Source organism: Amblyomma maculatum, chromosome 6 (genome assembly GCF_055883805.1).
Source record: "Amblyomma maculatum isolate TAMU_Amacu chromosome 6, ASM5588380v1, whole genome shotgun sequence".
In the NCBI taxonomy this organism is placed as follows: domain Eukaryota; kingdom Metazoa; phylum Arthropoda; class Arachnida; order Ixodida; family Ixodidae; genus Amblyomma; species Amblyomma maculatum.
The window spans coordinates 142,902,217-142,974,305 of record NC_139349.1 but is presented as its reverse complement, the minus strand read 5'-3'; the positions used below and the strand labels follow the sequence as shown (position 1 = coordinate 142,974,305).

The following is a 72,089-nucleotide window of genomic DNA, read 5'->3' as shown; positions in this document are numbered from 1 at the left end:
CTCTGAAGATGTTGACCAACCAAATCCAGGGCACGCCCCTCAGGTATCGGCATCCAATCGAACACATCACTGCACTGATGGTCTGAAGCACTGACTGGTCCGGCATTCATTCGTTGGGCGTGATCACTTGTTGGCGGGAAAAGCTTGGGAACGGCGAGGAGAGGAGGTACATTTCTATTCTTCAGCAAAGAAACCACAGGCTGGTTCTGAAAAGGGGTTTTACTTCTCAGAAACCCGAGTGCACGTGGCGCCGCATAGGGCTCCCAACATTGTCCCTTTTCGACAATTGCAAATCTTTCCTGCATTCCCGGGAAATCACTTAATGGCCGTATGAGTCATGCTCCTTTCTTGTCCTGCACGTCAGCGGACATGTCACTCTGTCGTCTCCTTTGGATAGGAGGCATTCATCACTGGAGGATAGCACTTCTCGACTGGAAGGGTGAACAAAAGAAAGAAAGCACTTCCTGCTATTTCCCGCAGGGGGACGTTTCTTTGTGTTTTTCCAGACGTTCTCTTGACAAGGTCAATTTGGCATTTGCAGGTTGTCCACAAAGCAAAACATGCTTACAAAACAGGATTCCTGGAAACAGGCTCACTTAGAGCCATTGGACCATCACCACATATTCACAAAACTTATCCATGCCCACAGGCGAACAATAGAGCGCGCAATTGCGGATGCTTGGTCGTAACAATACATACATACATACATACATACATACATACATACATACATCCATCCATCCATCCATCCATCCATCCATCCATCCATCCATCCCGAGCACTGTCGACGGCTTAGTGTTGTATACCACTTTTGCTCACGACTGTACATTAACCTCATAAACCAAATCAAACCGACACTGAGGCTTCATCTTCGTGCGATGAGGAAGAGTGCTTGTTTTTTTACATTGCTGTTTTCAAACTGTGCTGTAAAGACCGAGTGCAAGCAGCCTTGAAGCGAAACGCGTATAATCATCATCATTAACAACAACAACCGAAATAAATACGCCCACTGCCAAAAAAACCTCTCTATGCAGCGAATCTAATAACGTTGACTTTCTAATCTGTTTTGCCCATTTTACCCCGTAGATGTTCGTTATGGTATGACTATGAATCTATTCACTGTTGCTTTTTCAAAATGCGACATGACTCGCCTGTCCTTGCATCTACCGCGAGGGTTGTGACAAACGGTCGGTCGCTGATGGAGCCAGCATAGGTGTCAAGGGCGAAGAATAATAATAATAAAAAAAAAGGCACAATGGAGGAACTTACTCCCGCCAGCAGACCGGATATAATGAGCGACGGCGGCTAGAGTGCGCGAGTTGAGAAATCGCGTCATCAAAACTGCATTTGCGGGACAGCATCCACAGCCGCCCCGTGGAGGAGCCCATCACTCCCCCGTGTAACGTCGTTGGCGCACAGGCGCGGCAAAGCAGCCATGGGCCGATATCGCACGCATACAACGCATGTAGGCGCGCTTTCTCTGCACCGGCTTTCTGTTCTCCGTCCTTCGGCGGCACTTTGCTTCGTTTCCCGCCAGCCTTCGCGCGCTCTTTTTGTGGGTCGCGTTTTGTTTCTCCTCCTTCCTCGTAATGCGGGCCGCGTGCGATCAGTCTGCGGTCGGGAGCAGCCAAGGTGAGAGATGCTTATCTCCGATACCGCGGGGTATCGGGAATCCACTCGAAAACTCCGCACCGCGTTCGGGAGAATGAAGCAGAACAACTGAACGAAGAATAAAACCTGGTTCCTATTGTCGCCGGAAAGGCGGCGACCTTTCATATCAGCGATGCTGCAGTGGCACACATAGTACATGTATTCCAGTGGCGAGATTAGGAAAGGGGGGGGGGGGGGGGGTTAGGATGGCGAGATACGGTCGGATATGTAAATGATTGTTACACATGACAACAACAAGCAAAGGTTTCAGTGGTGGCTCTTGATGGAAGCTGAGACTACTGGCGTTGGCTGAAGTCTGCTGTCGTGAGAGGAAAGTTACATTATGCGTTTTTTCTTCTTGTAGGTGCAAATGTCCGCGCAGTTCAGAAAAAAAAAAAGAAATAAAGCAGCTCTAACACAGGAGCCCTAACAAAATTTTTGATATTCATGTATTCTCTGCTTGGAACTATAGCCTTTTATCCCACTGATGAAGTTACGATGCAATGATAGCCGCTTTTATGAGTGCATTTCGACAGCTCTTAACGTTTTTATTGACGCCGAGCTGTCAAATATGAAAAGTATGCGCATGCTTCTCCTTGGTTCTGCGCAATACCTTTCCTGTTTTCCTTTTTGCTTCACCGGGGGAAGAAGGGTATTTATTATTTTTTTATAGATACTGCAATACCGTATGGGATTGTAGTATTTTCTAAATAAAGAGTGGATTGCGGGAGCCTTGGTGGCAGTGTATAGTTCTGTCTTTAATAAATCAAGCGTGTGAACTTCAGATTAAGTAATTAAATAAACTTGCACACTGATATATATATCTGTGGCTCCCGTCGAGCGGTATACGGTGCCTGTTCTGTTACCAATCCTGGTTAGAGGTTTAGGGCCAAGAACCGATTGCGAAGCCGCATTTATATCAATTCCAAGCTGACTGACGATAACAAAGGACGATGGGGTGGCGCTTTGTTCCCGTTTTTTTCTCGCCAACAAACTGGACGACGATGAGGAATTCAGGAGCGCCAGCTGTGCGTTCGAAAATAAAACATTTTTCTTTGCTCCCACCTTCGAAGGTTACAACCTATGTTCCTTATTAATCCAACTATGCTTCACGCCATTGAGCTGAATTACTTTTCGGCAAAGCGCGAATTTTGTGGCGAGAAGGCAAACTTATACTACCTGATATGGGCTTGTCAGTAAGAAAAGCAGCATGAACGCAATAAAGCTGCCAACTTGGGAGTGCTGGGAGGCGGCCCTGTCCAGCTCGGACCTCGAGGAACAACGAGGCCTCGTCGAAAGAGCACGGACAGCGGCTTTACCAACGGTGTCCCGAACTACGTACCCGATCAGCATTCTTCTTGCCTAAATTGTTGTGGCTCTAAATGAACGTTTTCATCGTCATAATCATCTGCTCCCCTATTCTTGGCCACATCCCTCTCTGGGCCATCTGTTATTCGTCCCATAACAACAAAAACAACAACCATTAAAGCAGTTCCGAAGGTGTAGCCCTGCGGTGGTGCGTGCGTGTACCTAAGTGTTTCGCCTTTTCGCGGAAAGCGTTTTTGCATGTATTTTTGTTTGCATGCACGTTTACGCGCGTAAGTCACGCCTCCGCAAAGTCAGTGACAGTGACGACGACCTTGGCGATTGGATTTCACCCAGATGTTAATGCCCTTTTAATGCCGAGCAGCGTAATGGGAAGGCTGACGAACCGCCGTATACCTGACCTCCTTGCCCGCTTCGCCCAGGCAAAGGGGCCGCGGGAAGGTCAAGTGTGCTGCTTCTGGGAGCTTGAGGTCAGGCACGGCTAAGCAAGATCTAGGCCTTGGTCGTCCCCGCAGCCCCCGTAAGAGAAATCGCGAGCGAGATGGCGGAGCTCAATTAATGTTTAAACTTGGAAATGGGTCAGATAAGGGTTATACCTCGAGACACAACCGGTCGCCGCTCGTTCGAGAAACGCACCAACCGAACAAGAAAATTGAAAAGGGGAAGAGCGGAAAGAAACAAAACGAAAAACTCGGACTGTAAAGGGAGGAGTCAACCAACGCAGCGACCGTCTCGTAGAGAGGCGAGTTGGTTTATGTATGTATACAGCTGATCAGTGTGGACACGCAGCAATTTGGCAATCAAACCGCGGGATACTTGAGGCGGCGTGTCTGTATACGCGAAAGCACAGGGAGCCTTGGTTGCCGGTGCCTCGCTTCGGACGTGAGCGCAGTCGTAAATGTGTATCGCTTCTCATAGGGATACGCACGCATTCGGCGGCCGGCACATGCAGGCGGGCGCCCAAGGTTTCCGAGCGCGCACCAGTTTCTTCGACCGGCCGCTCTTGATCGCGAAAGCTTCGGACCGCGTGCGCGGCGAAGGTGAAGTGACAAGGACGCGCGGCGGCGCTTTTCTCTTCCGCCGGGACGGCCTGCTGCTAATTGCTCGTCAGGAAAGCGCAACAGAAGAAGCCATGCAACGGCTGGCCCTTTCACCCACTATCAGGCCTGTGCAAGAGCCGGGAATTTCGCCAAATATCAAGAGTCGCGGTGACCCTGCCTGTTAAGCGGCCTATGTCATGACTATCGGGCGCGCCGTGCGATGGTGACGCCGTCTACCTTTAATGCTGTCAGTAAATTATAGCTGAAAGTTAAGGGACGTTGAAGCTTTGCTATAAATGTCGACGCAATAGCGCCTTTAACCCCGCCTTTTCATTGCGTGCGGGAATTAAAAAAAAATAATTGTTATTATTATTTCAATTTTGAAATTACTATTACTTAAAGTACACATCTAAAATACACGTTAGTAAGCATACGCACCGCACCGCACCGCGTTCACTAGGCGCTATCACGCTTGATGCTCTAACGACCATCGTTTCCTCATATCTACGAAGGGTTGTTGGTATACCATATATACGTGCTAGCGCCTCTAGTGAAAACAGGTCGAATGAACCCTTCTCAAGCAGAGGAGATGGTGGATTGTCCTTGTCGCACTTATTTTCGCGTCACGTTGTTAACCATTTCTTATTTCTACGAGATGTAAGGAATTCTTTTCTACGTACCGTTTGTCAATTACGCTTAGCAAGCCAATGTTCGTTTTGTCATCTGCTTGTCACGTCGCTGGAATAGAACGCGTGGTTATTTTCGTGAAATTGTTCAAGAAACACGGATTTTTTGTACCCGAGTTTTAATGAAATGTTCAACCAATATTCATTAAAATTGAAACAGAGGCGTTATACCTTAGAAACCTGCTCCAGGCTATAATCCAAAAGCTCCAAAACTCTGGTTTAATTGCTCTTAAGCTGCTCCAAAATGGCTTTATTACTGCTCCCAAAACTGCTCCAGAATGCTTAAGCCTACCTCTACACCTGTATATGTAAAATATATGGACGCAAAATGTAAAGCCGCGAGTATCACTTTCCCTCATGACGCGGTTTGTATATATATATAAACTTATAGGAGGTGACACACGGTAGAAAAAACAACACTTTAATCCGACGTTTCGGCCGGGGTCCGGCCTTTGTCAAGGAATGTAGCCGGACAAAGGCCGGACCCCGGCCGAAACGTCGGATTAAAGCGTTGTTTTTTCCACCGTGTGTCACCTCCTATAAGTTTATGCCCTACCGGACCCATTCGAGCTTCAACCCCCTCCCTATATAAATATATATATAGGTGTCCAAGCTAACTTTAGCCAAGCGTTAAAAAATGAAACATTTGAGATAGGCCAGAGAAACCACCTGTGTACAGCTGCCAGCCATCTGGCGCACCATAGGCAAATTTCTGTTTTGCAATTAACTAATTAGTAATTAAGACAATTTTTCTTATTTACCAACAATTACCTTTAGACAACAGATGTGATTTGCAGAGTTTGCGAACATCTACTAAAACCCCTATTCCATCTATTTCCGATAAAGAAAGCCTCACGTGTATCGTTTTTCCAAGCCCTAAAGAAAGCCCGCGAAATGCAAAAAAATATCACATGACTGGCGCATTAGTGCGCCACGATTGTGGTGCTCTCAATCGTGGCCCGAGTGCACCACAATCGTGGCGCACGAATGCACTAGTCACGCGATATTTTTTGTATTTCGCGGGCTTTCTATAGGGCTTGGAAAAACGATACACGTGAAGCTTTCTTTATCGGAAATAGGTGGAATGGGGGTTTTAGAAGATGCTCTCCAAATCTGCAAATCACATTTGTTGTCTAAAGGCAATAGTTAGTAAATTTAAAAAATTATCTTAATTACTAATTAGTTAATAGCAAGACGAAAAATTGCTTGTGGTGCACCAGATGGCTGGCAGCTGTATACAGGTAGTTTCCCTGGCCTATCTCAAACGTTACATTTTTTAACCCTTATCTAAAGTTAGCTTGGACACCCTGTATATATATAATGTTACTAAGTAGCGACGGGCAAAGAGGGGTACGTCACGCAACGGTCAGCAAACGATCAGATACTGCTGATTTAAGTAGTTGCTCGAGGACGATCGGATTGAACCGGGGGGAAGTGATACGTCGCGCTCAGCAGCAGGGGATGAAGATGCAGAAGTTGAAGAGCCTCAGTATCTGATCGTTCGCTGACCGTTTGCCCATCGCTACTTCGTAACATATTATATATATATATATATATATATATATATATATATATATATATATATATATATATATATATATATATATATATATATATATATATATATATATATATTTTCTTCTACTTTGCGCTTAATTATCTTTCCCTTGAACAGATTACATTACTAATTTATGATATTATCGGAGTAAAATAAAAAAAAAGGCAAATTACAATCCCCAATGCTTTCCTCGGCCTCGCCGACTGTTGGCTTCTTTCCTTCACACATATATATACATACATACAAGCAGGGGTTAATGCATCAGATGGATCCGGTAAACGCTAAGGAGTTGAAACACGGTAGAAAAACGACTTTCTTATTATTGCGAAATCATTATTTCGTTATGTTCACAGATTTCTGTCCGCAGGATGTGTCCGCAGCAGTTGTGAGTAATTGAGAAGAGGTAGAGGTTTATGAGTGGTGTCAATCGATAGTGGGTGACGTAATGACGTAACATTGCGGAAAAGATTGGTCGCGTGCTCAAGTTCATCAAGAAGACGAAACACAATTCTCTTTTTTTGATAAATTGGGACAGTGAGGAAGACCAGTGTAGATTATACAAGGCGTCGTGTGTTATGCTAGGGGATATGATGGTATTTTGAGAAGTGGCTGCGGCGAGAGTACAATAAACAAGCAAAAAAAAAAAAGAAAAAAAGAAAAAACCCAAGCTGGTAAAGAGACAACAGCTAGAAGTGAATGTTTGTGTATACATTAAACGTAGCATCCAGTGACAGGGTGTGGGATAAGATAGTGTGAGGTAATGCTGTTATGTCGAGAGACAGATTAGCTTCCCAACATTTTTATTTAGACTGCAAGAAACAGTGTTAAACTTGTGTGTGGGGATGATTCGTGTACTTCACGTTCATGGTAGGTCTTGAAGCCGGATTTCAGTAATGTTACTCAAATTTTTTCAAAGGGTGCTTAGTAAAATTTACATGTTTAGAGATAGAAAGGTTAGGCAGCGTATTGCAATGAGCTTTGTGATTATTCAAACGGTATGCGGTATGATTATTCTGTTAGGCCTATATACTGAATTAGACTGAACACTGAAGCATGTAGATTACGTTATTAGTATCACGTGAGTAGCTACGAATTTTTAGGTTAACGCTCGATGCAGTGCTGGAAGCTATTACTGATGTCGTCATGTGCGCGCAAACTTTGCTATGTGATCTGTTGCATGGATGGCAGCCAATTGGTTCGATGTGTCTTGTTTTTGATTAGAATGTCGCCGAGGTTTCTGCCATGGCGGTAGACAACACGGGGGGCTTGGTGAAAAATGTGCTTTAGTCAGTCGCTTTGCATTAGAATTCCATAATGTTTGTTCAAAATTCCCGCGACGTTTGGGACCGATGCTGAGTGGATTAGTACCAGTTTGATTTGGGATTGACCAGATGGTTGCTTTTCTGCTTTCATGAGTGCCTCGCTGTCAAGAAGGCCTGCGGGTTCTACCGCGTCATCTATTATTCGCTCTGGATATTTTCTTTCGATTAGGATATTACAGAGGTTTGCACAGTTACGCTTGAAGTCGTGCTGGTCAGAACATATCTGCTTAATGCGGACGCCTTGTCCATGAGTGTTGTTCAATATGACAATTGTGCCTTAGTGTGTGTTTTATTTTAACATTCCGTTAATTGACTAGTTTTAGGTCACTCGTTCGAATTGCTCATGTTTTTTGTTGCTTTGTTTTGTTCCTGAACGGCTCCTACAATTTCTGTTCCATCTTTTTGCTTGTTACTTTTGTATAATACAATCTCCCAAACCTGCGACAGCCTGAGCCGAGGCTAGCAGTACGTTGTAAAATATATATATATATATGGAACTGAGTTTTCCACTGTTTAAGATGGCTGCTTTCGGAATGTAGGTATTGAGGTCTGTCACTAGGTTTCCGGTATAAATTAGCGTTAAGTTTGCCATTCTTTATTAAGGCGAAAACCTTTATTGCCTCATCTTTGTCGTCAGCAAAAGTGTCACACTATTTGCGGCGGCTCTGATTGGTCGAGACGGGATGACGTCATGGAGGTCTCGACCAATCACAGAGCACCACCACAGTATGCGCGAATGCGTGCATATATGGCCATATGCCAATCAATGATCAATTACTAATTGATGACAAGTAAATAGTTACTAAGGGCTAATCAATGGCAAATTAATTAATTAATTTACTAAATAATGTTTACCCACCGCTAATCAACAGCTGCTAAATAATTACTAGTTTCTAATTAATGTCTAGTGATAATGACTAATTAGTGACAATTGCATAATTATTTGATGAATTACTTAATAATGCCGCGCACCCGGTAAAATCAACTCAGTTCAGTTCAGTTCAGTACTGTCCGACTCTTCGTGACCCTATGGACCATATCACGCCACGCTTTCCGGTCTCTCACTATCTTCCTAACATCACATAACTTCATCTGCAGCGCCTCGAGGATGCCATCTAACCACCGCGTTCGCTGCCTACCCCTTCTCCGGCGACCCTCAACCTTTCCCAACATCAAATCTTTCTCCAGCGACTCCTCTCTTCTCATCAGATGACCAAAGTAGCTGAGCTTTAACTTTAGAATTTGACTCTCCAATGAGCAGCCAGGGTTTATGGTCGACAATATCGACTGATTTGATCTTCTGGCAGTTCAAGGAACTCTCAAGAGTCTCCGCCAGCACCACAATTCAAACGTGCCAATTCTTCGGCGGTCAGCCTTCTTCACAGTCCAACTCTCGCATCCATACATCACAATTGGAAAGACCATAGCACGAGTTATACGGATCTTGGTTGGCAGATTAATGTCTCTGCTCTTTACTAGGCGGTCAAGGCTAGCCATGGCTCTCTTTCTCAGAAGTATCGTCTCCTAATTTCATGGCTGCAGCATTAAACGTAGAACAACTCCGAAGATACAAGGAGCGCGATCTCGTCGCTGCCAAGCAGAATTTACTGAATAAATGCACTCGCAGAATTTGAAAGAGTAGTCGCTCGCTTTACTCGTAACAACATTCATCGCTACATGTGCAACAGTCGCGTAGCAGAATGGAGCACTCAGGCTTTCGCCTTTTATCCCTTCAGTCGCCAAAGCGTCCTCGAATTTTTGAGACTGTCACATCCAGAAAACTAATTGTTGTTGGCGAGTAAGAATGAGAGAAGGTAATGACTTCATGCGCGTGATTAAAACTGGAGATGAATGATACAAGTTCTGTTTCACCATGTTGCCAAATAAGAAAAATCTCATCAATGAACCTTTTGTAATACAATGGCTTTAATGGGTGGTTAGCTAGAAACTGGTCTTCTAATAAACCCATAAATATGTTAGCATAGTTAGGACCGATCCGTGTGCTCATCGATGTCCCATTTATCTGGACATAGTGTCTGCCATCAAATTCAAAATTGTTAAGTTCGAGTATTAATTTCAACAGGATAGCTAGCGTAGAACCGTCAACGTTAGAACATGGGTTTTGTTGCTCGAAAACCTGCACAACTGACTGGATGTCATCAGAGGAATGTTAGTATAAAGTGATGCAACATCTAGGGTTACAAGCAATGCACCTTGAGGGATGTTGATGTCAGCTATATCGGCTAGGGAGTGTGTTGTGTCCTTTATGAAGGACTGAAATGTGGCAGGATTTTGTTTATGAGGCTGTGAACATAGCTTGATAGGTTTTCGGTTACTGCTCCTATTCCGGAAATTATGGGTCGCCCAAGGTTGTTGCTTGGTTTGTGGATTCGCGGATTAACACTTTGGATCAGTGAATTAACCGCACAGGCACCCTTGCACCTGAGCGTGACATGGCATGGCTCTGGCAAGTGCAAGGAAATTATCCACGAAGTCACGAGAACCGGTCTATGTATTTGGTTGGAGAGGCTCATTTGATGGGCGTTTGACGCTCCATTCCTGAGCTGCATCCGATAGTAGTTTTTTCACCGATTGGAAAATTCGCACCCGGTAACTATACTATGCATTTAGTTCTGTTCTCCATTCGATCTGGCTTACGGCGTCACCCCGATGATTTGATAATAAATAAAAAACCGCAATTATTGAAGCGCCTCATCCGATAGCGTTGAGGGTTACTCAGCTTATCACATGTCTGAATTCGTACGAAGGTTCGAAATGGCAAGAAACGCGTTTTTACGTCTTGTTGACCCTTCCTGTCGAGGCCACAATCCGGTCAAATGAGAGGTGCTCTCCGGGGCACCCCATGCAGCTTTCTCGGGGCTAGCCACTGCCCGGTTCGCGGACGTCGGCGCGCCCTCCTTCTCTTTCAACGCCATTTACGCAGAAGAGGTGCGGCGCAAAAAAAAGCGCGCGAAAAAATAAAGGCGGTGGTGGAGGAAGGGTGATTCTACGAAATATTATTCGTGCTAAGACGCGGAGAATGGCAGGAACTGTACCGCGCAGAGTACTTTTGTCGAACGCCGGATTCAGGTGTTTGCAGAGACATTCCCGGCCGACACTCAGTATTTTCCAAGTCCACACTTTCTCTCGTACTGCAGAAGTTAATATAAGGCGGAAATGAGGGGAAAAAGTGCGACTTTTGAAGCGACTTGTCAACTTGGCGATACGGGCTGGTCTGCACTGGCCGAAAGGTTTTGCTTCTGGAGGTCACTGTCTTTCGACAAAGGCGGTAACAGCAGCCGCCCGCAGGTGACAGCGCATTATTGCGTGCTTGTCTTTTAATTATCCGCTTACTCTGGGTGAAGGTTCCCTTTTCGCGCAGCCGAACTTGGGCCTGCCCAGCTGTATATACGTAGCGCGGGAAACGAGCTGTTTGGTTCTATTCGGTGCTGCTAAGGTATACTTAAGGCAAAAGGGCAAAGAAAGAGGTGGAGAAGGGGGCACAAATCGGAAGTTGAGCGTTGTTTTTGGCAGGGGGAAGTGGGGAGGATAACTGACAGGGTGTAATTAAGCTCGGCCTTAATCTGGTTCCGGGAGTGAGACAATGGCTCTATATTCCCTCCACTGCGCTAACAAAGATTGTTCTTGAAGTGTGAGCACCGGCCTGACGCTCGAGAATCCTGAAGTGCGTCAGTTGCCGCACCAGCCGATTCTAATACGCCGAAGAATCCGCACTACACGCTGCATTTGTTATGATTTCACGAAAACAAAAAACAAAAAAAAAAACAGACATAGTCGAATGCTGTCTTTTTCGAACAAACTTTTTTGCCACCATCGTGGCTCTGTCCAACTCGTGGCTTACAACCGCCATACAGTCCTGTGCTCGTTCTGTATGTGGTGTTCCGCAACGTTCCGCTTCAGTGTTCATGTTGTTGCTTTTCATCCAGATCTGCGCCTCCATCTTTTCTATCTGGTGGAAGATTGGTTTAGTTTGGCTTATAGTGGTTTATCGTCCCTAAACGGGCTACGGGGGACACAGCATCGAAGACTCCGAAAATTTCGACCACCTGGGGTTCTTTAATCTGCATCGACATCACACAGCACACGGACGCCATGCTTTTCGCCTCCATCGAAAAGGGGTCGCCGTAGCCCCAGAATCGAATACGCGTTCTTGAGATTAGCAGTCGAACGCTGTAACCACTGAGCCATCGCAACAAGGCTGATAAAAACAGTTATCCTTCCTTATGCATCAGTCGAGTGATTTGTACAGAGGGGAGGGGGTCTCCGGAGACGCCTTTCGGAAGACACGTTTAATTTGCGCTCACGAACAAAACGTTTAGCAAAGCCCAATGTTACAATACTCGGAATATAGCGAAAATAATGGTTAGATTTTGTAGTGCAGTCTATTTCTGTACGAACGTTTTTTATTAGTTCTGTTACCACATATATCCCTCTGTTCACGATATCAGTGATCTCCCACGACAAGTACAAACTGATTACGTCGTGTGTGCAATAGTCGCATGCTTGACTTCCCACGTCGCAATTGTTCACCATTTCCTTGTTCTGCGACTTATGCACTTTCCTAATCACACGCTTTACCATGCAGTGTTATTCAAATAGCACACAAATATACGCTGCCATGCATTATTGTAAAATATATCCATAGATTACGGTAATATATGGCATCGTATGAAATCGTTAAGCTATTTGAATGACATTGCGCATGATGACTCGTGCATGAGGTCATTGCATTATGCAATTTTTTTTTCGACAGGGAGGACATGCTTCATATATTTGGAAGGACCCGCCGCGGTGTCCTTTCTACTGTTTTCCCCAAGAATGCAGGACCGAATTCCGGCCGCTGGGGCCACTTATCGACGGAGACGAAAAGCAAGGCGCCCGTGTGCTGTGCGATGTCAGTGCACGTCAAAGAACCCCAGATGGACGAAAATTTCGGAGTCCTCCACTAAGGCGTTACTGATTGCTTGAGTCACTTTGGGACGTTGAACCCCACAAACCATCAGTTCAGTTCAGTCGTTCAGTCGTGTCCGACTCTTCGTGACCCTATGGACCATGTCACGCCACGCTTTCCGGTCTCTCACTATCTTCCTAACATCACATAACTTCATCTGCAGTGCCTCCAGGATGCCATCTAACCATCGCGTTCGCTGCCTACCCCTTCTCCGGCGACCATCAACCATTCCCAACATCAAATCTTTCTCCAGCCACTCCTCTCTTCTCATCAGATGACCAAAGTAGCTGAGCTTTAACTTTAGAATTTGACCCTCCAATGAGCAGTCAGGGTTTATGGTCGACAATATTGACTGATTTGATCTTCTGGCAGTCCAAGGAACTCTCAAGAGTCTTCGCCAGCACCACAATTCAAACGCGTCAATTCTTCGGCGGTCAGCCTTTTTCACAGTCCAACTCTCGCATCCATACATCACAACTAGAAAGACCATAGCACGAGTTATACGGATCTTGGTTGGCAGACTAATGTCTCTGCTCTTTACTAGGCGGTCAAGGCTAACCATTGCTCTCTTTCCCAGAAGCAGGCGTCTCCTAATTTCATGGCTGCAGTCTCCTTCCGAGGTAATCTTGGAGCCCAAGAAGAGAAAATCTGTCACAGCTTCCACTTCTTGTCCATTGATGCCCCAGGACTTGATAGGGCAAGATGCCATGATCTTTGTCTTTTTAATGTTCAGTTTAAGCCCAAACTTCTCACTCTCTTCTTGTACGCGCATCAGAAGTCTCTTGAGTTCCACTTCACTTTCTGTCATTAAAGTGGTATCATCCGCATATCTAAGGTTGTTGATACATTTTCCAGCAATCTTCACTCCAGCTGAAGACTCGTCCAGATCGGCCTTCTTCATGATGCACTCTGCATATACCACAAACCATAGTCATAGCCATATATCCCCAAGGTTCACTTTACTATCCTGCAGAAGCCATCTGAAATTGCTCTGCCCGAGTTATTGTTATTAGCTACCACCAAAATACCAGTTTGTGTAGTATACAACTGAGTAATCATTTCAGATTTTCACAGCGAAGCGAAATAACCATTTCTTTTGTGTTCCGTAAAACGAATTTCACTAATTTATATATGACCTTCTAAGGCAATAGCACAGCAAATGTGGCGTCGGTGTTGTCAACATCGAGTTGGTGAGCGAAAGGTCACGAGAATTTCCCTAGAAGTTGTTGCCGGCGGCATGGTTACCCACTGATTGGGCATCGGGTTTTGTGACGAACCAAGTCACATGATATGGCAGATTTAACAGGCGATGCCAACTGAGCTTCTTATTTCATATATATATATATATATATATATATATATATATATATATATATATATATATATATATATATATATATATATATATATATATATATATATATATATATATATATATATATGACTTCTGCAGTGGCAGCTGGCATTCCAGTTCGCAACTGAAATTGATAAACAGCACAGTGCAATCACGAGAAAACTGTAATATTCAGGAGTTAAGAAATTATGTTCAGAAAATACAATATCAAATCATATCGTGGGACATATGACATACACTAAGCCGGTCACATTCATAAACTGTTCACCGGAATGCCGCCTTTCAGGCACCTTGGATCCTGTGTTAGATATGCGTTGGAGAACGTACAAGTACTGCTTAGATATACGCTGCCTCGGTCACTCAGGAAAGTTTATACGGCTTGGTTAAATATACAGCGGGTCTTTATATCTAAGTCGAGTGGTCTTCCATATATTCTGGCAACTTACGACTGCACTATAACGAGTCAAGTGTGCGATAAAGGACATAAATTAAAAGATCAGGGAAAAGACGATTAGCAAAGTGCCTGTACACGGTCGTCCACTGTTAGTGTGAACACGTCAGCACGAGGTCGCTCTCTTCGGAGCGACAGTGCGTCTAATCTGACAGGGCAGCGAAGCATATACTCGTCCCTTGAGAAGCAGCACCTTCAGATCCCTTTTCATTGGAAGCTGTAACTTTATACGTCCGGATATAGGCCGCTTCCCGACTCTGTTTTTATGTCGCGATATAGTGCAACAACTTTGAGGCAGTCTTTCTCGATATGGTTGGTTCTGTGTATAAGTGGTCATTTCCTTGTGCAATTACTTAGGTCACGTTAACTATACGGAACATTCTCGATTCTCCTAGTGTGAAAATCCCACTAGTGTGCTGCTGTGGTAAGTAGTCGCAAGAACTTCACAAGTAAAAAGAAGAAGTGAAATTTTGAGAGTACTGTGCTTTTACTTTTAGAGATGTAAAATTTCAGGAAATTTTGAATGGCTTGAATAAAAAAAAAACGATTTCTTTTTCAGGGTTTTTTTTTTTTCATAAAGAATTGAAAATTTTGCAAAACGTCACTTGTACAGATTTATTCGCAACAGCACAATGATCAATATTAATGCTCCGAAGTTATGTCGAATATGACGCAATAGTATGGAACCCATACACCCAGGAAAATATCACACAAATAGAAAGCATCCAAAGAAAATCGGATAGGTTTGTATTTCATTGCTACAACTGGCAAGTATCTCTGACAGTTCTTTTAAAGAAAGCAGACTTGGAGATGCTTACATTACGACGGTGTAAAGACAGCCTCGGGAAGGAACAGCATTTACGTTAGGTAGCGAAGCACTGGAAGTAGTAGGCGAATATGTTTACTTAGGACAGGCAGTAACCACAGATCCGGACCATGAAAAGGAAATAACAAGGAGAATAAGACTGGGATGGAGCGCATTTGGTAAGCACTCCATGATTATGACTAGCAGCTTACCGGCATCGCTCAAGAGAAAAGAATACAACAGTTGCATCTTACCTGCACTCAATTATGGGGCTGAAACGTGGAGGCTAACCAAGAGAGTTCTACTTAAGTTGAGGATAACGCAGAGGGCTATCGAAAGAAAAATGGTAGAGGTAACATTAAGAGAAAGGAAGCGTGCAGAGTGGGTCAGAGAAATAACTCAGGTTACCGACATTCTAGCGGAAATTAAGAAGAAATGTGCATGGGCAGGATATGTAGTGCGAAGAGAGGATAATCGATGGTCGCTGGGTGTAACAAACTGGATTCCAAGGGAAGGAAAGCGTAACAGGGGCCGGCAGAAAGTTAGGTGGGCGGATGAGGTTAAGAAGTTCGCAGGGGTCAAGTGGATGCAGCTAGCACAGAACCGGGTTAAGTGGAGAAATATGGAAGAGGCCTTCGCCCTGCTGTGGGTATAGTCAGGCTGCTGATGATGATGAAAGACAGACTGAAATACACGTATTTACTTTATCATGATATGCTTGGACTAGATAAAGATGTGTACAGTAATTCAGTTTCTAAGCACCCAACACGATCAAATCATAAAAAAAAGAGGGAGCTTTCATGCAGAATTGACGTATTTAAATACTCGTTCTTTCCAAGGACAGTGAGCGAATGGAATGCGCTCACCGCCAGTACAGTGGAATGTCCGACCGTCCAGTGGCACGCTCGACAGCATGTAGACTGTGTACTCTAATCTTTGAGATGCTATACACAAGCCTTCGAGTGCTCCGTTTTCTTACCCGTTATATTTCATTGATTTCGTTTCCTACTCAAGCGTTCGAGCATGCGTGGCGTATTTTTTCATATCAGTACAACTTTGATGCCATTTGTGCGCCATGTTCTGTATGTAACGTTTTATTTTCTTCTACATTCTTAGTGCTTGATTTCTTCCTCCATCGTTTCTTTTTCTTTTTGATAGCTGGAATTGTCAGCTGAACTTGCGCAGATCAAGAAGTGTTTTGATTGTGTTAGGCTGGTAACTTCTCTGCACCTCTCCTAAGCAAACTCACTCCTTGTGGTTGTTGCATCATTGCATTTTTGTTTTGCTGAATTCTTGTAATGCTTTTCCTGCTGTCCATTTTTGTTCCCGTATTTTGTTCTGCCCACTCCTGCATAAGGCCCAAGACTAAAGCTGGCAGTATGTTGTAAATGAATGAATGAATAAATAAATAAATAAATAAATAAATAAATAAATAAATAAATAAATAAATAAATAAATAAATAAATAAATAAATAAATAAATAAATAAATATGCAGTTATATATGTCATATTGTGAAACGAACTTCTTGTTCTATTGCACCGAGAAGATAAATTAGATGGCAGCGCGAGTCCATGACGCTCGATCTCGCTTAGTGTTACCATAGTTTCTGGTGTTACTGTATAGCCGTCCTACCCAATCTCTGTCGCCAAGAAGCTAGGCTTTTATTTATCTAAAGCCTCTTACGGTGCTCAGCAGCCTATGTTATTCAGTGCCGTGTGTGTCGCGCTGTAGAATTTTCAGCCATTTTGTTCTACTGCAGCCGTGAGTTCAAATATTAAAGATTTGTTTTAATACGCAACCTGGCCTTCAGCCTGCGCACTCGCAGCACGAACATTTGAAAAGCACTACCTGGCACCGGCGATGACGACTGCTTTCCAATCGTTCAACGAAGCACGCTGTAGGGGTTTTTAAAGCAAAAAAAAAAAAAAAACAACCCTAAGCTGAAAGCAAGCAATCATAAAACCTTGAAACTGCGTTGTGAAATATTCGTTTTTTTTTATTTTTTTTTATTTTTCTCGTCTATAGAAAAAGAAAAAAAAAGGGTGTTATTTCAGTGTGTGTGTGTGTGTGTGTGTGTGTGTGTTTTTCAGGCCTTCACATCTCTAGTCATCGTGTGATACATTCATCCCCAGCCTCCCTCTGGTGTCGTATACTAGGATGAACGTATGAACAGGCACAGAGAAAGGCAGCCATACCGCGACTCAACGCTGACCGTTCTTGGTGTCGCGCCACTCCAGCCGAGCCACCACCAAAAGTTACGCACACCGAGTGGTTCAATTGTAACTATAGCACTGAAGTTCAATTCATCGGCTTTCTCGCTCCATTTCTGAGTTGAATTCAGGTATCCTAACGGGCAAGAACGAAATGCAAGGCACAATCATGTGGTGCGCAATGTCAGGGCACCTTAAACCGAAACTGGTCGACGTTATTTCTCTGCATTCCATTACGGCAGCGCTCATGGATCGTTACAGAATGTTGAACTCCACAGGTAGCGGTAACCTCATCGCAAAGACCAGACGCGAGAACGCAAGCGAACACGACAGAGGCTGAACTGACAACAGAAACTGCATTTGGAAGGCGCGCAGCCGCCGGCAGCCACCTCCGTAGACGGACGCCGGTAACGAGCAGCTCGAACAGCGAGGCTCTCCCGGCAGGTGAGCTACCTGTGTTCGCCGAAGCGTGTCTTCGCGTATGTGCGCAGGGGAGAACGCATACAAGCTGGGCAAACAGATAAACGCGGCCGGGAGCGACGTGCGAGGGCGGGTCACCCGATCGGCCCGGACGCGCACGGCTGTCGCGAGGCGTAGATCCCGGAGACGTGAATCACGGCGCGCAGACAAAGGGCCGCGGTCCATCCCGCTGACTGCGTTCTCCTCGCTGCCGTTCGAGACGAGCGGAAGCGAATGGGCAAATGGAGGAGCTCGTGTAGCTTGCTGCCTGAACAGTCGCATTTAATGTTCGTTGCAAGGATGAAAGGTGCGGGCAAGGTGACCAAGAAGCAGCAATTTGGCAGGTAGTGAGATATTTGAGTTTTATACCAAGAGTCGTCTCTCTGCACGAGACATTGATGCGGAACGTAGGTTGCTTGCCCACTTCCTGGTTCAGCTCAACCACACTCTAACTGTGACCTATGGTGGCGTCAAGTGTGGGTTTCGGACCTCTGTGCAAACGAGTACCCACTGGATTTTCCAAACGATATAAGTTAATTCCTAGTGCGTGCGCGGGCCTCTCTGCGATTAAATTCTCGTTCAAAGTGACTCCCTCATGCGCAGATCAGGCGGTCTTTAGCAATGTTTCTCCTGCGCTCTTGACAGCCGATGATTATGACCTCTATTAACATCAGTGATTCAGCCACAGAGGTCCGAAGGCAGAAATAGTTGTGCTTTGCTTAACTTTACATTCTTTTCATTTTGTGCAACATAGTAAAATGTGTGCCAACAGGTGGGGAAGAAAGCAGCAGGAGGAGCGGAGAGCATATTTTGCGCGGCATGTCTCAGTTGCCAGCTCAGTAGTGCAATTTTATTGCCACATCTTTGCGTCGCTCTTCGTGACTACTAAAAAAAGGTCTTCGTGCAATGCATACCTGCGTAGAGTAACATCTTTTGACAGAGAATTAAAAGGTTTAGGGCTAAACAGGGCATCATGCAAATAAATTTTGTTAGCCGCGAAATGACAACTCTGTTCCGTTTATAGTCCAAGGAAGCATCAAAGTAAATGAAATCTGTCAAGCACGTCAGCTGTCAGGTACCAGCTGCTGTATCAAATGTAATCGACAATGATATCCCTAGTTTTAAAACGGACGTCATGTTCCTTACATTAACAAGGCTTACAGATGCGGCCATTTGCGGGGTTTAGGTATAATACAAACTTGCGATTCGTCAGGCCCGCTTCTTACCAGGGGGCAGTGCTGGTGGTAGAGATGGAGGGGGCGTCCAATTCTAGCAATTCGGGCACACGCAGTTTATTGCCAGGCATCGGATGAAATGATTTGCACTCTCACCATGTGCAACCATCTCATATAGTTGTAGTTCACAGGCTAGAACTCTGATTTTTGCAGCCGCGGTTAAAACGTCTTCACGGTCGGAGCGAACGGTACACTGCCGCGTTGCCATTGGCTTTATTTGCCTGTTGTGAAACAGGCCAAAGTGTTTACGTGCGAACTCTTTGTCTGCGCTGGGAACATTTGCTTCATGTTGCTTTTCGTTTAGTGTAAAGCAGGTTGCATATAGAGACACGAGACGCTTCAGTCCTCCCTCAAGTACACATTGTTTCGTAATCTGATGCTGCCAGCTAATTGGAGTTCACTCTAGGGCAATTCATGTCAATTCCTTAATGCCCGACGTTTCACGCACGATTAAAGTGTACACGTGTGAATGGTTTATTTCTGCTTACAGAATGATATCGCAGTGAAGCTTTGCAGTGGTTGTTTCCTAGTACTCAAAGTCGCCGACAAGTGGCGTTATTACTTTATTTTGTAGCGACAGCCGCAGCCGAGAGTATGACCGTTATTCTAAAATATTTGATGACCGTTGTCCCTGCCGCCGAGTTTGCTATTTTAGGGCTCAGATCAATCAGCGAAAACCACATAAAGTTAAAAAAAAGAAGTTCGTTTCTGTGCCATATTGCCACACTAGTCTATTCGTCTTTGGTCCGTATATAGTTGTCGCCATTACGTGTCAGAGAAGCAGCAATACTGCGCCAAAAGCATTTCCGAATACAGCTCGCACATCAATGTGTTGAAGAGCAGAGACCGTGAGATATGCTGAAATATTAATGAACGTCAAAACCACTTAGGCAAGGCAACCTTAGATTTCACTGCGAACGTCTACTCCTCGCTAACAAATCGTGGAAAGATTTCGAATTTCGGTATCGGTTTACTTTATGTACACGAGAATGCGCGCGCAATTTCATCTTTTTAGGAACTTAATAAATCTTGTTATTCCGGCTAATTTTCTTTACAGAGTGGTAATATATGGATCATGGGCCTGCAATAGGAAAAAGCTGCAACTCCTGAACTTCATTCGAATTTTCACTACCCGTTCACTGCAGTGCTAATAGCAATACCGAGAAGTCAGACACGCGCAAAAAACAATTCTTGGACAATAAAAAAAAAAAAAAAGAAAACAGCAGGCAAATGGGCATACGACTACCTAGAAGGAAATTTCGACAGCTCCTTTTAGAAGTTAAGGCGCGAGCTATGCGAAAACTATTCAGGGTTGCAATATAAAAGCGCAGTGCCGGGACGTGTTCGAACATACCTTATACGATAGGTAAAAAAAATAAATAAAAAATACTGTCTCACCCGATCATCTGTACTCTCTGACTGGTGCAAATAAAGTGCTTTCTCTCTCTCTTTCTGGACGATGCCTTTGAGTCACTCTGATGTTACTGCAACTGACGCGTCGCTTGAAACGCTTGTCACGCCCCATTTATGAGTACTTATGTTAAACGTCTGCAAGCAGTGGGCAGACTGTAAGGAATGCTGTGGAGCAGGGCATCCAAATAATTCATGTTAATTATGACTCTTTACGTGCACTGAAAATAAATCCGCACTATCGCATTCCCCTATCACCAAAATGCTGCCGGCGTTGTTAGTATTTGACTGCCTGACTTCGTGTTTAGCAGGAAAAAAATATTATGGGGTATGACGTGGTAGCGCAGGCTACCAGCCCGCACATAAAGCTCCGCTTTAACCGAGGCGTATGAATGTGCCTTAATGGCCTATAGGGTAACGTGAATGAAAGGATGCTGACAGGCTGATTGTTATATCACCCTCCTATATGAAAGGAGAGGCCAGAGTTGGCCAAACCCTACGCCCAGTCAGTGTTCGGACATGTCAGCTGCTGCCGCCTGTCAGCGCCATGCTCGTGGTTTTATTGCGATAGAAATACTGCGCCAGGTTTCGGCCCGTCGCGTCGTCCCGAGAAGGGTAACGTTTGACCTTGAACAGAGGCGAAGACGAAGAAGAGGAAGAAGAAGAAGAATGACGCTCGGTCACCGGCAGCTAATGCTTTCGCTCCACATTCGGCTCAGCACCATTGAACCCTTCTCCTTTAAATGTGGGCTGGTAGCTCACGCTCTCGCGTCATACTCTTAAGGATGAGCTTAAACGTCCCCAATAATGTAGCACCTTACACTGATAGGGCGTGACAGGGGAATAATGTAGCAGGCAAAGGAAGCTTCCGCCGTTGCTATCGCAATTCAACTAGGGTTAACCAGAGTTAAACCACAACTAATGCTTCACTCACAGCGCAGGCGCCGACGGCGGATTTTTGGTGGAAGGGGCCCTCAACGCCACCCCGTTAGAACGTTTCAAATGCTGTTCCAAGGTGCGGGTTAAGCAATTCTTATCATGCGCTATTTTTCCTAACGATACGAATGAGGTAAAATTTATTTCTGTTCATGTAGGCGTAATGCTTTTAACTGCAGGTCTGTTTTACTTCTGTGTGCAGCCAAAAAGATTGCAAATAACTTTCTAAATTCTTAAAATGCTTTCCGGAGAACAACGCAATATCTTATCTGGCAATCAACGCGAATTTTGACGTATCTATGGTTGCATACTTAAAGCCGAGTATGCGCAAATGAAGTCACTGAAGCAGTAGACCTGGCTGGCATTTTCCTTCTTTGCGAAAGCTTTGGATTGCGTGTCTCATTACAGGTCGCGGCGAAACTGTGATACCCATTAAAGAAGCGACCAGTTCAACGCTCGCTTTATTTTTACTTACCAGGCCGAGAACGCTATACGTCCTCGCAGGCAATTCGTCGGTGGAAGCTTTCAGCTATGCACTGCTTGGACCGCTTCTTTTCCTCACTTATTCAAATATGCTGGCATTTGGTGACGGGACGGACAATATTCCTTTTTTCTAATCGAATGCTGAGTTTAGAATCTGATCGCGCAGTGGTTACGGGAAAAATATGTCTCATTGCAGTATCTCTCATCAATCACTTGATGGGAACCTTAGCGTATGGGCTTACATGCCCCCCAAAAAACTGGGCCGAAAATAAGTTAAATAACTATATAAATGGAGAAATTTATTCACGTACAAATAAATTTGCGAACTTTGACATGCTCGGAAAGTCAGGCAACCTTTGAGTACTGTTGATTTCAAGCTAACTGGGTGCTTAGTTCGCGTATGTCACCGGTATTACAGATTCACTCTAATTAAGCACTAGAAATATTGCACTAGAACAAAGAAGCCCAGAGCTTCTATGTGACTTATGAGAACACTGCTTAAACCCGGTGACTTCACATGGGATGTCCACAAAAGACTGACATAAACTACATCTTCTACATGGGATCGCACGAGTAAAAAAAAAATTGCATTCACAACTGCTTACACTTTGACAAAAAAAAAAAAAAAAATATATATATATATATATATATATATATATATATATATATATATATATATATATATATATATATATACAAACGGCAAAAGTAACAGATGCTCAGTGATGACACATTCCAGTGTCGATTCCTCCTGTTTTTGGTTTCTCCCCACCTATGGAAAGAGCAGATTGAGGAACACCCTTACGCAAAACGTTCCTAGCTAGTTGTGGCTTGAACTTTTCTCTTGCGCTGGTAGCATATTTGTAACGAACTTGTACACTGTTGTTTTTTTTTTCTTTATCCTCCAGCTGAATTAAATGGGCTAAAGTGCATTTTTGATGGGACGATTACCTTGTAGGGGTAATGACTACTTTGATGCCGCTCTATGAATCCGTCGACTCGAGATGCCATGTCTGTTCTTAAAACTTGTCAGCCATCCTTTTGAGTAGTCACGCCTAGGCAGAACGTAGAATAATTTTTCTCAGTAAACATCACCCTGTTTTACTGAACAAAACATTCCGTAAGTAATCACAGCTAAAAGCTATCAAGATGGAGGATAAGGAAAGGTACGTACCCATTAATGTTGCCGAAGCAACGAGCCTTCTCTTGAAGCATTTCGTCGCTCACGACAGCACCATTCGCGCGCACATTCCCAAACCACATTAACAAGGCTGACTCCATTTCTTCGAACTGCGCTGGGCGCTGTCAGACTGTGGCTGATTCTGTGATGCCGACGTTGAGCCATTTATCGGAGTTCTGTAGTATCGATGCTTTGGCTTTTGCCGCTTGTATTCACAGATTGCTTGCTTCGCGCCTACGTTCAGCTCTGTTCTTTTGCGTTTTAACTCCCGCCATGCAAAAAGCCAGACTCACGTTGAGGGTTACAGGCTTCTGATGCTTTGCACTTTTTTGCTTAGTTAACCTTTCTTCCTTCCGTTCTTCTGATTCTCTTTTTTGCCTTTTACTGTTTCCGTAAGGAAGCGAGGGAGTGAAGTTGGCAAGCTGCTATGCAGAAGGCTATTGAAATCCCATCTTCCTGGTGCCGTTTCTATGTGTTCCTATGAAACAAACACGGCAAGCTGAAGTACAGTTTAGAAAGACGGCTAGCCGACTAAGAAGAGATCAGACACGGCCGCCCAGTGCGCTTCCATCGAGCGGCCGTGGCTCAGACCTTGTCAAGGCCGCATCGCTGACCAAAGCGAAGCCGACATGCGGACCGCCTGGGACGCAAAATATGGCAGTTTGGTAGCGCAACAGTGACCAAAACCAGCAGCATGAGAAGGAAGGGCGTCCAGGACGGGACGCCCGGTTCCGGTTGCGTGCTCGTCGCCTTTCTTTTGTCGCTCTACTTTGAGAGTGTGCCTTAACTCTTACCGAAAAACGTTAACGGCTTCGTGTGCTTTCGGAAAGAAAACTTCAGTTCCCTCCGCCACTTTAGGCGCTTCTCTTTCTTCCTGTCGTTTCTTTCTTACGCTTTTAACGGCCTCTCTGTTCACGTTCAGCAGAATTTATTGCAACCACATGTTGCTGATTTCCCGACTGCTGCCTCTCATTGCTGCACTTCCGCTGCGCCCAGAAATTTCCCTGGTTCCCCTCTTTCGGGGTCTTTCTTACATAGCTGACCCTCGGTTTGCTGTGGACGTTTCTCTGCGGTCTCTGCTCCCCCCCCCCCCCCCCCCCCTAAAACGGCGACACCCCCGCTTTGGTTCTTTCCATCCCCACAGTACTCGTTCAGGCATCTGGCCGTACCGGCTGTCGCGTAGGTTCGTGGGCGGCGCATCCGTCTTTAACTTGCGTTCGGACTCCTCTGTTTTTTTCAAGCACTGTCCATATTAACGGGACAAAAATACATGGGCTCAAATGGGCAGTGTGCATTCTTCCCCTCTCCATTGTTCAGACATCGAGTTTCCATATTAATGAGGCATAAATACATTGAAAAAAGGTTCGTCCCCAGAAAAACTGTCCATAATTCGGGTCGTTCATATTAACGGGGGTCATATTAATGAGGCACGACTGTATTCATATGCGAAGCTGTCATAACCTGTCTCGCAGCCAAGACGTCCTCAGGAAAATAAATACCGCTTTGCAAGCCTTCGGGGCTGACGATCGATGCGCCGGATTGCAGTAGCGAGAACTTATCTTTGTTTTTGGTCACCATTATCTCGCACAGCTGCACGTATGGAATTCCACCAATCTCGCATGCCACTCTCAGGCGCTGTCTTTCCTGACCCAGCGGGGCACGAGGCAGGTCTTTGCGCTTCGCATGACGTATATGTCAAAGCGAAGCCGTGGGCTTTACGCTCGGAAAGGTCGCAGTTGAACGCAGCATGAAAAGAAAAAAGAGCAGTTTTCTGTTCTTTCACTACCTGCTGTCGCGCAAAGGAACGCGCGGAACACACTCGCGAAAATAATATGAGGGATGCTTAATTAACCAATTGTCAGGAAAGAAAAACAAAAAAAAAGAAGCCAGTGCAGCGGGGCGACGCGGATGAACAGATGCGCTCCGATGGGTTTTGGTGAGGATACAAAGATAAAATTTTGGCTAGCATTCTTCATGTTAGGTACCGCGGTACTGTGTAGTACAAAGAGTGCTTAATCACACGGACAATCCACCACATTTACCCCGCCGGGGTGGCGCAGTGATTACGGCAATGGACTACTGTTCCCAAGGACGCGGAATCGAATCCCGGCCTCGGCGGCCGCTTTTCGATGGAGGCGAAAAGCAAGATGCCCGTGTGCTGTGCGATGTCAGTGCACGTTAAAAAACCCCAGGTGGTCGAAATTTCCGGAGTCCTCCACTACGGCGTCTCTCATAGCCTGAGTCGCTTCGGGACGTTAAACCCAACAAACCAACCAACCAATCCACCACATTATCTCGGCGACGGACAAATCCATAACGAAAAACTTTCCGCTTGACGTTCGACCGTTTAGCACTGTATACAGCAAACGAAAATGGCAGTGTGTGTAGCGACAACGTTTGCAAAATGTATAGATCATACAGTTAATATCACTGTCTGCCACCCTTACTCAAACAAACAGGCCGTTTACATCAACCCGGCAAAAGTCCAGTCGGCGAGGGGTAAGGGCGAACACGTTCAGGAAAAGCGTCTATAGAAGACCAGTCACGCGTTTGCTATACGAAACTCGCTCCTTATCTCGAATAATCAACTGGAACCGCATTCTGTCAAGTTCTTGCGTAAGAGGCTATAGATAACCACACGACGAATACTCAAGCGGTGCTTATCTATTTTATTTTCTGACAGGGTGTTGAAGGGTCGCCAAACTTTGTTGTTGCCGTTGCCTTGAAACGCGATGATCAGCTTTTATTACGAGTGGCATCAGATAAAAACAAGTGAAGAATTAGTTCTCGTTCTGAGCCTATTGTCCGTCATCCGACAGTGTAAGTACGCTCTAATAGCAGTTAGTAGCGCCCAATTTGAGTGCACACTATTAGGCCGTGCACTGTTCTCGGGCAAATTATCTGTTTGCGTAGGCGTTTTATTCGGGCAATGACAGGAAGTCACCAAGCGGGGCAAAAAAAATACACCGAAGAGTGTTCCATAGAACAACCGCCATCATTCAGTGTTTGCGTTGATACATAGCGCTCATTATTTCGCGCTAAACATGTGGAACATGAAATTCCCAAAGGGGGGCGGACACTCGTGCCAAATGCTTCGTCAGCCGCGTCTCGAAAAGGCGTGTGGTGAAACAGGCGTATTCTACGGTCTACAAGCGCCGCACGTAGTAGCCAAAGGGGGCGTTATAAAACTCGCTTCAGGCCAGTTTCCTGACGTAACGAGCCGCGTCGTGGCCCGTAGGCAGGGCCCGTAGGTAAATGTTTTTCAAAACAAAAGGGCCCGAGGCGAGGAACATTGCGGCAGAAGCCCTGCAGGGTAGCCTTTGAGAAAGAGGAGGAAAGGAGAGAGACAACGGCAGCGGTGAGCGAGGGGATATCACGCGGGGCTTCTCTCAAACCGGAACCACGCAGAGAGCGCCGCCGCCGCCAACCGAGCAGCGCGGCAGCAGACGAGCCCCGGCCGACAAACCGACAATCGGCGCTGCGGCATCAAGCAGCAGTAGCGCGCCACCGTCGAAGGCGGGAGCAGCGCGCGCGTGCAGCCGTTGTGGTTCCAGAGGACTTGCTGCTGTCGTGACTACTAGTGCGCGGCCGCTACATCAGCATGGAGGGTTTCCCGAACGACGAGGTGACGCTTCCCGGCTTCTTCGTCGTCAAGTACCTGGGCGTGCAGGACGCGACCGGGTTGTGGGGACTGAAGCACACGCGGCGCGCTGTCGACGACCTCGTGGCCGCTGCCAAGAGCGGCAAGCTGACCAGCGCGCACATGCCCATGGTCAAGCTGGAGGTGTCCGAGAAAGGCGTGTCGCTCGTCGAACTAGGCGCAGCTGCTGCCGCGGCTGCCAACGGAGCTGCCGGAGGCCGCGGCGGCCGCAAGAACTGTGGCGCCCCGCTCTCGTGTGTGTACCCCATCGAGTGCATCTCGTACGGCGTCCAAGACGTCAGCTACAGCAAGGTGGTGGCCATGATTGTGGTGCGTGAGTCTGCTGCCTCCTGTCTTCAGGAACATCCGTTCCGCTGCCACGCGTTCGTGTGTGAGAGCAAGGCGGTTGCCAAGAGGCTCACGTTGACCCTGGCCGCCGCCTTCCGCGAGTTCAGCAAAATGGTTAAGACCACCAGGACCCGAGAGCTGTACACCAAGAAGTTCGCCATCGACCTCCGCGGCGAAGAAGGTGGCGAGTGCGTGCCGGAGGACTCGGAGGCGTAGTGACACCCACCTTATGGAACCATCCTTGACTGATAAGTGACAGTTGTGTGCCGCCGTCTCACTTTCCCTGGAATTTATTGGTGCGTCATTTGTATCGCTTACGATGTCTGCTGCCAAATTTCGAGCCGTTCAGTGTCCTAATGTTGCAGAACTTCGTTTTCCCACAGCCCATATTTTTTCAACTGTTGCGTTCATAACATGGTTCTGTAGCTACGCTAACAGTGAATGCGAAGTAATGACTGAGCGAAAGTTCCAGCCAGTGCTTTGGCTCTTCTTGTCAAGGCGACTCTCGACGCTGCAATAGGCGTGCTCAAACCCTGGTACGCAGGCGTTCCTCTAGTAAAGCGACCGGTATCGTTTCAAAGTTCCTTTCGAGTCAGAACGCGAGATCAATGAGCGCCTCAAAGCCGCATGTTGCCGCGTTTTGTTGCCGTTTTGTATTCTTGAGCTGAGCGAGTTCCAGCCGAGTAAAGAAAGGTTTATGAACAGCGATCTAAGTCAGTCACCATTTCTTCGCTGCATTTGGACCGAGACGGACTCGGAGTGCGGTTTGCGCGAATACTCCTTGTTCGCCAATTCGTTCAGGCCTGATTTATCGCCGTAACTATCGTTCACGTCAGCCTTTGACGTTAGGTATAGACGAGTACAAAAGCATACCGTACCGTGCTCGGAATGCAATTGCTCCATTCTTCGGCGCCCTTGTTAGCCGATAGCACTGAGGTGAGAAATAGTTCTACCTTGTCCGTTTTATGGCACAACCAGGGCGTGACTATACCAGCGCCCTCTTAATAGCGTTGTTCAAGGCGTCATTTACATTGTGCAGTCATATCAGCCATCTGATATAATACCGTATGTTCTTGACGTCGCTCCCTCTTGTGTGTGTCTACGCTTGAAATCTTAGTTTTGATTGAGTGGCACACCTACGGGTTCGTTGCCTTTGGGACGTTGCACTTTGATCTTCACAAGTGTGTTGTGTCACATAGCAGTCCAAGCTGGATTGAGTGAGACAATGAATCCTATAGCAACACCGCAAGGGCAATGCTGTGCTCGGTCTTGGCTCTGTTTTGTGCGAAGGAGCGACTGACTGTGCATACTTACCGAGTGCGCCAACCTCAAGATGTCGGGATGCCAAACGCTGTGCTTGCGGGGAACAGGTGGAAAGTGCGATGCAGTTGTGGCGAGGCTGTGCCTGCGAATGGTCCTACGACTGTCATCAGAGAGTGTAGCCGCGAGTTGTGCAGCCTTTGTGAATACGCGCTGAACATTGCTGTACATATACCACGTGCGAAACTGTGTTCCTTAGTGTTTTTTTTTTTTCACCTGTAATATAGATTTATATTGAGTTTCCTCAACGTCTGATTCGTGTTTTTCATTACTAAAAAGGCGACTGCGCCGAGCGCGCAGACTTAACTCTTGTGCGGACGGCGGAAGGCGTTTTTATTGACATGTCGATAAGTTCAGAATGTTGCGAGTGATCGTTTCGTGAAACGAAGCGGGCTGCAACGGTTCATATTATTTTGTGATATGAAAAGTTAGAGACCGGGTGCAATTCCCAGCCGTTCTGATTAGCAGTTCATATTCTGAATATAAGAATATGAATTCTTATATTTAAGAAAACAAACTGATAGGTTAACGGTGCCGGAACACCCTATTGTCCGCCCTACGAGTATAATGAAGATAAATGGGACGACGATAGAAAATGAGGCAGTCTAACCCGCCGTGCATAAACGGATTGTGACCATGACCAAAGTTCCCAGGACGAGATGCCGCCTGGAACATTGGGAGACACTTTGGGACAATGTGGCGGCTTCAGTAGTGACTCCAGCGTCGAGTGTTTCCAAGGGGACGAGTCTTCTCAGATTTGCTTTTTTCCTTTTCTGGCTAGGCTGCGCGGCAAGGCCTGCTGGCAAACTTCTATATGATTTGATGGTCACGGTCATATTTCCATGGTTACGTAATTCTAGTTTGGTGTCGTGACGCTGGGGCTATGTCGACCCGGCCTTCACTTGGTAGCGTGCAGAGACTCGGGGTTGAAGTAGGATTGAATCTTCGAAGTTGGTAAAATATATACAAGCAGGTTTAATGGCACTTTGAGAAAACTTATTTACAGGATTATTTACATGAAAAAGAAGGGTACATAAGCAAAATGACAAGCGTTAAGAGTTCATAGCGAGAAGCGACTGGATGAGCCGTTTACCCAGGGCCCAGAGCGACATTTCGTGCTCTGCAGCGTCCTTAAAAACCCCCTATGTCCAGCCCCTCTCTGAAGATGCTGACCAACCAAATCCAGGGCACGCCCCTCAGGTATCGGCATCCAATCGAACACATCACTGCACTGATGGTCTGAAGCACTGACTGGTCCGGCATTCATTCGTTGGGCGTGATCACTTGTTGGCGGGAAAAGCTTGGGAACGGCGAGGAGAGGAGGTACATTTCTATTCTTCAGCAAAGAAACCACAGGCTGGTTCTGACAAGGGGTTTTACTTCTCAGAAACCCGAGTGCACGTGGCGCCGCATAGGGCTCCCAACATGGTCCCTTTTCGACAATTGCAAATCTTTCCTGCATTCCCGGGAAATCACTTAATGGCCGTATGAGTCATGCTCCTTTCTTGTCCTGCACGTCAGCGGACATGTCACTCTGTCCTCTCCTTTGGATAGGAGGCATTCATCACTGGAGGATAGCACTTCTCGACTGGAAGGGTGAACAAAAGAAAGAAAGCACTTCCTGCTATTTCCCTCAGGGGGACGTTTCTTTGTGTTTTTCCAGACGTTCTCTTGACAGGGTCAATTTGGCATTTGCAGGTTGTCCACAAAGCAAAACATGCTTACAAAACAGGATTCCTGGAAACAGGCTTACTTAGAGCCATTGGACCATCACCACATATTCACAAAACTTATCCATGCCCACAGGCGAACAATAGAGCGCGCAATTGCGGATGCTTGGTCGTAACAGCCTCCTCCCCCGTCAGAAGAGTCTCGGAGGGCAGCAGTCCCAGCTGCTGCATGAAGAGACGACTTAATGGCCTGCACGTGAACGCTTGAAGCTCGCTGTTGCTTGTCGCGTTGTCTTGATTGTTGTAGGCCAAATTGCTCGAGCTGTCTGAAACTCAACCACATGTCGAAGCAAGCACTCGGCTCCCGTCTGAAGAGACCAGGTCAAAAGAAAACTGCCATTGTTGTTCGAGAAAAGCCCACACTCAAGACGTTAGGACCTACGTATTCCTAGAAAACCAAACGTGCTGCTTTACATAGTCACACATATACAAGCGCACGAAAAAAAAAAAAAACCTGATTATCAATTTGGATACATGGTGAGGAACATCTCGGACCGCTTAGAAAGAGCGGCTAAGCGCGTCCGCATTCCCATTTAACTTCCCTTTTTTGTATCTTATTTCAAAATTGTACTGCTGTAAAATCAAGCTCCACCTAAGAAGGCGACTGTTCTTCGATGTCGCAGTTTGCAGCCAAGCTAGGGGACAATGGTCCGTCTCTACGGTGAATTTGGCCCCTCCAAGATAGCACTGCAATTTTTGAATGGCCCATACAATGCAAGCGCATTCTTTCTCTGACGCGCAATAAGCCCTCTCTCTAGAACTCAGTTTTCTGCTCAAGTAGAGCACGGGGTGCTCATTACCGTCGTCATCTCTCTGGCAGAGAACAGCACCTAGCCCTCGATCACTGGCATCACACTGGACCGTGAATTCTCGGTCATAGTCTGGAGCTCGCAATACCGGACGGCTAATCAGCACAGCCTTCAGGTTTACGAAGGAGGCTTCCTTTTGTTCGTCCCAGACTACATTTGTCGGTTCTGTCTTGCGGAGAGCGTCGGTCAGAGGGCTAGCCAAAGATAAATAGTTAGGGATGTAGTGATTGTAGTATCCCGTCAGACCCAGGAATGCTCGAATTTCCGTCTTCGTGCTCGGCCGCGGGTAGTCTGCTACCGCAGAAATCTTAATCTCGCTGGGTTTCCTGAAACCTTGACCTACATTGTGACCCAAGTAGTCCACGGTCGCCCTTGCCAGGCAACATTTCTCGGCCTTTACGGTTAGTCCAGCTTGACGCAAAAGGCTCAGTACAGCTCTTAGATGTACCATATGGTCCGCCCATGAGTCGGAAAAAACCGCAATGTCGTCTAAATAAGGCACCGCGAATGTTTCACACCCCTTTAAAATCCTATCCATGAGTCGGGAAAAACAAAATGGAGCATTTTTGAGCCCGAAACTCATCATTGTTGGCTGGTAGCTGCCCGTCGGAGTGACGAAAGCCGCGTATCTGCTGGCGCGTTCAGTGAGCGGTACTTGCCAGTATCCTCGAGTAAGGTCCAGCGTAGTCACATATGCCGCTCTACTGACCTGCTCTACTCTCTCCTCAATATTCGGAATAGGATACACTTGATCCCTGGTGAGAGAATTTAGCTTTCGGTAGTCTACCACAGGCCTAGGGTCTTTACCTGGAGCTTCTACTAAGATCATAGGCGAAGCATAATCGCTTTCCGAGGGTTTTATTACTCCCAATTCCAGCATGCGAGTTACTTCCCTATCCAGAATTTCTCTTTGCCTTGGAGAAAATCGGTAGCACCTTGATCGCACTGGCACGTCTGAAGTCAGCTCAATATCGTGCTCAGTCAAATCAGTCCTGCCTGGCCTGTCCACGAAGCAGGCCTCAAACTCTGTTATTAGCTCGCCCAGATCGGACAGCTGGGATTTCTTTAGTTCTCCTCTCTGCTCCGTCTTTTTGTGAAGCTCCTGAGCGTTGCTTCCTTTTCCGCTGAGGCAAATCAAGTTATCCCCCATCTCCTCGGGAAGGTTTAACGTTAGATTTACCACGGCTTCCTTCTGCACATAAGGCTTCATAAGATTGCAATGATAAATGCGCACTGCTTTACGCCTATCGGGGATTTTCACTGCGTAGTTAGTGTTAGAAAGCTTTGCAACGACTTCAGCCGGTCCTTCCCACTGTACTTCGAGCTTATTCTGCCTTGAACTTCTCAGCAACATCACCTGGTCCCCGATACAAAACGTCCTTTGACGGGCTGTCTTATCATAGTACACCTTGGAACGAGCCTGGGCTGACTTCATGCTGGCCTCAACGAGTTCCTTAGTGTTATGTAAGCGATTCAAGAGGTTCAGAATGAATTCTACTACTGTTGGGTCTTCTCCGCGCCCCTCCCAGGCTTCGCGCACCATTCGCAAAGGTGAGCGCAGTGACCTTCCGTACACCAACTCGGCTGGGCTAAATCCAGTGGATTCGTGCGGCACTGACCGCAAAGCGAAAAGCGCTGCAGGCAGGCAGGTATCCCATTCGCGCTTGTTTTCATAGCACAGTCCCCTCAGGACTCGTTTGAGAACAGAGTGCCATCTTTCTACGCTGTTGCTCTGCGGATGATGGATCGAGCTATGCACTACCTTAATGCCGCATCGCTCGAGAAATGAGGTGGTGAGGACACTCGTGAAAACGCTACCCTGATCACTTTGGACCTCGGAAGGGAATCCAACTCGTGCAAACACTGACAGCAGCGAATCCACTACACTCTCGGACGTCACCTCGCGCAGCGGAACAGCCTCTGGAAACTTTGTGGCTGGGCATAACATAGTGAGGATATAACGGTACCCTGACTCTGTCACAGGAAGTGGCCCAACTACATCTATTACTAACCGGTGAAACGGCTCGGTAATGATTGGTACTAACACCATCGGCGCTTTCCACTTATCTTGCGCCTTTCCAACCCGCTGGCACGTGTCGCATGACCGTACAAAATTTTCCGTGTCCTTAAAACATCCAGGCCAATAGTATTCTTGCAACAGCCTCTGCTTTGTTTTCTTTATTCCAAGGTGACATGACCACGAGCTGCCATGGGAAAGTCGCAGTAAGTCTCCGCGGTACTTTTGGGGAACAACTAATTGGTCCCGCTCTACTCCGCGCTTATCCTTGAATAAGCGATACAGCACTCCCTTTCTCATCTCGAAAGAAATATTGTTTGCTGTCTTAGTGGCGCGGTGGCGCTCCCTTATCTCCTGTATCTTGGGATCATTGGCTTGCTCTATAGCTAAGTCCTCTCGGGTTCCACTTAAAAGTCTCGTGAGATTACTAGACACTGGCGGCAAGAGGTTACTTTCAAGAACGTCCTCATTCCGTGTCTTATCAAGCTCACTTTCATGTTGACTTATCTGAGATGCCTCGCTCTCAAAGTTTTCTGGCCCGCTATTTTCCGCATTTACCACTGTTTTAACTGCCGTTTCCTCCGCTGTTGATTTTTCTGAAATGAGCAGTGTAGCTAGTTCTCGCGCCTTTGAACGTGTTAAGGCCTGCACATTTCTGTCTCCGAAAATCAGAAGGCAAGCTTTGACCTTCTCGTAGTTGTCCGCGTCCTCCTTGTTTAGCCGCGCGACAACCTCCGCTGCCTCGCAGGGCAGAACCGTCAATAATCTCTGAGACCACGTGTCTCGCTGGAAGGACAGTTCTTCGCAAGTTCGCTCAAAGTTACCCAGATACAGACCGATATCCCCTGATATCACATATGGCTGCATGTACTTTGACATCTTGAAATCTGCCTCCTTGTTGAGACGAGGTACCGCTAGCTGGGGACAATCGCCCGACCTCTTGCTCAACTCTACTTCTAATTTCCGGAGCTCAATTTCTAGCTCCCGCTTTTTTGCTTCTCTCTCAAGCTTCTCACGTTCGTGCTCCCTTTCCTCTTTTTCCCTCTCAAGTTCACGCTCCCTTTCCTCTTTTTCCCTCTGTCGTTCGCGCTCCCTTTCCTCTTTTTCCCTCTCAAGTTCACGCTCACGCCTCTTTTCCTCTTTTTCCCGCTCTTTCTGCTGTCTGAGCTGTTCCTCCTTTTTTTGGGCGATGAGGTTCCATGCTTCACTGAGCTCCTCATCATCGGCTCCCAAATCTGTGATTGCCTTTATAATCAAAGGTTTTCGTGCCAAACCACTTGTATCAATTCCCAATTCCTCACACAATAGCAACAGGTCCGGTTTCTGCAGCTTTTGTAGGTCCATGATCGCTCCGAGTGTCGGCTACTTCCAAAACAACTGTGCAAACTACCAACCTAAAGGCGTTTCCACACTCTCTTTACCAGTTCTAAAATCTAACCCTGTTCTAGAACCTGGTCCACATCAGAAGAAAAGCCAAGCACTCACCCACACATGCGATCGATGTTCCGAGCTGCCCTCTTGGCCGATTGTTGCTCCTGCTTGTTGCTTGAGATGCCACCTCCGATCACAAGGTGTTGTGGCTTGTAGCTTCAGATCCACCTCCAATCACCAGATGTTGTGGCTTGTAGATTCAGATCCCACCGCTGGTCACCAGTTGTTGTGGCTTGTAGATTCAGATCCCACCGCTGATCACCAGTTGTCGTGACGCTGGGGCTATGTCGACCCGGCCTTCACTTGGTAGCGTGCAGAGACTCGGGGTTGAAGTAGGATTGAATCTTCGAAGTTGGTAAAATATATACAAGCAGGTTTAATGGCACTTTGAGAAAACTTATTTACAGGATTATTTACATGAAAAAGAAGGGTACATAAGCAAAATGACAAGCGTTAAGAGTTCATAGCGAGAAGCGACTGGATGAGCCGTTTACCCAGGGCCCAGAGCGACATTTCGTGCTCTGCAGCGTCCTTAAAAACCCCCTATGTCCAGCCCCTCTCTGAAGATGCTGACCAACCAAATCCAGGGCACGCCCCTCAGGTATCGGCATCCAATCGAACACATCACTGCACTGATGGTCTGAAGCACTGACTGGTCCGGCATTCATTCGTTGGGCGTGATCACTTGTTGGCGGGAAAAGCTTGGGAACGGCGAGGAGAGGAGGTACATTTCTATTCTTCAGCAAAGAAACCACAGGCTGGTTCTGACAAGGGGTTTTACTTCTCAGAAACCCGAGTGCACGTGGCGCCGCATAGGGCTCCCAACATGGTCCCTTTTCGACAATTGCAAATCTTTCCTGCATTCCCGGGAAATCACTTAATGGCCGTATGAGTCATGCTCCTTTCTTGTCCTGCACGTCAGCGGACATGTCACTCTGTCCTCTCCTTTGGATAGGAGGCATTCATCACTGGAGGATAGCACTTCTCGACTGGAAGGGTGAACAAAAGAAAGAAAGCACTTCCTGCTATTTCCCTCAGGGGGACGTTTCTTTGTGTTTTTCCAGACGTTCTCTTGACAGGGTCAATTTGGCATTTGCAGGTTGTCCACAAAGCAAAACATGCTTACAAAACAGGATTCCTGGAAACAGGCTTACTTAGAGCCATTGGACCATCACCACATATTCACAAAACTTATCCATGCCCACAGGCGAACAATAGAGCGCGCAATTGCGGATGCTTGGTCGTAACATTTGGTTAGGATGACGGCAAACTTCTGTGACCATTAAACGGTAACCACATGAGGCGACAACCACTAGCGATCCGTCGCGCGACGCCGCCGCCAACCAACGCCTGTCGTTGTCGTTGGTGCATACCGCACGGAGCTACGGTGCTCAGCGACAGAGAGGCGTGTTTTCAGCGTTGCTCTGTTACCACCGCCTCGTTATTCGGTCAAGGGAAATGCAATCACTCTATATCCCATTTCTAACACTAAACTGCATGAAGTACGATAAAACACTGATGAAATTTCTTGTAACGCATCGTATTTTAAAGGGTCACAGCGCAGCGGTGCGTTACTACACAGCGATGCCGACTTGCATTGCAAGCTGTGACTTTCTCCTGCTCCTTTCGGAAATTAACAATATCTAGCCACGCTAACATTTTTTTTATTACCCTTCCAAGCTTTTACTAAATTATCTCGATGCACTCATATATACATGGATCAGACGAAGTGAGCGCGTGGTTCTTCACCCAAATCGGAATAGGAAACCAAACTTCGCACGCCATAATAATAATAATAATAAAAAACGCCAGAACGGAAGTTGAGCACCCCAAAGCCCTCTGCGATTGGCTGCCTCGCGAGCTGCTTCCGGGCGACACGCGAAAGTTTCGAAAAACTCAGAAACCGAGCGATAGCGACGAGCGGCAATGCTTTGGCGGCCCGCAGCCCGTTGTGCGGCATGTCGCCGCGAATTGTCGCCTCATGCGGTTAGCGCTTTAGAGTGCCGCGTTCTTATCTTGCCTTTGATGTAAACTAGCGAAAATCAGTGGACATTCGCGGCCGTCAATGCGAAGATTTTACGGAAGAGCGCGTACGTTGCTTACTTTCCCTGCTGGTGGCGTAGTTCTAAGCTTCGAATATGCTTCTTCATGCATGTTTCTTTCCCGTGCAAGGTTTGTCTTGCGCCGTAGCCTGATAAGCTGCAGATAGCGGTCGTCGCGCGCAGCCATCTCCGTTTTTATTTCGACCACTTACTTGGAAGATAAAGATTCTTTTTCCGCTCGCGACCGGGAGCTTTGTTTTCTCTCGAGTAGAGAACACTGATATGGTGTCCGTAAACGTAGTCAGCGCCCGCGCGAAGTGCGCCGAACGCGGCTAAGCTATTGCCGTCAACAAGCGTGGGCTATGGAACGGGACGCCCTTTGAATACGCTTATTCAGTTGCTGGCCGCACGTGGACGAACAGACGGCGGGCACTCCGCGCGCGCAGTTTTGTTCAGGAATGTAATCAATGAATAACTGAACGTCCGGAGCAGCTTTTGGTTGCAGTTTCTATAAATACGATAATCATAACCCTTGAAAGCAAGTTCCACTCCTTTGATAAATGCCTTATGTATAAACCCTTCCTCCTTGTATAAAACCTACCCTACAAGATATAAGGCTTCTGGAATAATTGTAAAAGATTGATGACACAGCCTTGGTTGAACCTGGGTTTGGATTTCAGGTTTAGAATGTGTTCAGAATCGCTACTATAAAATACTGTACGTTCGGGATGAGGTGTACGCCATACCAGTCTGCATGCAACGAAGTCAGGTTTAGAATGTGTTCAGAATCGCTACTATAAAATACTGTACGTTCGGGATGAGGCGTACGCCATACCAGTCTGCATACAACGAAGTCAGGTTTAGAATGTGTTCAGAATCGCTACTATAAAATACTGTACGTTCGGGATGAGGTGTACGCCATACCAGTCTGCATGCAACGAAGTCAGGTTTAGAATGTGTTCAGAATCGCTACTATAAAATACTGTACGTTCGGGATGAGGCGTACGCCATACCAGTCTGCATGCAACGAAGTCAGGTTTAGAATGTGTTCAGAATCGCTACTATAAAATACTGTACGTTCGGGATGAGGCGTACGCAATACCAGTCTGCATGCAACGAAGGGTGATTCAAACTTACGGGCTACCATGGGCACACACACGTGCATCTGCGGTTAATAGTTATGTGGTGTCGCGTGCTGCTGGGTTTATTTCGTGCGATCGCTTGAAGGCAATCGCAGGATCACTACAAGCGTACAATGTACAGAACTTCTGACTCCTAAGCCTCTACAAGATACCTTGTAAAGCTGGGAATTCGGGGTTGTACACAAGCTGCATACCATCTCGTCGGCGCAGACGATTGCTACCAGCGAGATTCATTCGAATGACGTCATGACAGACGAAAAAAAAAAAAACAGTTGGATTATGAGATAACGGAAGCGGTGAAACGCTGCACGCCTTCGGCAATCTTCGAGATGCCTTGCTCTGCAACAACGTGAGTGGCCCGATGAGCGCGTTTTTACGAGTTCCTAAAACAGGCCTCTTGACAAAATCGAAAGAAATGGGGACTCAGATAAGCGTCTTACGACCTTCAATACTCGGCTACATGAAAGAGAAATTACAAAAACGGCGCTTTTTTCAACTGGTTTTCGAGTTTTGTCTTCTTTTGCCTCGCGCGAGTTGCAAATGGCGTCAATTATTTTCGCTTCCCCAGGAGATACGTATTTGGATCCATAAAACGGTGTAGCTAATAGTGATGGAATGATCTCGATCCTGCTAGTTCTCTGGTAAGACAGCAGTGGGCTTGGAATGCATTACCGACTATCCTGACTCGTCCCCTTTAGGTGTTTTTAGACATTTTTCATAGTTCCATGCACGAAAGGTCAGTGTTGAGCTTCTTTGCTTGTCAACATTCCTGTACATATGGGGCGCATAGGTGCCACGGTCTTACGCACAACCTAAAGAAGTCCTTAGCGGAGAGTTGACTCACGTCACGAGAAAGCGTCACCACTACCGTGCGCAGAATATCGGTTACAGCTATGAACTGGATTGAAACCAGTTTAGCTTGTAGCGTCACTGTCTTGAAAAAACGCGTCGGCTGCTTCAAACTGCAGAACCTGTGATGCCTCCGCACTGTGAAAGAATGTAGGTAACGGAGCCTAGGTGTTGAAATGGAATTTCGAAAAGACAACTCCCCAAAGGAGACGAGGGGGCAGAACACTGAGTAGTTGCTAGCACACAAAATTTTCTTTCTTTCTTTCTTTCTTTCTTTCTTTCTTTCTTTCTTTCTTTCTTTCTTTCTTTCTTTCTTTCTTTCTTTCTTTCTTTCTTTCTTTCTTTCTTTCTTTCTTTCTTTCTTTCTTTCTTTCTTTCTTTCTTTCTTTCTTTCTTTCTTTCTTTCTTTCTTTCTTTCTTTGGTTCGGATATAGAGGCTAAGCCTCTATAGTTCGGAGGTCTGTGGAGGTTACATTCCGCACGACTGATCATTGCCCACAAGACGTCGTGGCCGTTTGATGGACTGTAAACAGACGTGATTTAACGCCGTCTCGCGTTTTCCTCAATTTCCTTCGTCGGTTCGTTGCCCCGCAGCATCTTACCCATATCTCGGAATCTGCTCGGAGCAGCAGCGACGCGCTCATTCCGACGAAGCCGCCATGCTAATTGTCGACGCGACCCCAGCGGCGTCCACTATAAAGCCCGCCAGCCATTGGATGCAGGCAGGAGACACACGGTGCGTGATTAATGAGGTTGGCATTGCGTGGAACCGGGAAGTGCCGCGCCGTGGCACACTCGCTGTGACAGCGGCGCGGCAGGAGGAGGTCGGTTGCGCAAGTTCACGCTGCCCCACAACGCGCGACATCACGGAGCTTCCGCACTATGCGCGCCGCATCACGCAACTAACGAGGAAAACACAAAACAAGGAAACAGGAGGACGGGAAGAAGAAAGAACGCAGGTAAAAAAACAACAACGAAGAAAAAGAAACAGATCGAGCGATACTCGCTAAACGTTGTTCCCATAGTGCGCTGGGCTTCTCGTTTTTATGTTTGCATGCAACCATTAATGGAATTGGAAATGAGTAGTAGTGGGAAAGGGTAATTTTCATTGCGTGATTTCTTCTTGCTCTTTCTTTTTTTTTATCGCTCTTTCGTTAAGATGCCGTTACGCAGTTGTCTCTCGGGGCTGCGGCCGCCCGGTGGGAAAGTCGGGCAACTCCATAAACCACGTGCGCCCGCGCTCGCTAACGCGCGCACCGTTGTTTGTGCGCGCTCTACGTTCGGTCCTTGCGCGGGCCATCGCGATTTTCTTTCCCGCGCGCAGTTCACTGTCGATCTTTACCAGCGCGAGGACAAACGCTCGAGGCTGCGTGACGGCGGCGGCGTTTGCGACGGCGTTGCTCGCTGCTGCTGAAGCTCTGACATTTTGCTACCCTTTTGTCGCTCTTTTGTTTTCTCTCGTGCGGTGCGCAACGCTTTCCGCTTTGTACTCGTTGCACACGCCTCCCCACACCGCCGCCTTTCTTTATCGCCCGCTGGAGATCGATGGGCGTGTGCCGAGCGCTTTCTAACGGTCCGACCGAATCGCCGCCAGCTCTTGGCGACCGGTCGCTTACCCCTTGCGCCTGTCTCCCTGCTGCGAGACAGGTTGAAGTCAGACAGCTCGATCTCGCCCCAGACATGATACGAGAAAGCGACAAAAAATTTCACGTTTAACACGTTTTGCAATAACCGTACCCTACTAAAACACGGGAGTAAAAGTTAAATGATTGCACTTAGCTTCACATAAGAACTTAGTGGCGAAAGCCTTTCCCCTTTCTTCTCTTCTTCCTCTTCTGTTCCTCTATCTTGCGTGTTTGTGTACTCGTTATGATTTCATTACTTTCTGTGTCTTCATCGTCAGAACTTGTTGCGACGTCCTTACCAGGGAAATTACGTTGACATCAGGATCTATTACGACATCTCACTGATACATCTCGCGGAACCTCGCAGACGCGAGATATTCACCATGAGCCTATCGAAAGGCTTTCGCCGTAATACATAAAAGTGAAACATGATGGAAGGCTGGGTTATCTTCACCGCCTGTAATGTGTGCACAAGCACGGTGTAAGGAAAGCTGCGATGCTTACGATATACTGCTTACGATAAGCCCACACCACCTCGTCAGCTGTTTTCGCGGGCATCTGGATACACGTCGAAAGGACTCGTGCATGAGTTGGATGTTACGCAACTCTTCTCGATAGACGTTAACATTAAAGGGGTCGTGAAACGAAAATGTAGCTGCCCAGTTGCAATTTTCCTTGCTTCAGTAAACATTAGGCATGCCGATTCCAAAATATCTCGTCGAAATATTGCTTCTGCATTTAATAATACCATTCTGAAATCACAGCATTTTTGCGTTCCTGAAGCGACCATGCGACCCTGTAGGCCGGAATTAAAAGTACTCGCCTACGTCATGTTTAGCCATTTGGAAACGCAGATATAATCATTATATCTGCGTTTCCCATAAAATAATAGGTTGCTGTTAAAATTAGCAAATAAAAATATAGTTTATCAATTATTCGCTCACGCAAACGCATTTCTTCAACAATCTGTACCAGGGCAATCCTACTGTCACGTGACGCGCGGTCGGCGGCGGCCAGCGGCGACGGCGGAGGAGGACGGGTGGTGTCTTCTTCTCGCTGCGCTCTGGAACAGAGCGAGAGGTGACGCTAAGTTAAGGTTTTCGGTAACGACGACTATACCTCGCTCCGCCGGGTACTCCAAATGACAATGGTTCCAATCTTATTTGTTGTGTGTTTTTTTTTTTCCTTTTTTTTTTAACATCCGTGATGGACACAACGTCTTGAGCAGTCTCACACCACCGGTACAACTTGGTTGTGCGGCCGCTGCTGTAATTTTTTTTTTATTCTTGGCGTCATTAAAGATGCGATGTAAATACGGTTTCAGGTCAAAGAAATCGACAAGTGTGTTCAATCCGAGTGGTGGGTGGAGTGTTTCAGCAGCGGGCGCCGCGGCGCGTACTCGTATATTAATTGCTCGCCTCCGCGCTGCATCATTCAGAATAGCGTGTCGAGCTTCGCTTCCTTTATTTCGGCTGGATGCCTGAACTATGGCACTACACGGAAAGCCGGAAAAAGAAAAAAATAAATTGGTACGATGAACTTGGGTGGCCCTTTCACCCAACGCGTTGTCGCAGCTTTGCTCCCCCACCTTCCCGACGCCTCTTGCGTAACCTTTCTCAAAAGAAAAAAAAAAAAAAGGAAGCATGCTTCCTACAACGTCTACAGTGCTCAGACTTCGCCTATTTTTCCTGACAACGTTTGGTTCTGGGTTTAGGCGTGTTGTGCGGGTTTGAGTGCTCGCTATGCCAACCGCGTATACGTCGCGATCGATTGCAGCACGGCTTCTCCGAGTGGAAGTAACGTTCGCTTTCACAAGTTTTGGCACACCGCTTAGGTTCATGTGTTCGTACTACATTCTACTGGAAGTCCTAAATGAACCTCGGCATGGAGCGGAGACGAAGAAAGCTCACCTCAAACGATGCGTCGTACCGACCGATGGTGTGATTGCCAGATCAACCATCCAGGAGAAATGCTTTCACGCAAGTGTTATTGATTGGAAAGGCGGATAGATTGGGTTAAAAGTTTAATATCTGACCTGCTACTTTGTACAGGGAAAGAGAAAGAGAAGAACAAAGAGGGCCGTGACTTGATTAAAATATATACAGGAATAGTAACTTGCACCACAGTCACGAGTCAAGTCCTGTGTCATGAAAGCCTGCACTGCCTGTAGAGCTTTCCATTTCTGGCCGACCGGCAAATAAGTCCTCTGAGAGAGGCCTGTTGCCAAAACACTTCAAAGAAGTAACTCGAGTTATTGGTTTGCACGCATATACTGGGACACACCACCAGTACACGCTCTATACTGTGTACACGCTCCACAGTCTCCGTAATGTCACATGTGGAACATTCTGGCCAGTCCGCCTGTCCAATTAAGTATAAATGTTTGTGTGTGAAACCACATTTAGATGCAGTCTATGGAGAAATCATGCATAATGGCAGTAAGTAGTGGCAAGTGGGTATGGATCCACTAAAGCACTACCTTGTGGCCTTGAGCACAATTGTAGATATAAGGAACTCAGTGATGTGTAGGGCCAAAGGCCAAGGGCTGGTAAGGGTGTGGTGTTGAAAACTTCCAAAAATTTGTAATGCAGGCTTTGAAACTGTGAATGCACACCACTTCTGAAGTGGTTTCCCACAGATGTGAAAAGCCTCTTACCAAGGGGCCACAAGCTGAGCAGCGGTTTGTGAAGAATTATTCCCTAAAAAATAAATGAGTCATGTTCTGAGCGGCATCACCACAATTGTAGGTGACGCTTGTGGTGATACAGATCTGTGTATAGATGGATAGAGTTGTAATATTCTCACCAGATGTATGTCAGATTAAGTTGCTTGAATCTACTAATTGGTACCATGGATTTGTTCAGTATCCCGAGAACATGCAAACACACCAAAGGTTGAGTCATTACACAAAGAGGTTGGGTGGGGTGGTATGGGAAGTCGTAGCGTGATAGCATTTGTAATTAATGGCAGCGGAGTGTACGTGAAAAACTGCTGTTCAGCTGCTCGTCATCAGTGGGTGGCAACGGTGTTGTGCAAGTAGCCGTAAATACGCACAAAGTGGTTCGTGTGACAATTATGTAGATATTGGGCAGGCACGTGACATTCTGAAGTAACAGCGCAAAACGTGGATGGGAGCGCAAGACGAGAAGACGACACAATGTCTCATCGTCTTCTTGTCTTGTGCTCCCGTCCACATTTTGCGCTGTTACCTCAGGATGGAAAACCAACAAGCCCAACCTGCTATTCTGGCTAACATGCCATTGTTTGAGGTGCATTGCGGCAGTCAAGGTTTATCCCAAGCACCTTTACTTCTATGTACATGTTAAAGAGTACTGGCAGTGGTGCTCATATGGGTGTGTACCATTTTTCTGGCTCGGGCGATCAGATTGCAAGTGGGCTGGCACACACAGCCCAAAGCACATGTAGCAGAAGTTTGGACTGTCGAACCGCGAAGTCTTCAGTTCAATTCCTTCCCTTATAATTTTCAATTTGTATGAGTATCATACAGTCTGTGCTTGTATGGTTAAATTGCGAAGGTGTACATATCACCTGCTCTCCTGACCAACCTCACTCTGCATAAGTATTCACCAAGCAGTTTTCGTTCCATCAAAAGGCTTTCACAATATTCAGCGACACAAGCAGCTACTCAGACAGCATCAGTGTAGCATTCTTGGAGCTTCGCAAATCTGTGGTTACGTTGTTTACTAGCAAAACATGCACGGTATGTAGATATGTGCACTATAGGACGCATAAGATGCCGCGACAATGTGGGCTGCCCTTCAATCCTGTTACATTCTAGCCTGCAGTGAATTCAGCAGCAAAAGATTTCACAATTAAATCATCCCAACTTTATATTTCCAGACTTGACCCCAGCACCGACGAAGTTCATTGTATTACCAGCATTTTGGTGGCATATTCAACCAGCAGGCCAATTAACTCAACGTCATGCAGGTTCAAGTGCAGATGTTTCCATGCAAACTATGGGTATCATCAACGAAGGAGGCTTTATTATACATACCTTTTCAGCACGCTGTTTTATGACTGGTCAAAGTCTGGTACGTTTCAAAGTATAAGGCACATATTATTGTATGCATGTCTACAGATTGCAGATTATGTTGGCTTGCTTCAGAATGAGACTGCAAAATGCTGCAAACAGTGGCCACCTTTCAAAGCAGCTTTTGCAGAAAACCGTTTGATTTTTCTATTCCCCATGAGCCACTATTTTTCGAGGCCGTGTAAAGGTGAACGCGGCAACCAGAAAATCTAGGTTTGTCAGTGCCACAAGGACCACCACTTTGTAGTACATTTGGGCATTATCTAATGTTACCAAATGAGTGTTAAAGAGAGACATGTTGCTTTCAGAATAATTTATTGGTTGGCCGCAGGTTCATCAGTGCATACAAAATTTTTAGGCTAGAAGGAAGTTGACCTAGAGCAAGACATCTTTTATTCATGCTTTTTCGCTGTCTTCCTCTCTCCTAAATATACAAATGTGTATATACAGCTTCACAACCATGATGTGTTGAGGTCAGTGCTAAATAAAAAAAATGCATCTGACAAAGGTATAGTTAGAGACTGAGTACATAAAATTCATTCTAAGTGAGCCTATATATGTCTTGTAGAATCCAAGGGAAGGCAAGTATAGCAGGGGGCAGCAGAAACTCAGGCAGGCAGGTGAGATTAAAAAGTTTGCGGGGATCAGATGGATGCAGCTGACAGAGGATCGGGTTATTTGGATAGATATGGGAGAGGCATCTATACAAGCAGGTATATACACAACTGCACAATTATGATGCATTTGCGGTCAGTGCTAAAAAAAATTCCACCCATCAAAGGTATAGGTGGGGAGAGAGTACACAAAATTCATTCCAAGTGAGCCTATATATGTCTTGTAGATTCTGTTACGACCGTGCATCATCCGCACTTGCGCGCTCTATTGTTCGCCTGTGGGCATGGATAAGTGCTGTGGATATGTGGTGATGGTCCAATGGCTCTAAGTGAGCCTGTTTCCAGGAATCCTGTTTTGTAAGCCTGTTTTGCTTTGTGGACACCCTGCAAATGCCAAATTGACCCTGTCAAGAGAACCTCTGGAAAAACACAAGGAAACGTCCCCCTGCGGGAAATAGCAGGAAGTGCTTTCTTTCTTTTGTTCACCCTTCCAGTCGAGAAGTGCTATCCTCCAGTGATGAATGCCTCCTATCCAAAGGAGACGACAGAGTGACATGTCCGCTGACGTGCAGGACAAGAAAGGAGCATGACGCATACGGCCATTAAGTGATTTCCCAGGAATGCAGGAAAGATTTGCAATTGTCGGAAAGGGACAATGCTGGGATCATTATGTGGCGCGCACGTGCGCTTGGGTTTCTGAGAAGGACCAGCCTGTGGTTTCTTTGCTGAAGAATAGAAATGTACCTCCTCTCCTCGCCGTTCCCAAGCTTTTCCCGCCAACAAGTGATCACGCCCAACGAATTAATGCCGGACCAGTCAGTGCCTCAGACCATCAGTGCAGTGATGTGTTCGATTGGATGCCGATATCTGAGGGGCGTGCCCTGGAACTGATTGGTCAGCATCTTCAGAGGGGGGGCTGGACATAGGGGGTTTTAAGGACAGTGCAGAGCTCGAAATGTCGCTCTGAGCCCTGGGTAAACGGCTCATCCAGACGCTTCTCGCTATGAACTCTTAACGCTTGCCATTTTGCTGATGTACCCTTCTTTTTCGTGTAAATAATCTTGTAAATAAGTTTCTCAAAGTGCCATTAAACCTGCTTGTACATATTTCACCAACTTCGAAGATTCAATCCTTATTCAACCCGGAGTCTCTGCACGCTACCAAGTGAAGGCCGGGTCGACATAGCCCCAGCGTCACGACAACTGGTGTCCAGCGTTGGGATCTGAATCTACAAGCCACAACATCTGATGACTGGAGGTGGGATCTGAATCTACAAGCCACAACATCTGGTGATTGGAGGTGGATCTGAAGCTACAAGCCACAACATCTGGTGATCGGAGGTGGCATCTCAAGCAACAAGCAGGCGCAACAATCGGCCAACAAGAGAGCAGCTCGGAACATCGATCGCATGTGTGGGTGAGTGCTTGGCTTTTCTTCTGATGCGGACCAGGTTCTAGAACAGGGTTAGATTTTAGAACTGGTAAAAAGTGTTGAAACACCTTTAGGTTTGGTAGTTTGCACTGTTGTTTTGGAAGTAGCCGACACTCGGAGCGATCATGGACCTACAAAAGCTGCAGAAACCGGACCTGTTGCTATTGTGTGAGGAATTGGGAATTGATACAAGTGGTTTGGCACGAAAACCCTTGATTATAAAGGCAATCACTGATCTGGGAACCGATGATGAGGAGCTCAGTGAAGCATGGAACCTCATCGGTCAAAAAAAGGAGCAGCTCAGACAGCAGAAAGAGCGGGAGAAAGAGGAAAAGGAGCGCGAACGTGAGTGGGAAAAAGAGGAAAAGAAGCGTGAAAGAGAAGCAAAAAAACTGGACCAAGGAATTGAGCTCCGGAAATTAGAACTAGAGTTGAGCATGAGGTCGGGCAATTGTCCCCAGCTAGCGGTACCTCTTCTCAACAAGGAGGCAGATTTCAAGATGTCAAAGTACATGCAGCCATATGTGATATCAGGGGATATCGGTCTGTATCTGGCTAACTTTGAGCGAACCTGCGAAAAACTGTCCTTCCAGCGAGACACTTGGTCTCAGAGATTATTGACGGTTCTGCCCTGCGAGGCAGCGGAGGTTGTCGCGCGGCTAAGCAAGGAGGACGCGGACAACTACGAGAAGGTCAAAGCTTGCCTTCTGAGAAAGTATAGGCTTAGCGCCGAGGCGTTCAGACAACGTTTTCGGAACGCTACTAAGTCCAGGGACGAGAGTTACCCTGAATTCCTGTACAATTTAAGAGTTAATTTGGGCGAGTGGCTAAAGAGCACTGATTCCTACAGTGATAGGGACGCTGTAGTCGAGCGAATTCTTTTGGAGCAGTTTTATAACTGCCTCCCAGAAAAAGAAAGAAATTGGTTACAGGACCGAGGCGACATTAAGTCGGCAACTGAAGCTGCTGAACTTATTGAGGAGTATGCTTCGCGCCGACAATTCAGCAACCCAGCAGTGGATAGGCCCCGCAATCCCAAGTTGAGCGTGAATAACCGTCAGGAAAAGCACTTTGCTAGAGTTGGAAACGAAGAAATGAAGGTCTCTTCAGGCAAACTCCCTAGAAAGGACGGCAGTGAGAAAAGGGGGGAAGTGACCAACGCGCAGAACACAAAGAATAAGCTTGAGGCTAGGAAGCCGCTCACATGCTTTAGGTTTAATGAGCAGGGTCACATTGCCGTCAACTGCCGGAAAGAAAAGATTGCTTTCTCGTATGTCAGTGACTGCGATGAAAATATGCAGCTTTTAGAACCCTACCTGCATGACCTAGTAGTCAACGGGAAGCCTTGCAAGGTACTGCGCGATTCGGCCGCAACGATGGATGTTGTCCATCCGGCGTATGTGTCGCCTTCCGACTATACAGGGCAGTGTGCATGGATCCGCCAGGTAGTGGAGGAACAGAGTGTGTGCTTGCCAATCGCGAACGTGGTCATCGAGGACCCTTTCGGCAAGTTAACAACCGAGGCTGCCGTTTCAGGAAAGCTTCCTAAGTGCTATCCGTATTTGTTCTCTAACAAATCGGACATGCTACTGCGAAAGAGGGGCATCCTTTTCGGAGACAGAGTTGTGCAAGCCCTAACACGTTCAAAGGCGCGAGAACTAGCTACACTGCTCATTCCAGAAAAATCCACAGCGGAGGAAACGGCAGTTAAAACAGTGGTCGATGTGGAAGATAGCGGGTCAGAAAACTTTGAGAGCGAGGCATTTCAGATAAGTCAACATGAAAGTGAGCTTGATAAGACACTGAATGAGGACGATTTTGAGAGTAACCTCTTGCCGCCAGTGTCTAGTAATCTCACGAGACTTTTAAGTGGAACCCGAGAGGACTTAGCTATGGAGCAAGCCAATGATCCCAAAAATAAGCTCGAAGTACAGTGGGAAGGACCTGCTGAAGTAGTTGCAAAGCTTTCTGACACTAACTACGCAGTGAAAATCCCCGATAGGCGTAAAGCAGTGCGCATTTATCATTGCAATCTTATGAAGCCCTATGAGCAGAGGGAAACCATGGTAAATCTAACGTTAAACCTTCCTGAGGAGATGGGGGACAACTTGATTTGCCTCAGCGAAAAAGGAAGCAACGCTCAGGAGCTTCTCAAAAAGACGGAGCAGAGAGGAGAACTAAAGAAATCCCAGCTGTCCGATCTGGGCGCGATGATAACAGAGTTTGAGGCCTGCTTCGTGGACAGGCCAAGCAGGACTGATTTGACTGAGCACGATATTGAGCTGACTTCAGACGTGCCAGTGCGATCAAGGTGCTACCGATTTTCTCCAAGGCAAAGAGAAATTCTGGATAGGGAAGTAACTCGCATGCTGGTATTGGGAGTAATAAAACCCTCGGAAAGCGATTATGCTTCGCCTATGATCTTAGTAGAAGCTCCAGGTAAAGACCCTAGGCCTGTGGTAGACTACCGAAAGCTCAATTCTCTCACCAGGGATCAAGCGTATCCTATTCCGAATATTGAGGAGAGAGTAGAACAGGTCAGTAGAGCGGCATATGTGACTACGCTGGACCTTACTCGAGGATACTGGCAAGTACCGCTCACTGAACGAGCCAGCAGATACGCGGCTTTCGTCACTCCGACGGGCAGCTACCAGCCAACAATGATGAGTTTCGGGCTCAAAAATGCTCCATTTTGTTTTTCCCGACTCATGGATAGGGTTTTAAAGGGGTGTGAAACATTCGCGGTGCCTTATTTAGACGACATTGCGGTTTTTTCCGACTCATGGGCGGACCATATGGTACATCTAAGAGCTGTACTGAGCCTTTTGCGTCAAGCTGGACTAACCGTAAAGGCCGAGAAATGTTGCCTGGCAAGGGCGACCATGGACTACTTGGATCACAATGTAGGTCAGGGTTTCAGGAAACCCAGCGAGATTAAGATTTCTGCGGTAGCAGACTATCCGCGGCCGAGCACGAAGACGGAAATTCGAGCATTCCTAGGTCTGACTGGGTACTACAATCACTACATCCCTAACTATTCAGCTTTGGCCAGCCCTCTGCCCGACGCTCTCCGCAAGACAGAACCGACAAATGTAGTCTGGGACGAACAAAAGGAAGCCTCCTTCGTAAACCTGAAGGCTGTGCTGATTAGCCGTCCGGTATTGCGAGCTCCAGACTATGACCGAGAATTCACGGTCCAGTGTGATGCCAGTGATCGAGGGCTAGGTGCTGTTCTTTGCCAGAGAGATGACGACGGTAATGAGCACCCTGTGCTCTACCTGAGCAGAAAACTGAGTTCTAGAGAGAGGGCTTATTGCGCGTCAGAGAAAGAGTGCGCTTGCATTGTATGGGCCATTCAAAAATTGCAGTGCTATCTTGGAGGGACCAAATTCACCGTAGAGACGGACCATTGTCCCCTGGCTTGGCTGCAAACTGCGACATCGAAGAACAGTCGCCTTCTTAGGTGGAGCTTGATTTTACAGCAGTACAATTTTGAAATAAGATACAAAAAGGGGAAGCTAAATGGGAATGCGGACGCGCTTAGCCGCTCTTTCTAAGCGGTCCGAGATGTTCCTCACCATGTATCCAAATTGATAATCAGGTTTTTTTTTTTTTTTTCGTGCGCTTGTATATGTGTGGCTATGTAAAGCAGCACGTTTGGTTTTCTAGGAATACGTGGGTCCTGAACGTCTTGAGAGTGGGCTTTTCTCGAACAACAATGGCAGTTTTCTTTTAGCCTGGTCTCTTCAGACGGGAGCCGAGTGCTTGCTTGGACATGTGGTTGAGTTTCAGAGACAGCTCAAGCAATTTGGCCTATAACAATCAAGACAACGCGACAAGCAACAGCGAGCTTCAAGCGTTCATGTGCAGGCCATTAAGTCGTCTCTTCATGCCGCAGCTGCGACTGCTGCCCTCCGAGACTCTTCTGGCGGGGGAGGAGGCTGTTACGACCGTGCATCATCCGCACTTGCGCGCTCTATTGTTCGCCTGTGGGCATGGATAAGTGCTGTGGATATGTGGTGATGGTCCAATGGCTCTAAGTGAGCCTGTTTCCAGGAATCCTGTTTTGTAAGCCTGTTTTGCTTTGTGGACACCCTGCAAATGCCAAATTGACCCTGTCAAGAGAACCTCTGGAAAAACACAAAGAAACGTCCCCCTGCGGGAAATAGCAGGAAGTGCTTTCTTTCTTTTGTTCACCCTTCCAGTCGAGAAGTGCTATCCTCCAGTGATGAATGCCTCCTATCCAAAGGAGACGACAGAGTGACATGTCCGCTGACGTGCAGGACAAGAAAGGAGCATGACGCATACGGCCATTAAGTGATTTCCCAGGAATGCAGGAAAGATTTGCAATTGTCGGAAAGGGACAATGCTGGGATCATTATGTGGCGCGCACGTGCGCTTGGGTTTCTGAGAAGGAAACCCACTTGTCAGAACCAGCCTGTGGTTTCTTTGCTGAAGAATAGAAATGTACCTCCTCTCCTCGCCGTTCCCAAGCTTTTCCCGCCAACAAGTGATCACGCCCAACGAATTAATGCCGGACCAGTCAGTGCCTCAGACCATCAGTGCAGTGATGTGTTCGATTGGATGCCGATATCTGAGGGGCGTGCCCTGGAACTGATTGGTCAGCATCTTCAGAGGGGGGGCTGGACATAGGGGGTTTTAAGGACAGTGCAGAGCTCGAAATGTCGCTCTGAGCCCTGGGTAAACGGCTCATCCAGACGCTTCTCGCTATGAACTCTTAACGCTTGCCATTTTGCTGATGTACCCTTCTTTTTCGTGTAAATAATCTTGTAAATAAGTTTCTCAAAGTGCCATTAAACCTGCTTGTACATATTTCACCAACTTCGAAGATTCAATCCTTATTCAACCCGGAGTCTCTGCACGCTACCAAGTGAAGGCCGGGTCGACATAGCCCCAGCGTCACGACAATTCCAAGGGAAGGCAAGCGTAGCAGGGGGCGGCAGAAATTCGGGCAGACAGATGAGATTAGAAAGTCTGTGTTGAATATTCCGGATGCCGGCTCCGCGGTCTTCACGGCATGACATTTGGGCCATCCCACTGACAACGGGGGATGGACGTACACGGACTGGAACAGCCCATTCTTCACCGCGGGGTACGGCTGTGTGCGCGTGTGTTGTGTGTTGTGGTCGGTGGGTGGCGCGAGAGAGGGACGCTTGTGCGCGTGCTCCCTTTAAGAAGAGACACTCAGCGACAACAGGGTAGTGTGGTGTATAGTTTCATGGAGACGCCGCTCTTCGAACAGTGTCCACAGTGAGTGCAGTGGATAATTAAAATTCATGTTGTTGTTGTTTAAAAGTTTCTCCCCAACGTCAGGGAATAACGAACATATTTTTTGGTGCCGAAACCCGGGATATTCGCGAAAAACAACGGCAACTTGAAACCAGCGTTCCAACTGCAGCGGACGACAGCGATGGAGCGTCTCCAAACGAAGAGAGAAGTTACGCGAGCCGAACTGAACCGACTCAACGAGGAGCTTGAGCGACTATCAACGACGGATGACTTCGGCCCCCAGCAACGTGACCTCCTCGCGGAAATATCAGATGAGTTGGACATTGTTTCGAGAGATTTGAAACAGTTAGATGCATTGATTGAGCCGCATGTTTGTGACGAAGGCCTCGCGGAAGAATACAAAGGCGTTCGTCAGTGTCAAGCTCTCATGACACGAATGCGGACAAAGCTTCTGCGTTGCAGTGAAACGAATTCTAACGGTGCAGCAAGCACACTGAATGCAGAAGAAACCGCGTCCAGATTACCTTCTGCCCGTTCGGGACAACTGAGGTTGCCTAAGCTGGAGCTTCAGAAATTCAGCGGCAACAAGCTTGACTGGCAACCGTTTTGGCAACAATTCCGGCAAGCAGTCCACGAGAATAACGGCTTGACCAGCATAGAAAAGTTCTTGTACCTGCGGACAGCGTTGACAGGAAAGGCGGCGGCCGCTTTGACCGGCATTCAAGTGACGGAGATGAACTACGACTACGCTGTAAGGACACTCCAAGAGCGTTTCGGGCGTCAGGACGTGCTCGTGCAAGAACACCTTACGCAGATGTTAAACCTTCCCCAGGTTAGAGCTCTCAGTGACGTGAACGCGCTGCGACGCCTCCACGATCATGTTCAGCGAAACATCGCAGGACTTGAAACTTTAGGTGTCAAATCGGACAGCTATGGTGCGATGCTGTGCGCGGCTTTGTTTCGGGTATTGCCGGCCGAATGGGCTGTTGAGTACCATAAGGCCAATAGTGCAGACAAGGACGTGCTCGACAGTTCGAGTCTCCAAGCCATTCTGCAATCAGTTCGCCTGGAAGTGGAGAGCAGGGAAAAGGAGCACGGAGAAAGCACGAACGCTCCTCAGCAAACGCGACCTGAACGCGCCAGTGAACGGCGTCCCAACAGCGTTTACGGCAAAGGCTCAGTGGCCAGCCTCCAGGTGGGTGCCAAATTGAGCAAGGAAAGATGCCCTTTCTGCGCTTCAGAGAGGCATGAGGTTGCAGATTGCAATGCTCCGATATCAATCGATGAAAAGAAAAGAAAGCTGCGAAATGAAGGAAGGTGCTACCGATGCGCGAAGAAGGGGCACATGACGAAAGGGTGTAAGAACTGGACACTACGTTGCGCGAAGTGTGGCCGACGACACATCACCTCGCTTTGTGATCCACCGGCACCGAACGCCGAGGGCGAGACCGCTACTGGGTTGCACTCAACAGCGTCTCTTAGCAACACCAATAAAAACGCCGTGCTGCTGCAGACGGCGCAGGTGTGGGTCAACGGAACGAAAAGAAAACGCCTCGCTCGCTGTCTGTTTGACGGAGGCAGTCAACGATCGTTTATAACAGAGAAGCTCTCGCGAATACTGGATCTTGAGGTGATCGGTGAAGAGGAAGTGACCATTTACCCTTTCGGCGGCTCGACCAACGTTATAAAGAAAAAACGACGCCGAGTGAAGCTCCGGCTACGAAGCCAGTACGACCGCAAGGAGCACAGCATCGAAGCCCTCGAAATTGAAGAAATATGCTCCGACCAACTGCTGCTTCCAGAAAACGCTGTTGAGATGAGTCAGGTGGCTGATTTGAAATTAGCGGATGTTACCATCTCACCAACTCGCCTCTTCACACAAGGCATCGAAGTTCTAATAGGCTCTGATTATTATTGGACTATTGTACACGCAGAAGTAAGGAGAGTGCAAGGGCCCTTGGTTGCGCTTAAGACTGACTTCGGCTGGACTTTGCAAGGACCGATACCACTGTCTGCTTCAGGTGTGTCGTGTTCCACCATTGCCGTTCTGCGCACCAGCGTCTGTGACATGGACGCCAACCTGTCAGACGAACTTCGAGCGTTCTGGGAGCTGGAGAGCCTCGGTATCTCCTCAAGCAGCTGCCTACTTGGAAGCGAGGAGCAGCAGGTGAGAGAAGACTTCACTCGTTCTCTGACTTTGACCGATGGGCGATACGAAGCGAGCCTCCCGTGGAAGGCACTTGACCAAAGGCTAGCCAGCAATGAAGTTGTAGCAAGAGAACGCCTGGCCAGGTTGATGCGGCGTCTTAGACCCAGCAAGAGCAGACTAATGATCTATGATGCAGCCATCCGTGACTACCTAGATAAAGGTTTTGCTGAAAAGGTTCCAGCCGACGAAATCGACAGCACCTTGTCTCGAGTGTATTATATGCCTCATCGTGCTGTTTTCCGTTCCGAGAGCTCTACCACCAAAGTTCGCATAGTGTTCGATGCATCTTCGAAAGCACAAGGCTGCTTGTCACTCAACGATGCCCTCAGCACCGGCCCGAACCTAAACCCCGACCTGCTGCGGCTTATTCTGAATTTTAGATGCCACAAAATTGCATTGACCGCCGACATTGAGAAGGCCTTTCTTCAGATTGGCATCAAAAGTGAGGACCGCGACGCACTGCGATTCCTCTGGTATTCATCTGCGTCATCTGAGGGCTCATCAGAGGGTGATATAGAGGTCTGGCGTATGACAAGAGTGCCTTTTGGTGCCACAAGTAGTCCCTTTATGTTGGCTGCCACCATACGACATCATCTGGCTAACGTCTCTGAGGACCTCTCTCACTCCGCACAAATCTTAGGTAGCTGCCTGTACGTCGACGATTTGATAACTGGAGTCAGCAACGCGGAAGAGGCGACGAAACTTGATCAGGAGGCAAAGCAAATAATGAGCTCAGCAGGAATGAAACTGCGAAAGTGGAGTTCTAACAACGAACTCCTACAACAACGGTTTGATGCTGACGGCGTTGGAAATGCCTGCGCTGACACTGCGACGACGACTTCAGCCATGGCAAGAGTGTTGGGGCTCGAGTGGGACGGAGGAAACGACGAGCTGAAGTATTCCCTGAAAACGGCGCTGGAGCTTCTTACTGTCAACAGGAACACTAAACGCTTCGTGCTCCAAGCCTCAGCGAGAATCTTCGATCCACTCGGTCTCCTGAGCCCAGTGACGATAACAGCGAAAATGTTGTTTCAAGAGCTTTGGGTACTTGGTTTAGATTGGGATGAGCCACTACCGCAAAGTGTGAGTGATAAATGGGGAAAATTTATCGATTCAATGCATCACCTCAGTGATATTTCCATCCGTCGTCGGTATGATAACCAACCAAACAGCAAAACCGAACTTCACATATTCACGGACGCAAGCCCCCAAACCCTATGGAGCAGTTGCATACCTGAGATGGGAGAGCTACAAGAAAACAACGGTTTCCATTGTCATGGCCAAAACTCGTGTGGCACCGCTCAAGAAACTATCCCTACCACGACTAGAGCTTCTCAGTGCCTTGATAGGCGCTCGAATGGTAACATACCTCAAGGAATCATTAGCACTGAATATCGACAAGGTCACACTGTGGATAGATTCCATGATTGCTCTATATTGGGTGAAGGGATCAGCTGTTCAGTGGAAACCTTTTGTAGCCAACAGAGTCGAAGAGATCCAAGAGAAAACAAACCCAAGCGACTGGAGACACTGCCCAGGGATCAGCAACCCAGCAGATATCCTAACTCGGGGAATTTCTGCAGACGCGCTCAAGAGGTGTGAAAAATGGTGGAAAGGGCCTAAATGGCTTGAAGGGTCCCCAACAACCTGGCCTAACCCGCCGGCTGATATTTCGACCGAGAGAGCCGACGAAGAAAGGAAGAGTAAAAAACTAGCGGTCAGCCATGTTTCAGTACAAGCACCTCTGCCGGTGATGGAAATTAAGCGTTTCAGCAATCTGAGCCGCCTACAACGAGTCACAGCTTGGGTGCGGCGCTTTGTTCACAACTGTGATCGAAAAAAAGATCGACTTGAGGGCCCGCTCAGTGCACTCGAAATCCAACAGGCGCAGAAATGTTTGCTCCAGGAGGTTCAGCGAGAAGCTTTTGGTGACGTAAACAGCATTTTATATGAAGACGGTCACTTTCAAGGACCCTTAGAACTTAGAGGTTTAAACGTGTTTCTGGATGACACCGGACTGTTGCGTCTGAAAGGGCGTCTACAGCACTCAAACCTGAGCTACGAGACTGCTCATCCAGTCGTTCTGCCTGCGTCTCACCCTTTCGTCGAGCTCTTGATCCAGAGCACTCACAAACGACTGCTACATGCGGGATGCCTGGACACACTGACCCAGCTGCGCGAGAGGTTTTGGATCATAAGAGGCCGTCAGATCGTGAAGAAAGTTTTGGGCCGTTGTATGGTATGCAGAAGAATGCACCGCAAGAGTGCTACAGAGCCCGTAGCGCCACTGCCACGCGACAGGGTGTCAGAATCAGTTCCCTTTTCAGTTACAGGTCTCGACTTTGCGGGGCCCGTTTTGCCGAAGACAGAAGGTAAGATAAAAAAGTCTTATATCTTGCTCCTGGCCTGCGCAGTGACTAGAGCAATACACCTAGAGATTGTGAGCGACCTCTCAACGAATAGCTTCCTCTTGGCTTTTCGCCGCTTCATAGCGCGACGCGGTATCTGCGGCACGGTGTACTCTGACAATGCAGACATTTTATCGGGCTACAGCGGAACTGAAGAAGCTATGGAATGTGTCGCGCAATTCAGATATTCAAGACTATTTGTCTCATCAAGGGATTGAATGGAAATTCATCGTGGAAAAGGCAGCTTGGTGGGGAGGCTTTTGGGAACGGATGGTGCGATCCGTAAAGACCACACTAAAGAAAGTGCTTGGATGCAGCTACGTGAACTTTGAAGAGCTCTGCACCATTCTGGCGGATATAGAAGCCGTGATTAACTCGCGACCCCTAACCGCGGTTCCCTCTGATGCAGGAGAACCAGAGCCACTGACGCCGGCACACTTTCTAGTTGGTAGGCGCCTGACAGCCTTACAAACCTGCAGTGGAGGGCATCCCACAGCTGCTAACACTAGCGAGCTCACTCGTCGTTGGAAATACCGACAGCGCCTCACTGAAAATCTGTGGAAACGATGGAGAGCCGAATACCTGTGTTTACTGAGGTCGTACCATCATTCCATACCTACAGCCTCAAGTAACGTACAAGTTAATGACCTGGTGCTGCTTCATGACAATTTTCACCCTAGACAGACTTGGAAAACTGGTCTCATTACGGAGGTGTTTCCTGGGCGAGATGGAAGAACGCGTTCCTGCATGATCCGTTTGCCGGGTGGCACTACAGTAAGACGCCCAATTCAACTTTTGTACCCGTTGGAAGCCAGAAATTAATGAGCTAGCGCTCATTCGGCGGGGAGGATGTTGAATATTCCGGATGCCGGCTCCGCGGTCTTCACGGCATGACATTTGGGCCATCCCACTGACAACGGGGGATGGACGTACACGGACTGGAACAGCCCATTCTTCACCGCGGGGTACGGCTGTGTGCGCGTGTGTTGTGTGTTGTGGTCGGTGGGTGGCGCGAGAGAGGGACGCTTGTGCGCGTGCTCTCTTTAAGAAGAGACACTCAGCGACAACAGGGTAGTGTGGTGTATAGTTTCATGGAGACGCCGCTCTTCGAACAGTGTCCACAGTGAGTGCAGTGGATAATTAAAATTCATGTTGTTGTTGTTTAAAAGTTTCTCCCCAACGTCAGGGAATAACGAACAGTCTGCGGGGATCATATGGATGCAGCTGACAGAGGATCGGGTTATTTGAATGGATATGGGAGAGGCATCTACTATGATGCCTCCCCCATTATGATGTATCTGCGGTCAGTTCCAAAAAAAGAAAAATTCTACCCGTCAAAGGTAAAGGAAGGGAGTGAGTACACAAAATTCATTCTAAGTGAGCCTATATATGTCTTTTAGATTCCAAGAGAAGGAAAGTGTAGCAGGGGGCGGCAGAAACTCGGGCAAGCAGATGAAATTAGGAAGTTTGCGAGAATCATGCACCTGGCACAGGATCGGGTTATTCGGATGGATATGGGAGAGGCATTTGCCCAGCAGTGGGTGCAGTCAGGCTAGTGATATCAACAAGACTAACAAGTGGATGAGTTGGTACTGATTCATCTTAAAACCAGCCAGAAGACGAAACACGTGAGAGGAGCACGAGACAAAGTTTGACTAACAACTGAAATGTTACTGAAGGAACGAGGCAAAAGAAAATTCGCACAGAAATGCACGTGCACGAAAAACCCCCAAAGCAGTGAAAGCGTGGAAAGCAGAAAGGGTCTAAAAATCATTTAAAAAAAGCAAATTCTTTATGGTCAAGAACCACTCGTTACAAAAGGGAAGCCACAGATCCAAATCCAAAGGCACACTATACTGCAAAGGCTAAGGACGTGTGTGTGGCTAAGAAATAACAGTCTTTTGGGGCATTTTTTTTACATGTGCATCTCTGTGCAAGTCTTCTTTTGTTTCTATCCTTTAGTAAAATTCCAGTTATTAGTCCAGCTGTCCTGCAATTCTCTCTTCTCATGTTTTCCGGCTTGTTTCAGAACGAATAAGGTGATGACTCTATAAACCTTGTGCAAACTGGAAACCAGTGTAACTGTCAGATGGAAACCTTTCCCTTATTTGGCTTGCATCACAAATAGGGAGGACTTTACTGTGATGCCTGCCGAGGCATCCCCAAAGCCAGTGCGCAAGCTGGCTGTAGCAGATGTAGCGGTGCCTCCTGTTGACAAGAGAAAAAGCAATATTCACTTTTCAGCATAGCAAAATGAAAATATGGTTTAGGTCTTTTACAAATTTGAAAGTTATTCATGCATCTGTACAATTAATTCCCGTCTAACAGAAGCTGTACAATGTAACTTTCACTGTCAATTTATTCTCCCTGGAAGTATGGCAAACTTTGAATTCTGCTGCAGGTGATTGAAAGAGAATGAGACCCACTCAATATTAGAACTCCAGTGCAATCACAATTTGCTACTGCAGCAAAATAATGCCTGAAGGCAATGCAGCTTTTGACTGACAAAACCTGGTAGTCGTCTTACACCCTCTGTACTAGTATTGTGGCCGATGTCAATGTCCACGCTGATATCATCCGCATAGCACGAAGATAAGTATGCGACTTATGCGTTAAGCAGCTCTGTGCATGGAGTCATTCTATTCGAAGGAGCCATAAACTACAAGTCCACTTCTGTCAACGGCTCTCAGTTGTTTTCCCACAACACGCCACGTGCCAAACTTTCTGCAAGTGCCGCAAAACTACTCTATAACTTCATTTGCTAACTGTAAAATTTCCAACACTTACTCAAGCTGAGGAAGTTTCGGTGTACTGGCCTTTGGAAGAACGTCTTTCTTTTTTTTTTTTGGTTGTCACATTTCAGCCCATGTAAAATGTCACTGTCAAAGCAATTTGGAGAGGTTTACTGTGTGGAGGTGTTGATGATGGTATCAGTGAAGTCAGACAATTTTTTTAATTATATTTGCACACTATACAACACTCACCTAATGCAAGTGGGTAACAAAAAAACTAGCAAATAAAACTTTGAGTGCTGGTATGGTGATTGTTCTGGCAGCAAGTGGGGACAGGCTATAACAAGAGTTGTCGGGCTAGTTAGTGATCGGCTGCAGAAGCCAGTCCTGCTCTGTGTTTTTCTCTTCCGTGCCGTTTTTTAGTGCATTTTCCCATGGCTTCTGCAGGAGACAGGCTACTTCACTGCATGCAATTTCACTTAGCACAGAGTCCTCCGAAATGAGATTGCTTTTGTACTTATTTACTGCATTTCTTGTGGCATTCCTTATGTATTAATGTTTTGAAGTGCTGCACTTGCTGAAGGTCATACCTGGCTAATAAAACAAGCAAATGTGTCCGGACAGCGGTTTTTTTTTTTTTTTTTTTTTTTTTTTTTTTTTTTTTCCGTTACTTCACATCAATGTGTATGCCCTATCCATTTAGCAAGTTCACACTATCAGATGATGCGTGTTTTCTCATTTACTAGTGCATGGAATTAAGCAAACCAGTAATTTGCATGGTGAAACGTCATGCTCATGCGCACCTTCTACGAAAACAAGAAAAATATGAAAACCAGCGATGTTGTGTTCGCGCTAACGTGGCGCAATATCGACACTGTAGACAGTGTAGATGATCGCAAGTAAGTAACGTTAAAGGGGAAGCTTTCTTTTATTAACACTGCCTTCCGCAATAGATTTCATTACAGCATTTCTTACTCGAGAAAATGAAAAACAGGTGGCCGCTTGTTCAAGTTATGTCGCCTTTCGCTCAAGGTTCTTCTTGTGTTCTCGACTAGCAGTCCATGATCAAGAAGCATTTGGAGTAAATGCGGATGATCTGTAACACCCAGACGGCTGCTTCAACTACGTAGTCGCCGCCGGGATCTCGCCAGATGCTCTCAAGAGCAGTCGGCATCGGCCCGCACCGCCCGCAGCTGCACCTGTTCGAAAGCTTCGGTTAGCGATTGCGCACTCTCGCAACGATCAAACGTAGGCTAGGCTGCAAGACTCGGACATACATACCAATGCGTAGTTCCGAAACGGCTGGGATCGGGAGGCTGACGGTCGGGGCTTCTGCAAGCCGGAGTTGTGCCGCGGTTACCGCGGCCTCTCGTCACAAATGTTACTGTACCGGTCGCTCGCAGGCTCCATCTTCGCCGACCTGGCACACGAAAAGTTGCGTCGGCGTAAGGCTCAAAGCCCACGATGTAACCATGTTTTAACAGTAGCGAATATATTCTAGTTCACTATAGCAGCACAGCGACGCTGGAACCCACGGAGGAACCTAGGCGTCGGCCATATTAAAAAACCCTGTGTGAGCGTAGAGTAGGGCACAATTAAAACCTCTAAAATACACCGAGCTCGGTCAACTTTGGCTCAGCAGGCTCCGGCAACGGGAGCTTCTCATTGGCTTAGCGCTATGACGTATCTGTTGAGTTGAGGAGGACGCGCGCTAGGAAACCGAAATTCTGTTTTTGTCGCTATTAAATAAACGCGGGCGATGAAACGAATCGAGGTATATTATATGATGCAGGACAAGGATTTAATTTAACCAAGCCGTGCAAAATTTTCGGAAAACGTTTCACGACCCAAAACGTTTCACGACCCCTTTAAGCTTGATGCTATGAAATCACAGGTCTAAACCACGACTCAAGCATTCGGTTTCCAGGTGCACTCAAAATTTATTTCTCCGTCCATGCCTTCCATCCCGTAACTGCTGCTGTATCAATATTCTTGTTCAACGCTCCTTGGTTTCAATATTTCAATGTAGTACAAGCACAAGCTGTACTAAAGGGGACACGCAAGCGTCTGTCGATGCTGGCCGATAGCCGGTCTCTGGCTAATCTGACAACCGGAAGTAATCCCGCTACACTTGTGTACCGTTCGCCGCCGAAAGCCAGGGACGACAGAGGGTTATGAAGTGCTCTCTAGACGCGTGTTGTCATTTTTATTAGCAGGGGCGCTGCTCTAAGTTATACAATTCTCGAAACTGCGAACATGTTCATGCGGATGTTGTAGAGATTACGGAGACAGGCCGCTGTAGCGCAGCGGGGCATGTCTTCAGTTTTCCCAACAGCCACACGAACGTTACCGGCTCTTGTCGACACGCCGCTCTCGTGCTCACTTTCCAACTGCTTGCACCTGTGTCGTGTATATATAGGTGCATGGATGTAGACTGATTTGAGCTGCATTGCACATAGCTAAAGGTTTACGGAACACCTTGAGCGCTATCTAAGGGGCAGTCGAAGCAGGGTGAGGCGCAGCCACATCGCAGTCAGTTATTCGCTCAACAGAGCGGAGAAAATGTCAAACAGCCCTTTTCTTTTGTTGCTTTCTCATACTATATTTCGTATCGCTAACATGTTTGAATGAGCGAAATTTGTGACTTGCACTTATTCAGAACACTGCGTCTTCGATGCATCTAGTTTCGCACGCTGCCGTTCTTCCGAGTGCCTTGTGCTTCGAGGTTGGTGTCGTTCATGATTTTCTGGGACCAGCGCTGCTGTTATTTTTGGTCTTTTTTTTTCTCAGTTAATTAACTATTCGCAGTTTCATAGAAAGACCAGTGATAAGCTTGGCCGATAATTTTCTCTTTAACTACAATAACTCACTCGTGCTTTAGATGTGTTCATGCAAAGAAGCAAACAAAAATTAGTGGAAAACTTTAGCTTCGCCTACGCGAAGTGCCTTTAATAGCGCATTTCGCGATAAAAAATCGGGTTTTAATTACTTCATTTTAAAATTATTGCTACTGTAACATAAGCACACATACCAGACACACGTTAATAATTCATACGCACCACAACGCGTTCACTAGGCGCTCCTCTAACACGCTTTCCACTGCTTGCTACCAATGGCCCTTCGTGGCATATATGCGTTGCGTACTCGGCTGGCGTGCAGAGGGCATGGGTTCGAACAAGAATGCCGACGAATTTATTTCATTGAGTTATTTTCAACTTTTTAATACCTCAATTAGAGGATACACCGGCAAATTTAGTTTCAGCCTTGCCGCTGTGGCGCAGTGGTTACGACGCCCGACTATACTGTTACAGAGTAACAGGATTCGAACTCGACCGCCGGCTGCTACGTTTCGACGTTAATACCTTAGAAACCAAATTTAGCTTCATTTGTACCCTTCCCCAAGTAGTTGATTAGTTTATTTGGATTGATGGGGGGGGGGGGGATGTTTTAAATTCGTTCACGAAGTAATGGGGTCGTGACGTCATAACACTGACGACGAATCAAGATTTTCCCGCACGAATATTTCCGACACTCGGTGCCGAGTGCTACACTGACTACTACGCCGACGGCTTTTCGATCTAACGAGCTGTATACGCTTCAGGTAAAAGCGAGAGGAAACCTGCCGACGTTCAAGGAAGCTTTCGTGTAGTCTGTTATTCTGCCGAGCGACCCGACTAGATGCTCCTGCGCAGCAGCCGTTGCGGAGAAATGAAACAACATAGTGCTGAGTCGCAACCAATCCGTTTATATATCACAATGGCGGTAAGAGGAGGAAAAATTAGGTATTCATATGAGCGAGAAACGAGAATACTAGCATGTGACAACATTCTCGTTCAAGGTTATATTTTTACTTTTGCGACCGCGCTTATACAACCTGCGACGATACATTCGTCCTGCAGCCTTGTTATAATATATCAGCCTCTATTGCTTCGCTTGACAACCATTTGCAGTTTAATTCTTCCTATCGCGGTGTACTGTCAACACCTTGAATTGCAGGCTTTTGTGTCATCTTTTTGCAGTTCTTGCAGTGTTTTGAAATGTGACCTGAGATGTGGGCATATGTAAAATTGTAATTATTCACTCATTTGGGCATCGGCCTGTGTCTACTGTTTTGCTTTCCAGATTATAGCAGCAAATGATAGAGGACACCTTCATGGTAATGAACAAAACCATTCCTGTGCCTTTCCAAGTAGCTGCATAGCTGATTCTTTCTTTGCAGAGGCAACCCTTTTGGCAAGGCAGTCGCTTAGGGGCCGAGGAAACATCTTCGACGCCCGGAATTTCTCTCGGGTTGTGCGAGCTAGACCTGGCACTGGGGTGGCACGGCAGCAACCATTCGTTTCTTTTCCTGCTTCCAGTTTTCGCTATTGATTTCTGAAGGTAACTTTTTTTGATATCCCTCAGCAGCAGGAACAAGATGAAACACGCAGCAGGACAACACATAGGAGAGGCGCACAGACACACCCGTAAACAAGGATGATGCTGCTTGTGCGCTTCTCCTATGTGTTGTCACCAATTCTGCATGTCTGACCAACTAGCTCGACGTTCTGCTATTAGCAGGAACAAAGAATTTGATAATTGGCTTGTGTCAGGCGACCTACTGTGGCTACGATAGCCTGCCCGATGCTCACGTGTCTACTTGAGTACATTGTTAAAAAATGGCCATTAGCAAATATAATTCAGTATTACGGGAACGCGGGCTAAAGAGCGACAGGACGTGTAAGGTTTCAGCATATGCTGCCCGCATCATTGTGTGACGCGTCAGTACAAACATGAGTGGAACAGGGCGAGCGCGATCACAAGTCGTGCCCGGTGCTATATGAGGCGCCTCATTTTACGGAATGGAGCTTAATTAGATTAGGAAGGCACTTGCTGCGCACCAGGTTGTTATTAAATTAATGCTCACAGATGTTGGCTTGTCCAGATAGTCCGAAGTCAAAAAGGAAGGTCTGTAGCTATTCAGTGTTTTATAAAATATCGCCATTGAACAAAATTAAACGACCTTCAAGCCGGTTGTAAGATAGGGCCGCATCCTTGTAGCTGTCATCAGGGATGTCAGTTGTGTGGCTGTGACCCTACTTTATTCGTCTATTTTGTTTTATTTCGAAGACCCTATTTCACAAGGTCTAGCCGGTACACCATTCTCTGCGCTGCTTATTCGGGCTTCAAAATCGATATCGGAGGGTAACATGATCAATATGGAGCCTTCCAGGACCCTTAGATTCTGAGTTAGGCGCGCTTGCCAGACAGGCACGTTTCTGTGGCTTGCTAAAGCAAGACTTCGTGGTTAACGTTGCGGCAACTTGCCCAACATGCATCATGGTTCTCCTTATGAGAGTGCCTCTCGCAGGTGATGGCGAGGAGACAACGTCAGTTACTTCTACCATTTACTAAGTGAAACTACGCCAATCTAGGGCTTTCGCACGTTATACTAGGTTTAGCCACGTTAAACCGCTGCAGTAGTTTGTTTTCACCACCATACCGCGTTTATTCGCTCAGTTGGACCCTTTCGCTTTTCCCATTTATTATTCACGCCAGCGTGCACATGGGTCGGGATATGCAGCTCCTAGTGCCGTTTTCGGGTCAGTCGTGATAGGCCCAAATCGAGCCAGCTGGCGAATCAGCGGCGTTGCAGTCAAGTTCTCTCTTTCTCTCCCTATTTCTCTCTCAAACCAATCACTGTTTGCAGGAGTGGCTGGGTGTCATGAAGTGGAAGACTTTCAAGAGGATTAAAAGACTCCAATATTCAATAGACCCGCCCTCACCTTCAGCGCTAGCAGCCAGCACTGCCGCTCGAGGGACCAACGCCAACGGAGCTCAGGAAACCCCAAAATCTCGGGAGTCCGGATTAAATCTGAAGCGGCGACTCAGATTCACCCGAGTTGCGGCAGAGAAAAGCTTCAGTGCGGGCGGGCAGCCTTGAGTGAGCCTGGCGCAGCGCACGGCCGCTTGCCCCCTCTCCACTCAGATCGCCATTTGTTATACGGCCCCGAGACAATGCTGTGCCTGGGGATTTATATACACGAGCTGCTGTTCATGCCTCTGCGGGGCCGCCCCTCGCCCATTAAAGGCTTTGCTTGCACAAACGCACGCACGTCTCGCTTGTAAACCAGCACACGCGCGCGATCGGTTGCGGGGAGAGCCATAAAATGTGATCACGGACGACCCCCGAAGCTCGGTGGTTCTGTTTCCTGCCTGAGTACGGAACAAGCAGTGCACGGAAAGAAAGAGGTTGTTCGACTGTTTTGGCGTCGTTCCCAGCGACGACCTTCTTGGATGGTGCGAAAGGGAGCGGGTCGACGGAGCCATTAACTAACGGGGCAGAGAAGTCTCGCTGAAAGGGAAGCGTGCGGTTGTATCGTCGTCGATTCTTGCATTTATTACTTTCAAGATTTGTGCCAGTACGGGCGCAATGAGCAGTCGTCGAAGGCCCATCTTATCTTTGGTAGCGGCCAAAATTAGTGGAACTAGACTCACCGGCTTAGCGCATTAATAAAGATTACTGGCCTCATCGGCCGAGAGGTATGAAGCACTGGTAGGCTCATTTTGGCGTCTGTATGCTAACGTGCATAGTCAGCCTTGTTCCTCTTACAGTCTTCAGTTCCATCACGTTCATTAGGTTCATCTTTGTTCGATTTGAGCCGCGTATATTCTTACACCAAGGCTCGAACCAACGAGGCTTCGGGTCGCCAACTCACAGACTGTCCCGCCCGCTGCGCCGGATGACGCCGGATAAGACACGCACAAAACGTTGGGGTCACAGCTTTTTAAGTTATTATCCGCAACGTTAAGTGTTTTCGATGCTTAAAGAAACTATTTAAAAGCTGTCGCGTGAGTGTAGCTGAAATTCTGGCAACTGAGCGGGAAAATGCGGATGAGACAAAAGCAGCTGTTGACCAGTTCGTACCTGCATGCAGTTTTGTGTCAGCCATTCTAAGGGCTCGTCTATGTGTTGCACGCTGTTTATAGAAAACACACTGGATGTGACTGACCTGCAGTATTGCATTGATGATGATGGGCGGCTCATTTAACATTTCGGACCAAAAGTGTGTATGCGCCTGCAAAGCAAGGGAATCTAAAGGTATTTTTCTTGTCTAACCTGAGCACGGATCGAGATGTTCTTACTGGTGGGAGATTTCAACTGTGCTCATAACAGTGAGATTGATCAGCGAATAACGAGGGCTATGACTCCATTTCTACTGATTTCGTTAATTTAGTTTGTCAATACAACCTTACATTGACCGAGTAAAAGCGATAGCATTCATTTCGCGACCTTCCTGTCACCTTGGAGTGCTCAATTTGACAGGATCCACGTTATTGCTGACATTAACCAGTGTGCGTGGCCGATATTTTCCATCGACCGCTGCATGATGGACATTCACATAGGCAAGTACACTCCCCGTCCACTCCAGACACAGTGGGACATTAAGGAGCTGATTACTTTTCTCGTCTCAGACCAAATTTCGCAGCGAAAGTACGTGAGCAGGTGTGAATCTTACAGTTTTCCAAAGGTGGGTTCTGTTTAAGCAGGAGAATGAGAATTCAGCTATTCAAGCTTCATCACTGATCACATTCCTTGCAGCACCTTCACTTTCGCAAATTGGGCTGCGCCCTATATGAATTGCATGAGCTAGAAAGAATTGCCAGGCGATCTTATCATGACAGCATAAATAACGATGAAGCACTATCACAGTTCAGCATAAATAATATAGGGGTGCCTTTAAAAGGCCACGAACACAAAAGTTCTGTAATGAAGTACCATCTCGCCGCGCCTTGAGCGATGACATGCTGCTATTTCAAGGAGACTTTATAAATTGAATACGGCAGCAATACGATTATTTTATGCGGCTTTTTCGGAACAGTAACAACAATATTTGTGGGTCAGACGACGACCGTTTGAAAGAAGGGTTTCCTCTGATACGAGCAGCGAGCAGCATCATGGGGCCTATAACTTTAAACGAGATCAAATTGGCCATTTATGCTCTTGGAGGTCAGATGCGTCCTAGCCAAAATGCTGTAATTATTGAGCTATAAATATATGTTTATACTTTCCAGCAACTGCCATGATGTGGCTTATGACGTCGACTGAACCCCCCCTCCCCCCACTTTTTTTACTGCCCACATTATGTAAATCCCCAAAATATTACCGATGCACACACACACACACACACACACACACACACACACACACACACACACACACACACACACACACACACACACACACACACACACACACACACACACACACACACACACACACACACACACACACACACACACACACACACACACACACACACACACACACACACACACACACACACACACACACACACACACACACACACACACACACACACACACACACACACACACACACACACACACACACACACACACACACACACACACACACACACACACACACACACACACACACACACACACACACACACACACACACACACACACACACACACACACACACACACACACACACACACACACACACACACACACACACACACACATATATATATATATATATAATATCTTTGAGCACTGCAGAGTCTGAATCGGAGGAATGCGGAAGCATTGACGCCTTCTCGACACTCGTTGCCCCTTTTTGCCACTCTTTCCTCTAGGCTGCGCCATGACGTCATCGGCAGCGGCCCTCATGGCAACTGCATCGTTGTGACGTCACTACATATGCGTAGCCATTTTGCGCATTTTTTAGGTTCTTTTCGCTGTTTCACGTCCTAATTATATTTTTATTTTATTAATTGACACTCACTACCCACTTATCGCATTTAATTGGCCCATTAAGTCAAAAACACACCCACTTCCGGTTGGTGTAAGGTCACATTCCTTGGGCGTCGACATTAGTCGTATGGCTATTTCGACGTCTGACTGATTTTACTTTTACATTTTTTCGCTCCAATCAATTAACTATTTATCCTACTGACAGTATTTTTCAGCATCTTCACTTCATCCTCTTTCGAATACAATCACTCGTTTGAATCATATATCTCTTACGAGAACGACAGAAGACTGTACACACGTTGTGTACATGACATTGCCGACATAGCCTAGTAATGCTTTTGCATTAATATAATGGAGTACATCATCCGATATCCACGCGCACCGTACGTTTCAAGGTATTGAGAACGTTCTTTCATCTGCAGCTTGCGGCATTAGGGTTATTAGCTTCGTACCAAGCGTGTGCAATAAATGCCATGACATCCAAAACCATATCCATATAGCGCGTCTGGTGTTCGAAGCGATGGCAGATGAAGTTGGTCAAGTGGTCCTTGAGATTGATCTGCCGAAAATTTCGATAAGATTGATAGGGCTTGATAAGGATGAACCTCTGTTTGCACTTTTCGAGAGTGCAAATATTGATGATTCCTTGTTTAAAGGCATAAGGCAATGCTATAAAACGTCCACTACACAATTGATCGTTAATAAAAAATTTAGAAACCGTGCCCACTTAAATCATCTGTTCCACAGTGGTGCCTGGTGTTGCCTTTGTTATTCGCTTTATATATTAAGCCGTTATGCATTAGTATCTAGTCAATAAAACGGAAATTCGTGGCGTCGCGCTATCGCGACATGAGATTAAAATGTTTGCTTTTGCCGAGGACGTTGGCCTTTTTTGTTCTGATAAAGTGAATGTGCTGGAGTTTTTGCATGAACTGAGAAGTTCTATGAAAGCTCAAGAGCGGCTCTTAGCCGTGGTAAATCAAAATGGTTTGGACGGGTCCACTGGGGTACAAAATTGATTCTTTTTGGAGGCATCACGTGCGACTCAGAAGATATAGAACATTTAGGTGTTCTTTTGAATCAGTATCGAAATAGTGGACATCACTGGGACTTTCAAATCGCGATTGTCAGACAAGCCAAGGCTTTGGGGGTGTGCAATCGTCTCTCTTTGCATAAGCAAAAGCTTGCAATATATTCTTGGTTTCGAAGCTTACCTACACATCGCAAGTGTAGCATTGTGAAAAGATGCAGTTACTGCGTAAAAGTTTTGCAACATCTGTGTGGTGCTGTCAATGAGAGCCTAAGCATCGAAACAGTCTGTTCGTCGGATGCCTCCACCAGATACATCATTTAACAGACAAGCAATCGCCTGTAGGCTACTCCAGACGTATATATACTTTCCCGAACACAATTCTGGTTAACGCTTGTTACCCAGGCATACGATCAGATCAGTGTTATCACTGTGAGGCAAGACAGTCCCTCGCCCACATAACATGTGAATGCCCTATCTCCCCAGGGAGAGCCGTAAATATGGACGACGAAAGAACCCGGGAGACCCTGCTGCGCATCTCGGTCCCTGGGACCCAGCAGGCAGCGATTCGAGGAGGCCGCCGAGGAATATAACGCGTCCCGAATAGCATCCGAGGCGGATCGAGCGTCTCTCCAATCACCCCTCAGGGCTAGAGCCGAGGGATGGAGGAGCCGCACACCATTTCTGTTGAAAAATAAAACTTTGTTTCTCTTCCTCCTCTCTCTGTATGCTGGTATGGCTGGCTTGAAACCCATATGGGGTCATCTACTTGTTTCCATGTCTTTTCATTTTTCCGAATGGCAAACCACCCTTCCTTGTGGGTGTACTCAACAGATGATTAGGCACCCATTTGTCTTTTGTGTTTGTGCCCACTGACCATAGGCGAGGAGGGGCCATTGTGAAGTTTCCTTAAGAAAGTTTCCGACTCATTCCATTTTCTTACTACGTATTTTGGCTTGGATAAGCTATACGCTCCCCCTGAAAACTAATCACAAAAGTTCTGATTGACGCGTTATTTCATGTGGCGTATCTCTAACTCGTCTTTGTAGAGTACATTAAAGCGGGAGCAACGTATGTGTGTTGAGTTGACCACGAATGCTTCTTAATTCTACATGTTGACCTTACCTGTCAGAACGTGTCTTCACGATAAGCGGACGTTTGTGCCTAGTGCAGATGTCTGCGGTCCGTGTCAGTAGCGACATATAGGCTATCGGTCATTCCTTTTTATTTTGTTGCGATACCGTGTATCTTGGGACATTCTTCTACGGACTCTCAAAAAGGACCTTGGAATCACCCTCTGTACTATCAGATAGCTTCCTACAATACAAACGTTCTAAGGTAGGCTCCATGGGATCTCTTTGTGCTCACGGGACTGTTTAGCCTTTTAATAGCCGCATGGAGTAGATCTCTACGCGGAGCCGTCACGTTAAGAAGTTCAGAGCGCGGAGTGTTTTGGGGCGGAGGGAGGAGGGGGGAGGGTGCTGTGCAAGATGGACCCCTGTCTAACTGCCTTTGCTCAATGCATGTGTGTCAGTGGTTAAGATGCCGGACTACTATGCTGGAGTTCTCGGGCTCGATCCCGACTGCCGGTGGCTGCGTTTCGATGGAGGCGAAACACGAACGATTTTCATTTTACCGGGAAAGTTGCCAGATTCAAGCATGCGGTCACATATAATGTCAACGGTTCAGATAAGATATGCGGAGTGGCATTTATCGGCGCAGCCCTTCTTTAATCATAGTTATAGAATATGTTCTCAAGCAAGCACAGTATAAAATTTACTTCGCTATAGAAGTAATAAATCGGAAATGTGTACGTTGAGGTCTTCTTCTAAATCATCGGTCGGAAATAGAAAATAAACTATTCCTACGCCTTCTTGGTAAAATGATTGCTAAGCATATTTGCTTAGAGGCTGCCATAACAACTCTATAAGCAATTCCTAACTCAGGTGGTACAAAATGCTGAGTTGTGTCCTATTAAATTCGCAGGACATTTGCCACTTGCTCTAAAGGGTTATGCAAAAATTATCCAATCTGCTTTGGGAATATTCAGATTGCATTCATTAGGTCCACGCTCGATCTGTTTCGAGGTTGCTTGAATTCTTGTGGGGTTTAAGTGTCTCTTATTCGTAACAACTGGTCAAACAATAAAGGCTTGTATGCTATGCGTTTGTGGAGCTATTACTCATGGCTTCCTCACCCTCTTGTGCTTAGGAATAGAGGTCTGCGAAAACGCGGCATTATTGACTTGTGCATTGAAAATAAATTTGTCATCCTTGTAATCGTCATATTCACTGTTTATGGGCTGTTTAGCATTGACATACCTATGAACCCGCATGCGGGTAGGAAATGACAAATATTTTAAAATGATTACCAACATTCGAATCAACCACTGGCAAATCAGGTATTATACTTGGAAAAGTTGATAAACTAATGATTAGTCAGTGTTCCTCGTTTCACAAATTTTGTGATGGGCTGCACGATGACATTTTCGCAGCCATTTGGAAGAATGCTTTCCAATAATTGAACGATTGAATTTTTCACTTGAGAGGCAGTTCTGGTTAGATTCACCGAAATTACTATGCACCCTTTCTGCACGTTTTCTAGTTGTAGACATGGTCATAGTAATTAAAAAAGCTTGCTGCTTGATGGGGGCGACATACAGGAAAAATTAAAATGTTACGCATTACCGCCTTAGACTCAAAATAGCTTGACACGCATATATAAACTAGTTCGAGGATTATAAAACAGACATTATTTGTATTCGAAAATACGCATGCACAATTAGGTATATCTGAATAGAATATAACTCAATTTATTTGAAGTGTATATGGCGCATACTTGAGGGAAGGAGAACAGTAAGAGCACAACGTCCGACAGCACCCTTTTTCCTCATGGTAGGCATGATGCATTCGGATATATGCAGAAAAATAAACTGGCACGTGATTTAGTATCAAAATCATTACGCAACCGTTCTTTGCGCAGCATTCGGGCGTCAAACAATTTCACTTCCAATTTATCATCCATATATTACTAAAGTCGGAGATAGTTTGCGATAGAAATTAGAACGGTCAGCATGTCTACCTCCAATTGTATGCTGTGGTGGGGTTCGCCAAGAAGTGAAACATATTGCCTCCCTCCCCCCCCTCCCCCCCCCCCCCCCGCCAGAGAAAACAACTTAGATAAAAACAGAAAAAAAATTCCGGTATGGCAAGGCGGTAACAAAGGCTCGTTACAAAGAAGGTGAAACTTTAGCGTCCTCATAATGTTTTATACATTGTTGATTAGTACTTTGTCCTTTGCATGAATTAAAACCATTTCGGTCCTGTGTTCACAGAACAAGGGGGAGGGGAGGGTGGCTTTTCCTTGCCCTACGGGGTTGGGACGGTAGGTGAACGCGCGGGGGCTAGCCAGCCACCGAATTTTTATCTGTTGTAGGTCGTCATTGCACCCGCCACTGCTTAGATGGTGGACGACGGCTGTTGCCGGCGCGCGCCTTTCTCTCTCTCTCCTCTTTTATTTTCTTTTCTACTTGCTTTTTCTGTCCCCACGAGGGGAGGAGGTGGT

At 46.8% G+C, this 72,089-nt stretch overlaps 1 protein-coding gene and 1 long non-coding RNA gene across 2 annotated transcripts; both read left to right on the top strand.

The window, feature by feature from the left end:
* Positions 1-17,739: 17,739 nt before the first annotated feature.
* On the top strand, positions 17,740-69,245 carry LOC146186936 (uncharacterized). The gene is made up of 2 exons (XR_014707884.1): positions 17,740-17,819; positions 69,012-69,245. It is a non-coding gene; the product is annotated as an uncharacterized LOC146186936 (long non-coding RNA).
* Positions 26,286-28,634, top strand: LOC146186937 (uncharacterized). Its single transcript, XM_084607500.1, has one exon. It carries the CDS (start codon positions 26,680-26,682, stop codon positions 27,280-27,282), a length of 603 nt encoding a protein of 200 aa, XP_084463626.1. The 5' UTR covers positions 26,286-26,679; the 3' UTR covers positions 27,283-28,634.
* Positions 69,246-72,089: the final 2,844 nt, after the last annotated feature.

Excerpts from the sequence above, each read along its gene's own strand:
- LOC146186937 (XM_084607500.1), top strand. The coding sequence starts at position 26,680 with ATGGAGGGTTTCCCGAACGACGAGGTGACGCTTCCCGGCTTCTTCGTC.